The sequence below is a fragment of the Hetaerina americana genome, unplaced genomic scaffold, assembly GCF_022747635.1.
Source record: "Hetaerina americana unplaced genomic scaffold, ioHetAmer1.1.p SCAF_9, whole genome shotgun sequence".
Lineage (NCBI taxonomy): Eukaryota > Metazoa > Arthropoda > Insecta > Odonata > Calopterygidae > Hetaerina > Hetaerina americana.
Window position 1 is genome coordinate 76,990,013 of NW_027287538.1, and position 72,089 is coordinate 77,062,101.

General features: G+C 40.4%; 3 protein-coding genes across 3 annotated transcripts; 1 reads left to right on the forward strand and 2 right to left on the reverse strand.

Annotated features, from left to right (window-relative positions):
• Positions 1–1,199: 1,199 nt before the first annotated feature.
• On the reverse strand, positions 1,200–22,336 carry Fntb (Farnesyl transferase beta subunit). The gene is made up of 10 exons (XM_071597930.1): positions 21,995–22,336; positions 21,655–21,798; positions 21,399–21,511; positions 21,200–21,325; positions 20,001–20,171; positions 13,497–13,626; positions 8,822–8,954; positions 6,248–6,359; positions 4,979–5,093; positions 1,200–4,095 (listed from the first exon to the last, which is right to left on the reverse strand). The coding sequence occupies exons 1-10, from the start codon at positions 22,079–22,081 to the stop codon at positions 3,952–3,954; spliced, it is 1,275 nt and encodes a 424-aa protein (XP_071454031.1). The 5' UTR covers positions 22,082–22,336; the 3' UTR covers positions 1,200–3,951.
• Positions 22,337–22,653: 317 nt separating this feature from the next.
• Positions 22,654–43,113, forward strand: Hrd3 (HMG-coA reductase degradation 3). Its single transcript, XM_071597929.1, has 11 exons — positions 22,654–23,557; positions 23,907–24,142; positions 27,709–27,904; positions 28,047–28,189; positions 28,297–28,422; positions 29,937–30,165; positions 30,367–30,515; positions 34,243–34,408; positions 38,324–38,571; positions 38,745–38,867; positions 41,395–43,113. Exons 1-11 carry the CDS (start codon positions 23,032–23,034, stop codon positions 41,911–41,913), a joined length of 2,661 nt encoding a protein of 886 aa, XP_071454030.1. The 5' UTR covers positions 22,654–23,031; the 3' UTR covers positions 41,914–43,113.
• A 3,928-nt stretch (positions 43,114–47,041) lies between these two features.
• LOC139698770 (abscission/NoCut checkpoint regulator) lies at positions 47,042–59,786 on the reverse strand. Its single transcript, XM_071597681.1, has 8 exons — positions 59,547–59,786; positions 59,268–59,437; positions 55,862–56,102; positions 54,837–55,007; positions 53,569–53,642; positions 51,568–51,658; positions 50,874–50,945; positions 47,042–47,311 (listed from the first exon to the last, which is right to left on the reverse strand). Exons 1-8 carry the CDS (start codon positions 59,592–59,594, stop codon positions 47,153–47,155), a joined length of 1,026 nt encoding a protein of 341 aa, XP_071453782.1. The 5' UTR covers positions 59,595–59,786; the 3' UTR covers positions 47,042–47,152.
• Positions 59,787–72,089: the final 12,303 nt, after the last annotated feature.

Genomic DNA, 72,089 nt, shown 5'->3' on the forward strand with positions numbered 1-72,089 from the left:
AACGATAAGAGTTTCGGCACTGGTTAGATACTAATACCCATGGGACACGGAGGTTCAGAGGTTACGCACCTTTATGCCAAGCCCTATTTCCACCACAGAAAACAATTGTGCACAAATATAACCCGATTGTGAAGCCATTCAAAAAAGCCATGTAATTAACTGATGCTTCTTTGTGCATCAAATTCATTTTTTAATTGTTAAATTGCATTTAAATTCCTCACTAGGCAATTTCTTACTTGGCAAGGCTGTGACTATTATTTCACTCTTCACCGTCTATTTTCATTGCTGTAGTATGACTGATGTCACTCCATAATTTTATCAGAAAATTCAATGCTAGCTAGAGTAAATACTTGAATTAATGCTTACTTTGCTCCAGAATCATGATTTCTATCAATACTATATTGCTTTGGAGTTTATTTATTTATCTCAATGCTCAAAAACAGGATGCGTGCATTGCACATGAGTTTAAACTGATGCTTAAATGCACCATCATTATAGTGTAATAAAAGTAGAAAAACTGTGATTGGTGATAACTACTCTCACATTACATTGCGTAGGATAAGAATTTAAATGGGTATTCACCATTGTAATAAGAGTTTTCAATCATCTAGTGAACTAGGACCATCTCCACAAACTTCACATCAAGTCATCACTCATTGTGAACCCAATGCAAAGTGAGGAGTGGTTCTTGACCAGACGCTTGGTCTGCTTTGCTCACATTAACTCTCACCTCTTTGGGGTTTTACATGGAAGCTTGAATGGATTCTGGAAATGAATCATTTGTTGCAAGATGTGTTACTTTCCGCAGGAGATTTCACCCTTACTCGACACCAAGCACTGATATTGTGTGAGATCATTGGAGAGAGAGTCTTGGGGGGGAGGGATGATTAGCTGGAAATTATTTGTCACAAAATTAGGTCAAAAAGTGTAATTAATGGAGAGCACAAGTATGCTTTTCTTTCATTAAATAAAAAGTTTCAAAAATAGGTAAACCATAAAAAAGTAACTTTTGCAGCTGATTTGGCATGATATGACATGCCCGTTGATGGCTACGTACCATCCAGTTTTCTTAAATGCGATGCGGACTTTCTGCAGACCTTATATTTTAAGAAATTACTGAAAGACAAAATATTTATAATAAAAAAACCAATGGAGGTCAAGTTGTTCATTACAAATAAAATGGGGTTGAAATACGTGTACCTTAAAAGTTAATTATTAAGGCAACTATTTATTCAATTAACATATGTATTATGTACATGACTCCTTGTATAAATATTATGCAGTTTATTTTCACTGGCTGTATTAGTATTCATATTTGAACTAAAACTGTACATTTAAAAAACAATTTCTGTCAAGGTAATTCTCCCCAAATTTGATTTTAAATTAAATGACGTAGGGTATAAAATGGGCAGCATCAATCACTCATCTTCATTAACTTAAATACTCATACAAGCACCAAGACATATACTTAAAAGTTTCATCTATAAAACACTGGGTTCCTATATGTAACTACGCCATCCTCACCTTAGATGCAAAATACTGTGATCACGTAAATTATTAATAATACTTGTGGGTTTTTCAAGTAGGCACAATGGAATTCACAGATCCATAGAAGAACGTTGAGGCACAGTCTAAATGCCCCGAGGATGTGCTTAATTTCTTGTTTATTCTTTTATGTATTCCAATATGCAATTTCAGAAAAATCTTAAGTTTTATTAAAGAAATACAACTATATTCAATCACTTCGTGGAAAGCTTGCTCTTTTATTTTTCTTAAGAATGCCTACATTATATTTCATTACTACACTTGGTGTACTTGGCATCACATCTGTGAAAATATGAGCCAAGGAAGAAACTGTCATCCTATTCTTTATTTTTGGACTCAAATCATTCAATCACTTCCAACTTGAGACAAAAGCCCATTCCAACTACTGCTAATATGAAGTTTCCTTAAAGCAAATATGACATGTTTCCTTAAAGATGTTTGAGGAAATTTTTCAGAGGCATATATGGATATTTAGCCCACTCACAAATACCTAGGGTAGGAGCCCTGCAAATGAAAAGTAATCCACCAGATCTTACAGAGGCACACCTAGTTCCAACGGAGTACTTTTTTGAGGAATACTATTATAACATTTAAATACCAGTTGAAGGTGGCACCACCGGCTGCTCTAAGTCAGTTCTATGGACTTCTGAATTCCACCGCACATTTAGTAAAAAAAACAGGTTGACATATTCATGCTCGACAAAATGTTTTGGCACCAAACGATATTATTCTTAAACATTTATGGTGATCCAAAAACAATGTTTTCCTGGATAGAATTTGCCCAGAGCCAAAAGGTTGCCTGATGAAATTTCACAATCCATGCAAATTTTTCCATTCGAAATTGGTCCAGAAATTTTTTAATTTTTATGGAATTGTGGTAGAATCATAATAAATGGCATGGGAGTTTAAAATTACTGCCATTCTACTGGTCACACCCACAAAATTATTTGATGCCCTTACTTTCACATTTTTACGAAAAGACTTTGAGTAAAATACATCATTTTGTTTGTCCATTGTTACATCGTGAGGCTGCAAAGGAATCAGAAAATAAGATTCATCTATTTGTTTTTTTTTAAAGCAACAGTCAGTCTACTGGTCGAAGGTAAGTTTTGGATGAACCCCGAGTCTAAGCGCACCCTTCTAACCACTGCCCAACGCGGCACTTCTGAGCCACACATTACAATAAACCATTCTCCAACTTTGCATACTTCCCACCTTGTTCTTGCCTCCAAGAAATGACTTTCCCTTTCCCTGCCTCACTTGCTCCTCACTTGACATTTGTGTTTGCCTCTATTCTCCCCTTCCACATATGTACCACAAGTCTTCAACATTCCATTGCCACTCTAAATATCCTTGGAAAAATGGGTGAAGACAATGGGAGGAGAAAAAATTGGATAATGGAGGAGAGAACGTGAGAGGTAAACGAAGCAGGGGGAGGGAGTGTAAGAATAGGAACATCAAACTGAGCAACGCAGGACGTATAATACAGAATTGAGGAAGGGGTAGCGTGATTAGGGAGTGGGGGTGGGGGGGGGGGGGAGAGAGAGATTCCTTTAGATGTTAATACTTGGCACTTTTGCACTTGTGGCAAGTTCTTTCCAGGAAATACCCATTTTTTGGCCATTCGCAATACTTGTACATAGTACAATCATTAACCTTAGAGAGCTTATTTGCCATTTGTGGAGTGCATGACAGGATATGCCTCAAAATGCAGACATAACCAAGGTCATAATGTGTGTGTATGTTTGAATTTTTATAATCGAATCCACAACTTAGGCTGGCAGGAATACAATTCAATAATAGCATACAAAAATACATCACAGGAATCATTTCAGTAAGTTACAGAGGGAGAAAGCTTTACAGCCATAAACATGAAAAATGCTCAAGCAAGTTTATTGCCAATGAATTTATTCGCAACTAATTACCTCCCAATAATTTTTTTTGCTAAAATGGCCATTTTCCACTGGCCTTTTAATGGATACTTTATGGATCAAAATTTAAGATAAGCTTGCAGCTTGAGATACGTCTTTTCAGTACACTTAAGTTTCATGACCTCTTGAAAGAGTGCAAAATTCTGAATCATAGTCCATGATTGGAATCAACAACACCTTATTTGGTCACAAAATAGGTTTGCTTTGGTCAGCAGGGCAATGAGGTTACATATGGTCAAGTGTTCAACAGTTCCACGGAAAAATCCTGGAATGCAAGTATTTCAATGAAGAGAATAATAAGAGTGGCATATGCATCTTGCGAGAGACCTGAGCTTCCCACCACATTACTCCGAAGGCTGAAGGCACAGACAATGCATTTCCACTGAATCAGCCATTGAGAGCAGGCAGGCGCAGCACTAAACAGGATAAAAGGCCACCAAGTGGCTGCACCCACCCACCAACACACCTCCGCGCTTCAACTGGATGCATGAGGCTCAGCATCGGAGAGAGCATCGGCACTGGACGATGCTTGCGGAGGGAGAGGACCGAGGCCCTGAAAATACCCCTGAGCATTCATCACTGCCTCAAAGCCAATGTTATAGACGGGATGGAGAGGAGCCTGCAAAGAGATCATTCGACAGCGTTCATGAACAGATGCACAACAACCAATATGACCCAACCCGATCAATCTTACAGAACAACACATTCGACTCTACTTGGAATATGATCTGGGCCAGATTGATTTTATGATTTCTCATCAAGACATTGGACCTCCAATCATGTCCAAAATATAGTTTAATGACAACTAGATGAAAAGTTGAAAACTGATTGTTTAAATACTCGATATGACGGACAGTTGATGTTACCATGGTTACAATATTCATATTCACCGGTGAGCAATCTCATTTGTCAAATGAAAGTGGAGTTATTGGCAATCTCCGAGCTGAGTAAACATTCACATTGAGGAATGAATGGATTCAACAATATAATTATAAAAGCGGGCCCAAGGGATGCAAATCAATTCGTCAAGATCCGAGTGAGAGTGATGACAGAGAGGTGCGAGGGCACACAGCTGGCACCCGGAGGGGCACATGAACTGACACTTAATACACGCGTTAAAACGTTTATGAAAATAAATGATCTCTGGGCAACAGGTTTTAAAATGAAGGACCGAGAGGTTTAAAGTGTCCAGGCATCCTCTACAAGCTCCCCCACACCCCCTTCCCACACCAACAATCAATTCTTGAATTGAAAGACCTTTAAGAAAGAGATAATTAACCTTAAAGCATTACAGGAGAAATTCGTAATTTCAAGATCCCAATGACAATTGTTGATTAGCATCAAAGCAGAGAATGAAATCACGACTGAACCCTCTGAATGGGCTTTTGGTGTATGGCTGAAGAGGATTATTACGATTGGATGGGAGAGTTTCCAACGGCCATTCACTATTTATTCACTGAGATTTAATCTTATTGTGGTCAAATCTAGTCTAGTGAACTTACCAATTCATTGTTTGGGTTTCCAACAATACATGTTGTTGACCCCTCTTGACTGGAAAAGTGCTGTGCTACTGAGAGACCACTTAACCCATAGCATGTGTGATACACATCTCGGGGCCTGGAGGAAGAAAAAAGACAGTGGACACACCAGCTTGGACTTTTTTTGCCACCATTTCTTTCTTCACCGATGGATAATCAAAATAAGAATCCAAAGCATAACACAAGCACGTTTTGAAGATAAGGGCACCACAAATTGTGCTCTTCACAAACTGACCCATTACGAATCCCACTGGTGCCCAAAGTCATTCATGGATAAATATCAGGCAGGGAAAAGGGAAAGGAACCAGCCATAATTCAACCCCCAAAGGGATGACTGGGCCAGGCACTGAGACACCCTGCACCAAAAGAGTTGGGTTCTTATCTGTCAGGTCAACCTTCTCATATGAAACATTAACATTCATATCTAAGCAGAATAAAAGGATGTTACATAACTGATGTCATATAATTTTAGCATGATAATTTAAATTCAATTGCGGAGCCTGAAGCATGATAATATTCAGAAACGTTGTTGACTTTTGCATTACAGATTGCCTCTGGGCTTAACACGGCCGGGGAGGTCAATTTCATTTGGACCTTCAGAGCAGGTGATGCAAAATCATACGCTATAAGAGTGACCACAAAACATAAAACCATATTTCACACATAAACGTACATTCCCCGCCAAAAATCAAAGGAAGGGAAAATGAGCACAGCAAATTCAGACACAAGACAAATTCACAGGACAAATTGAGATGTGGAAAGGCATTTTTTACGATTTGCTTCTCTGAATATTTGGATATTTTCCACAACAAGTAAAGTGAGTGGAATTGGATGGAGAGTATTCATAGATGCAAGATTATATTAGTTTCGACATAATAGAGGCAATAAAATTATTCTGACAATTTTAATTGAAATAATCATATGACTCACAGACTGTTCTTAATTGAATGAAGAGAAAATGAATGATGTACCAACATGCAGATATGCAAGTCGAAAACTGCACTGAATTGGTCCTTGAATTTCACCCACAATGGAGAATTTGCAGAGACCAGTTTTTTTGGGAGGAGAGAATTAAACGTGCAGACCAAGTGATGGATAAAGTTCACCAGAGGGGCAAATGTCAAAGTGGCCAACACCAAGGAAAACAAGTTCTGCACCACAGGAAAATTACGTCATGCACTACTAAAATGGCTAAATGGAATGATATCTAAAACTAGAACTCGGCCAACTCACTTGTGGGGTTTATCTAGAAGTCCACCACTTGAACTTTGGCAGCAGACCAACAGATACTCCTGCAGCGCTTCTTGGTGGAAAAGCCAATGATCCAACTTGACAACACTCCCATCTACATACATCAGCACAAAGAAAAGCAAAGAAATTTAAAGGTTAAAACTTAAGAATTAAACTACTCAAAAGACACGTTACATATAATGCACTCAGACAAGAAGTGTGGCTCCTTGATTTCTCCTGTTCTTCTAGATGCAATAGCTTTTTATTTCCACCATTACTTTGTCTTTAGAAATGGATAATTGACTATTACTCTTCTCCTTGAGACATTACAAGAACTTCATTACAGCTACAGTAAACTCTCGATTATCCATGCTGTATGGATGCATGGTGAAGCATGGATATATATGTAGAAACTCTTCTTTTTCATTGTGTGATTAATTAGTTTTTTTAAGAATGGAAAGTACATTTTTTCCCTCTTTCAACCATTTCAATTAGGGTGGATATAAGATTACCAAGAACATAGAATGACCTTCAAAGGAACAGTCGGAAAGTTAAACCAATTAAGTAGCCAGGAAAAATAACAAACGACAGGCAGAGGATAAATTAAAAAAAAATTGCTGATTAGAATTAATATTAATCATACGATACTGATCAAAATAATGCAGTACAGGTAGTTAATAACTTATTTGCTGCATAGTAAAACTATGTATTTGCTCGTGTGAAATTGAAAACTTTTTAGAGAGCCTAGGTATTTCAAACTTATATTTTCTAGAAAGTATATCGAAATTTCCAAGCATTTAGTTAACTTAACGATTATAATTTCATTAAAATATTGAGGTGCAGAGAAAAGAGTAGTACAGATATTCCACAAAATGGATAATCCGCTCCCGGATATTCAAGAGTTTATGGTACATATCTATGTATTTCTCCTAATTAGGGATATGGCATAGGGATAAGGTACATATAAATTAATTTAAATAAACATTAGTTAAATAACCTGCTAGTGTTCTTTATGAGATCTTCCAAAGAGCATCCACAAGTTGAGACAATTGACACTATTGAGGATAGGTGGGCGTACAGTATACACATAGGCACAGTTTCCAGGGAATAAGGGTGGAGGGAAACTCGGCATCAGGCCCTACTGTCATAACAAAAGGCAACATGCACATTTTAATGTCCCATCCGATAGATGGTGCAATCCACTAGAAGTGCCTTCTTCACATGGTACCAACCACAATTAGCCATTTGGAATACTTAAAAAAAATTCTGACACTTCCGGGATTCGAACTCCACAGATATACATTGATACTAGTTGAGTACATTTCTAATGGAAAAGATATTCTTTTTTTAACGGTCGAAATAATAATATTCCATGGATTTTTTAAACCCTATATTTGGATATTTCGAATAAAACTTTTAGCAGTGGAATGACAAAGATATTTTTTCAAATATGTTGTGATTAAGAAATAAAAAAATCACACGTGGAAGCATTCATGACATTTATCACTGCTTTGCATACTGAACAATGATTTTGCATGGCGGTGAATGAGATGTGGCCAGGAATATCAAAGGGGCCCCAAATGACAACAAAGCCCCACACTGACCAAAACACAGCCACCCATCAAATGTAAACCTCAATCACCAAATGCCATTCCTACTTTTGGGGAAGTTTTGAGTTACATCACAAGATTTCCCTCGGCAGTGCACAATATGCAATTTTATGTTAAAAACATTGACCTGACTTTAACATCAATGGAAGCTTAACTCAAGTCCAAACCACACCTCCCACTCCGACCCACTGGCTCACTCACTCACAAAGTACGTGAAGAGGGCAACAAAGATACCCCAACCAGCTGCGCCTCCACCCTCCAATTATGATGACTGCTCGTCAAAATTGGGGGGTAGGATTGGGTTTACTTCATTATTCTTCCATTGTTCATACTTAAGTTGGCACCAAATAAACCAATGATCATGGAACACCTTCAGGTTACCAAAGATCAGAGTTAGCAGGTTTCATTCACTCGTGAATTATGTTGACTTTTTCCATAGAGAATACTTCAAAGCACTGAATTTATTTTTTCCTATCTGGATGTCACAGTGCCCGAGACAGTTGGGTGGGATATGCCAGGTTCACTTGCTAATCCCCCTTGGGATTAGCAAGTGAACCTGGCATATCCCACCCAACTAACCCAACGGGCAATATTAAATAACATGCTTACAAAATGATATCGAAGGAAAAATACATTTGCATGTGGTTTCTGTAATGTTGCCAATATTGCAGCTTTGAGAACTTATTTGATGGCTGACTGTGCTTTCGACCAGCGAACATTTTTGCTAGGAATCATAGAAAAAACCATAATTCCAATTTATGGTGAATTTGGCAATTTTTCAAGCAGAAAATATTTTCCCACCCTTCTCCCACATGTATACCCTTGCAAGAACATCACCCATTTCCCCCACACCCAACACCAGTGGACACCAGTGGACACCTTGGCGCACCAAGATACAGAAATGGATGTGGAATTCAAAATAATGGTTTTGATTTAGGTCTTTCACTGAGAGGCAAAGTTATCGTACCTTTTTGACTGAGGATTCGATGTATGAGTGGAAATGCACCACCCTGCCAAAAAGAATAGCAGCCATCGACCAGTTTATTGGTTCGCCCCTGGAATCCACCCTCAAAGCGCATCTGGCGGTTCACATTCCACCTCTGTGCCGTGTGCCAGGTTCCCACAGCACAGCAACCAGGACAGTCGGGCATCATCATTGGAACGTGCCATAAACAAGGTGGTCAAATTTAAAAACACATTCCAGAAAGAAAAAAAAATTACACACACAAATTCGTGTTGGGCAAATTTAAGAATCACATTTAATGAGAAGGTTAACAATTGCATTCAATGGTGGCACCACAGAGTCAATAATATTCTACATATAATTGCTCATATCACGTGACACCAGCGCCATGCACAACTGAGAAAAATGACTGATGCCTTTGGTTTCCATGCATGTCTCACACTTTGATGATAACCACTTGCCCATTAAAACTCTCTTTCCCCTAAAGTATATAAATAATATGCACCTGAATGCAGGCTGCTTTTACATTTTTAGCAGTTTTTTATACATACGAGGTATGTTCAAAAAGTATCGAGAATTTTTAATTTTTGCAGGTTACGTATATTTTATTTTCGATTTTTTGTGGGGTTATATTGATTCTTATGTCTCTCAGTTATGCTAAAAAGTTCGGCCATTTGGAATGTTCAATCAATTGTTGACAGCTGTTTTGCTTGGATGTGTTTTGGCTTCTCTTCGATTTTTGCCTGTTCCAAAAAATAGATCGAATAATCTGTATCACATTTTGTGTGAAAAACGAAATGAAGTGCGCTGACGCAATCTGAATGTTGACTGTGGCATATGGAGAGGCTACCTTGGAACAAAGCAATGCTTATCGGTGGTATCAAATGTTCTCAGAGGGCCGAGAAGATGTGAAGGACGAAGAGCGTGCCGGATGCCCGAGCACGTCAACGACAGACGAAAACATTGATGAAGTGAAGAAAACAGTATTGGCCAATCGTCGAATCACCATTAGAGAAATTGCTGAGGACCTCAACATATCGATTAGCTCGTGCCATTGGACATTTACCAATGATTTGGGCATGACACGGGTCGCCGCGGTATTCGTACCAAAATTGCTCAATTTCGACCAAAAACAGCAATGCATTAACATTGCTAATGAGGTGTTGGACTCTGTCCGCGATGACCCAAATTTGCTCCAGAGGGTCATAACTGGCGATGAATCATGGGTTTATGGTTATGACATGGAACCTGAAGCTCAATCATCCCAATGGAAGCTGCAGCACGAGCCAAGACCGAAAAAAAGTGAGCCAAGCTCGGTCAAATGTGAAAGTTTTGCTTACAGTTTTCTTCGATTGCAGGGGCATGGTGCATAATGTGTTCTTGCCACAGAGTAGAACGGTAAATTCGGAATATTACCCGCAAGTTATACGCAATTTGCACAAAGCAATCCGCCACAAACACCCGGATTTGTAGAAGAATAAAAATTGGCTTTTGCACCATGACAATGCTCCTGCTCACACATCATTACTTGTGCAAGAATTTTTGGCCAAAAACAACACACTAATGATGCCGCAGTCACCGTATTCCCCAGATCTGGCCCCCAAAAATGATTTTTTGAATTGTGGCATGCTGATTACACTTGTGCCATAGATATACAGGGTTCTCACTCACTCCCACAACTCACAAGTTTTGAGTTGGTAAGAGGCCAAAGGTCTGAGTGGCACACCGACCAGCCTCCCAAGCCCAAAAAGGCAAGAATGAGCAAATCAAAAGTGAAAACAATGCTCATTGTCTTTTTCGAGAGTAAAGGAGTGGTCCATAAGGAGTTTGTTCCTCAATTGGACAGACAGTTAACGCTGTCTACTACGTGAATGTTCAGGAAAGACTGAAAAAGACATCTACCCTACCTGGCAACTCCATCATGACAACGCCCCTTGCCACAACGCGCTACAAGTCTGTGAATTCCTGGCCAAACACCAGGTGCCAACGATGCCCTCCCCCCCCGATGGCCCTGACGTCGCCCAAGCAGACTTCTTTTTGTTCCTTCGGATTAAGGCAGCCCTGAAAGGAACCTGTTTTTTGTTCATAGAAGAGATCCAATCAACTGTGACAAAGACCTAGCGAGAGGTCACCGAAGACGCCTTCCAGGGCGCGTGCCGGTCATGGCAGAGTCGCTGGAGAAAATATGTGGAAGCTCAAGGACAGTACTTTGAAGAATTTAAAGTGTTTGTGCTATCATGTTCAACAAATTAATTAAAAAAAAATAATTTCGTTACTTTTGGAACTCACACTGTAAGCCAAGCTTCACCCCTGTCCCTATCAACTCAATTGCTAAGTTGATTACAGTCATCCCATATTATCACATTTCAAATTGCAAATTTTGATACTTCCTTCCTTGTGAGCAAGATTCGATTTCCAATTGCCTCTTCTTGGTTAGCCTTCGCTTGATTATACACGAATTCACTCCTTTTATTGGCACACTGAGCATGTTCGTGTTGGCAATGAGCATTAATTATGACCCACTTCAGGTGCTCAAGTTGCATCTGTCACAGTTGCATACATTGTTGCTTTCGATAGATGCCTTGCTGTTATTAAAGCATCACCTGTGTAGCTTATACGAGAGCTTACAGTTAACCCAGCATTATTTATGTACAAGAAATGATAATATAAAGGGTTATGGGCCGGGAGGTTCTCACCAGACTGAATAACCAGTGCATCAAAACACAAAGGGGAGAGCTGAGAGCATGAGAGGTATCCGGTTGGAAGAGCTGATATCCATGAGGTTGGTTTGGAGTCTTGGAGGACACCTCACCTTCCCCAGGAAATGTTCTCCAGGGTCATTTTGAGTCCTAGCAGCATTAGCAGAGAAACTGCTAGCGGGCAGTCGAGTCGGGAAATGAAGAAGTGCAGTCTTTAAATGTTGCTGCTGAGTGGATTAGAAGGCATCAGGACGTTTCCTCTTGGTCCTGAGTGGATGGATATCTTTGGATGATGACACATAGGATTGGCCAAAGAGATACTGGACATGCTTGGAGAGAACTATGTACAGGATTTGCATTACCCCTCGCCCTTTTGATAACATAGAGACTGGTTGACTTTGTAATAGCAGCGGAGATGGTGATGCAAGAACATCCCAAGAGATCTCAAGGTTGAAATCGAAAATTAGTGAAACGGGGGTACTTAAATTGATGATATCAGGATGTTCATGGCATTGAGACTTCCTCTTGATCAGTACGAAGGACTATTATGTTTGCCGGGACAGGATGATGCTTTCACAATTGAGTCTGCCAAGACCAAGAATGCCAAAAACTGAAAAGGACAATGAATGGGTAATCAAGCAATTGTCGTGATGATCGTGGGCAAAGGAAGTCTGGAACTGCAACGACTAACATATGTGCTCTTCACTCGATACATTTGAGGGCCTTAGCAATTACATTCGTAGAATAATTACCACTAGAAACGGTGAAGAAGTAGCGATTAAAGGTAAGAGAACTGTGACTACAAAAGTGACGGACATTTGTGTAGAATGATAATTGAGATTAATCAGTAACGTGTCGTTCATACCTGATCTCGATCGCAATCTCACCTCCATTAGTGGATTGTCATCAAAAGGAGGGCTTTTGTAATTTTCTTAGGAGACATGACGACAGGAGCAGACCATCATCTCATTTTGTTTAAAAAAGATCAGAGCCACCCAATAAGAGGGTGAAGAGTGTAATAAGATCTGGGGCATAGCTAAAAGAGTCGATGCAGTTATTGCAGATTCTAACTCGCAGCACAAGGAGCTGAAACGCTTGCATCAGGAGACAATGCAGAGGGCTCAATTTGTCATTGACGTTCATTGGTGATTAGACAGCAGTCCTGTTAGTGTCAAATCACTCGAGTAGAGAAGTGAGGTGTTTGCACATTTCTTAATACGTTGAAATAAACAAGAAGTTGCTGTTTGCACAACCCTAAGAAGCCAGAAATAGAGGAAACCTCGAAAGGCAGCGGAATGTTAAATTGGGTTCGGAGATGGAAGGGAGAAAGATGGCTAAGTCAGGGAAGCAAAAGCGGCTTTTTTAGACAGGAGAAAGTTACAAAGAAATAATGTAGGGAAAAAGAGCAAGTTCTTCGGATACATGGCAGATATAAGTTATCAGGATCCGTCCAATCCTTTTCTTCTAAGAGGTAGAATACCTCGAGTAGTAGCATAAACTAGATTTTACCTCTATGGTTGAATTAAAGACTTTTGCATCTCTCTCTTGTAGTGTTGCCTACTGTTGGCATGGCTCGTTTGAAAAGCTATTCCAAGAGATTTCACCAGATATAACAAAAATATCTAACGCAGGAATCTCTCAGAATATTAAAACTGCACCCAAAGATAATTTTTTGTCTGCTGCTTAAAATAAAACAATAGTTTAATCCAACGCATACACAATCGTCTTCAAAACTATTTGTTTTCAAAAGTTTTCACTGCTCACAATTGGAAAAAAATTAGTTCAAATGCATAAATAATTAATTTATCTGAGATAATAATATTATTCATATCCCTTGAAAGAAACATTCACAGACTTCTCCTGGCCACTGGCCATTTTCTCTTTGCAGGTTCCCTAGACTGGCCAGCCACAGGCGTTTTAGGGAATCTGTGAAAGAGGGAGAGAGGGAGAGAGAGAAAGGGAGAGAGAGGGAGGCTCACCAGGAGTGCCTTGATGTCGCAGAGGGACTCGCGGCCAAGCAAGGAGAGGGCTGCCAAGCCGCAGAATGCATAGCCGCCATGTGCCTCCATCCCCGGCACGCCAGAGAAGCCCCCTTCGTACGTCTGGCACCTGCCGACAGTGGAGAGTCAACTGTGTGTGCGTACTCACCTCGGCACTGCTCAACGAGATCACCAAGTAATAATGCCTTCCACAAGTGGCATGTCAGTTCTAGCGCCCCAATCCCTAAGGCCACTGCTATCCCTTCAACTAGTAATATGGTAAAAATGACCCAGTACAGAACATCCAATGACTTCATCCAAAAGCATATGAGTTTAATTGGCTAGGCCTTCATATTCCGACTGTAAAGGTATAGTTATTACATGCTTCACGTGAATTTTGTGATAGTTAAATTTATATCTGGAACCTCATTAAGATAGAACATGCAAACACTGAAAAAATGTTCATATTTATAATCCATTTGAATTTTGCTAATATTTTTTTCCTTATTCCAATAAAAAATTGGCATTTTTTTCAGGAGACCTAAGGCAATTGTGTTAGTACTATGGGAATCAAAATACCATTGAATACTCATTGGCCATAACCTCAACTGAAAAATTAGCCATATGACAGAAAAATTAAACCAGTGCTTGAACTGAAAATGATAAAACACTCTTAATTAACCAAAAATAAGTATAAGAGACTGTTTTAGCCGTTACTCTGTGGAATTTTTCCATCGTATAGAAAGAAAGAAAACACAGCAATTCCACATTTACAATTTATTCAGACTAAATAAAGATTTATTCGTCTGAATAAATTGTAAATGTGGAATTGCTGTGTTTTCTTTCTTTCTATACAAAAATAAGTACTATAAAAAAATTAGCTATTGACTATATTCACACAGTGCACTCCGAAATGATTACCTGGGACTAGAGTCACCTAAGAGTATGCATCACATATAAAAGATTAGGAAAGAACCCTCAATCAAATGATTTTGAAAACTACAGCACGCCAAACAGGCATACGTAATGTCCAGATTACATATGCACACATATCTGAAATTCTCTGAAAACACAACTATTTGATTAATTTAAAAATTCCCTCTTCAATTCCACAGACTTCATTCTGCCCATTTAAAAAAAATCCCAAAAGGCCTCCCCTATTCCTGCACCTTCCTAACATTCTCCCCTCTATCACAGTCTTCTATCAGTTACAACACTACAACAGTGATTCCGGCCTCCTTTCAATTCCTCCCAACAATCTCCTCTCCTCCTTTCACCACCCCTAGCCCCCCCTCATTTGTTTCCCTTTCCGCTTACTTCACCTTCTCCATCATTCTCAACGCCCACATTTCAAAATCCACCAATTTACGTCCATCATCCTGCTTCAATGGCCACGTTTCCAACCGCACAAAACCATGCTCCATCTCAAGTCAGAAAACTATTTTCCAACATGAATCGCTTCCACAAAGTGACGCCTCAAACCATTCTATTCCATTTCAAGGTTTTGACGAGTCTTTTCTTAACATTCTGACTCAACGTCCCGGTTATCAATTCTATCCTCCTTTAACTATGTTTGCTTCCCAATTCAGTAGTATTATTTGTCTGTTCGTACATCCTTCAACCAAACTCCATGCCTACATCCTTCCATTTCCTTCTCTTGCCTATCTTTCTAATCATCTTGTTTGTGACCCATAGATTCCTCGTCCTTTTCCTATTCCCATAGCTTCATTTCTGGCTTACGATGCTCTGTTTTCGATATGTTCCCACTGTTCCTACATTACATCCATCCCCTCCCCCTCACTCATAATTCTCTCTACAGGCTGCTGACATACATACATACTCTTTTCTTGTCATCCTAGATAATGATTCTACATTCCATTCCTCAAACTCATTTCATCAATTTTTTCTCCTGAATCTGACATTACACTTCATTAGCTCTAAATTATCATCTGAATCCACATCTACTCCAAGGAAACTGTGCAAAGTAATCATACTCTTACTAACCATAACATAGCCTGATATCTTTCTAAATCCCCAGGCACTTTTCAAGTATACCTATGCCTAATGTGATATTTAAACCAAGTGTTCATTTTGATTTAGTCCTCTCTCTATTGCTTTCACTTCTTACAGCCATAAAATATCTATAATTCCTCTTTCCCTCTTCTATCTTTTAATTTCCTTGTACTCAACATCCTAATAACATTTCAAGTCCATATTCTAACTAATTTGTTCCTCCTCTGTGCTGCTCCTGCCATCACTCCTGCTTGGCAAGGATTTCTTGAGATGACGACCATGGAAGCCTAACCTCTCCCACTGCCAGCCGCAACAAACACACAGCTGATTGGGCTGAGTCCCGTAGTTACCAAGACTCTTGTTCTCTATACTGACCATCATTTTAATCTTGGGGATAATAATTGAGGTGGTTTCCTGTTTCTTTCCTCAAGACCGGTTTGAACGTGACACCATCACTCAATGGCCGTCCCACTGGGGTCAGATGCCTTTGCAGCCACCTCGCTTCAGGAACAGACGCTGCGTGGACTACCTTTCCTCTGGCTCATAACCTTTGATCTATTTGCGTGGGTGACCCCACCAGGAGCAATTGTTATCACTCCCACCAGCACAGGTCTAGGGGCCAATAGAATTTGAAAGCTCTTCCAACACGTCAAGGTGGTAGTCTATGGGGAGGCAAAGAAGGGTTGCAAAAATTTTTATCATTGTCTCCTGGCATAGGGTAGGTTTTTGGTTTCTGATGGAACCTGACACAGCACAGCACTCAACTCTTTTAGCCTTTATTAACATGACATTAAATATCTTTGAACCCCAAACTACATATTACAATTTTTGATATATTTTAATTCTGAGTACTATCTACCTCCCTTACATCTATCCAATATGCCTATTCTTTTTCTCCCTCTACTTTTCTTTCCCAGCAATCTCTCCTCCATCACTGCCCTTCAGCACGCCATTGACACTCAAAAAATACCCTCCACCCACTAGTCATGACTTCTTTGAATATCTTCAGACAGCCTCTCCTCCACTAGCCTAGAACTATACCAAGAGCATCATTGTCAGTTTTCTTTTCAGTCTATTTCATCTCCTCCGTCCTTCTCCACATTCACATCTCAAAAGGCTCCAATCAACACTTATCCCTTAGCTTCAAAGGCCAGGGTCTGGGTGATACAAATTAGGCTCTGTATGAAAGTTTTCACTGGTATTTTATTCATATTTTAACTTAACGCCCCTTTCATCATCTCCAGCCTCTTTGTAAAAGCTTCTTCAGCAATTGCAATCCTTCTTTTAGTGTGCCCCCACTCTACTGCACAACATTTCCTAATTAGGTGAACTTTCCTACATGTTCTGTTGGATGTCTCTCAACTTCAATGTTTATCTTAGCCTTTCTCCATCATTCAGGACCTCATCACCTTAAGTTTTCTTATGCTAGGCTACCATTTCAACCTACTGGAGCCCATCTCAACTCTACGTTTGCTATCCACTCCTGTGCCTTCTGAGATATATACAGGTTCCAAATAAGTCTTCTATCCCTCCACTTCACTCCTATCTTCTGCAAAATGCTTATTAGTTGATGGGTCAAAATATTCATCTGAAGCATACCAAGTTAACAAAGGTACACAAGGCTCAACCCTTGGCCCACTCCTCTTCCTGATAAACATCAATGACCTACCTAACTGCTTACCAAATAATGATGGAATAATACCAGTATTGTACACTGATGGCACTAATGTAATAATATCAACACAAACATATCCCAGCCTTGTGGAAAAATCTAAGTCTGTCACACTTGCAATAAACAAGTGGTGCACAGACAACCTTCTAGACTTAAATGTAAACAAAAGTAAAATAGTATACTTTACACGCAATAAGAACAAGTCAGATGATCTGCTGGTAAAGATTAATGACCAATCAATTGAGCATGTGACGGAATGCAAATTTCTAGGTATTTCTCTATGTGCAAATATTTCTTGGGATACTCATGTAAAAGCCCTTCAACACAAGCTGAGTTCAACTTGCTACTTATTAAGACACCTGTATGAAACTACAAGTTAAACTGTACTACTCAATTTATACTATGGGGAAATTTATTAAAATATAACCTACTGTATAATATTATAGGGATCAGCTGCTATTTATCAAAGCATCTTTAAAATCCAAAAGAAAGCAATTAGAATCATAACCAGGAAACCTCAAAATGCTCCATCAAGGCCTATTTTCCATGAATTAAATTGGCTACCACTCCCGTGCATCTACATTATGTTTTTAATTGTAAATGTAAAAAATAACATTGGCAACTATTCTCTTAACTCTGCCTATCATCATCATTACACCAGAGGCAGGAATGACATCCATTATGGGAATATAAGAACTAAAGCATTGAATTTAGGACCCAATGAAATGGGCATCAGATTATATAACAAACTACCCAAAAGTATCAAGGATACAAAGGGAACTGCTCCATTCAAGCATAAATTAAAAAGATATCTACAGCGCAATACGTTCCACTTGGTTGACGAATATCTCAACAATATACCCAACCAGTAAGTTCATACTTTTAGTTTCTAGCAATGGTCATGGTCTGATTCATGTTAATGATCAATGATTTTTCTGAATTTGATATAGCATGTGCATGTTACAGCCAATGTTCATGGGTTTGTACCAAACATTTATGTAACTATGAGCATAATTTATTTTATGTATCTTAAAGGAGCCTGTGTCTTTGCTCCTCTTTGACGTGCCTTATATCATGTACATACACCACCCACCTGGTATTTTTGTATTGTCATCTCTGGGCAAATAAAAAGTAATAATAATAATACTTAATTTTGCCTAGCTTTCTTTGTTGAATGCTTTCACAAATTCTATGAAGCATAAAAATACCTCCTGGTTGCACTCTTCCTGTGTACCTTCCACTAGTGACCTCATTACTGCTATGCCATTGCATGGACCTTTCTCTTTTCTAGAAATTAACCGTTCTATGCTTCTCCTATTGCACTCCACTCTTCATCCCTTTGCTGATGATTCCAAGGGCCACATTCACCATGGATGAAATCAAACTGAAGTCCTTTTCCAGTCCATAGTCCACCATAATTAATCTTTCATATTCCAATTCTCACATACTGTTGATTTTCCCTTTTTTAGGGATGGGTATATTAACATTGATCTAACAATGTATGATGGCCCTAATTACTCCCTCCATGAGTGCTACGGTGGTGGTGGAATCCTCCATCACTAATTTAAAGGGGTTATTTGAAACAAAGTCCACACATTTCTCATTATAATTGTTTTGGAAGACTCAAATGACCTGGAACGATTGGAAATTGTGCATCGCAATGAGACAAGGGAACTTCAAATGATAATGCTTTTGTCAATCATTCTCTCCTCTTTGCACTTAACTTCCATAACTCTGATAGCAACAACGCCTGCACAACAACTGACGCCATCCATCCTTATATCTCACACACACCACCTCCCCACCAAGCCCTCTTTAAACCCCTCCCACCCATACATATCTACCCACCCTGATTTTGCAGGACATCTGCCACACTCGGGACTTCTGACTAGTATTGTACCCGAGGATAAGGCATTAGATAGGAAACATGTTATACAAAATAAACAACTGTGGAATATCAAAGGGTTATTACTTTGCATAGTGGTTAATTTCTACAGATTAGAGCCTGCCACTATCATATAGCAGGGCCACTATGGCATATATTGGGCCCTTGGCAAAGGTCCAAGGCATTGCCTTGTGGAGGACCCTTAATGCTATGTGATCACCAGTAACAGTACAGGAAATAAGATAAAAATGTCAATGGTAGTGGTTCACCATCACGACGCGATTGAGTTTTTCACATCTCCTTATGTGCTCACCGGCAAACTTCCCACCCAATTAAGCCTGGCAGCAAAACTCACCTCCAACATTTGCAGATATATTTCTTCTATGAAATAGGCACTGAAAATGGGCAAGGTGGCATTGCTCTGCCATTCCCTTCCCCTACCCTACCATCCCATGACATAAAGCAACATCATTCTCACACAACACACTCCAAGGATCTCACACATAAACATGTACAATTACCAAGTCTAAAATCTGCATGAATTCCAACTGATGCTACATATATATCAGTTGTTTAATTGCAATGAAAATGCCATTGCTAAAAACAAACTAACTTTTTTGCACTTTTGAGAAGAATTCAAGCATAGAACCATCCCCACTACGGCAAACTACCTACCCCTCCAGTCCCCTCCTCTTTCATGCATACAATTTCATCATAACCACAAGTGGGAAGCTAAGTACAATGCACACAAAGTGCCCAAAGGCACCAGTGGGTAGCTGGGAATAGAGTTGCACCAAGAAGGGAACAGGAGAACGCTGAAATCCTTTCACGAGGGAGCTGCCCAAATGAAGTACCCGACATATGCAGCAAGCGATTGCATTACCAGTCAAGCCTTCTTGATCATTCGTCACTTCCATGTGTCCTGGTAACTCACCCGATTATCCACTCTGCCGAAAGGTCAAAGAGATCATCCGAGAATATGTTGGTCAGACGTGCAACGTCCAGAGCACAATACAAGCCACGAATGTCCACTTCTCCTCCAACATGCATGTGGAAGGCACCATCCGAGGAGCGAACTGACCACAGAAACTCTCTCAATTTCTCTCTGAATAATAGGAGAAATAACAATTAGGATTTCCCTCTTTAGAACTCCCATCAATCCTGGTGAAAAGCATCTTGTCACCAGAGCACACCACTTGAGGTGATAGTTTGAACGATGTGCTCAAACACCATGAGTGGCAATGTGCTCCTTGAGGGAAGGGGGGTGTTTGTGGATGGGAAAGGCTTGGGCTTTCAACTCTAACGTGAAAAACACAATAGGGTTGATTTTTCCAATACTAAAAACAAAAAAAATACATGGGAACATACAAATAGAACAAAATCCATCAGATGCACGCCACAAATGGTTCCAAAAATTCATTGAAATACTCTAGGAATCGAGAAACGTAATTACCATATATTATATCTTATTAGATGCATGATTATTAAATTAAAGCAAAAACTAGATTGCATTGCATAGGCTGAAGGTCAGCAGTGTATGGCATAAGGTCAAGATTAATGAGGAAAGCCACATGAAAAAGGGGGAATTTTTGTGGGGTTGGAGATTACTGAATAATAGGTACTTTTTTACTGTTTTTAAATGATTAACTTCTAAATTTGGGTGTCTTAAACTTAACAGGATGTAACCTCAGTGAGTTTGCTCTCCTGAATCATTGCCAATAATGCTAATAGCAAACTGGTGAAGACTGATGGGCTATATTGAAGTTTTCATTTTTGGAGTAAAACAATAGCATCCAATGCCTTAAACTAGGAGATCATCCACAACTCAAAACCATACTATTACATTTAACAAGAACATCTTGTGAGAAGTACACAGGTATATAATATGACCACAAACTCAAAAATCTCACCATATTAACTCAAATGCCTACATTGGAAAAACTTTAGCCATATTGCCCATTTAATGCTTTTGAGATTTCAGTAGACACATTTCGTTACTCTTTATTCACAAGGTCAAAATCCCTTCATGAACTTATCAATAACTCGACTTAAAGATACAGAGCTCATGAGTCAACATTTATGATTCAAAGAAAACCAAAATGCTACCATAAATGCAAAGCACCCTGCATTTACCTGTTAATCACCTTGTATGCTTCCTCCGTTCCTATGATGCATAAGGAATTGACCGCAGCGTAAGTCGGCGCTAAGTGTGGGTATTGTCCAGGTCCACCACCAAAACCTCCTTCGGGACTCTGACATCTAAACAAACACAATCCAAGTTAAACTCATTTCAGACAATAGCCTAACAAATGATGCCCAAATACCCAAGTACCTTGCCAAAAATTGGACTATTTTAGATAACTCCCTGGGTTGAAGCTGCTCATCCAAGAGCTCTAGACTGTGAAGAATCCAATAACAAAGCCACGGTCGACTAGAATCAAGGCACTGAAATTAAACCTTAGATGTGTAATGCGATCTCATGTTTATCCAACCATATTTAGAAGACTGAGTTGGCTAGCTCAATTGCTCAAAGCGTTTCAATTTTCTATTTCAATTCTCACGACTATAAAAAAAGATAATATTCTTACTTCGTATGCTACCGAGAGATGCGTTAAACATTTTTTAAGGAAAGATATATGCCTTTCCCTCAATAACGCAGGCGCTTCAGGGTCGATTTGAACCAGTTTAAAGAACGTTTCGAAGAGTTCATTCACAGATTCTTCAACTGTTACCTGCGAGACGAGGAAAAAGAATAAAACCTGTGCCAGCCGTGCACCCTCTTAGGTGAAACGCATGCAAAACGGTAGGGTTTGAACCAAGTTTAATCATGTCATGCCGGATGCCATTAGAAGAATAACAGGAGAGTTAACCATCGGAGGTTAGCCATTAAGTTGAAGGAAGTTATAAAGTAGCATCTGCAGTTAATACCTGATCTATCGATGTTGGTGTAAAACACCCTTGTTCTTTAAACCGTTCCCTTTCAAGATCTTCGTAAGCCCTTACGTTAGCCGCCATTCCAAGGTCTCGAATAAGCCTGTCGATAGTCGACTAACGTGCAAGCGCAGTTGTACTGAATATCTTTGGGGCTGTCGTTATACATAAATTATTTGTGATTACATTAAGTTTTTTAAGTCTCAAACGCTCCGTAATCTTCTTGCTGCATTGGATTAGATGGCTATCAGAAATCTTGGTGTCATCGATCTCTCTGGTGATTCCGAAATTTGCTGTATTTAATGCAATGGCAAAATGATGCATTCGAATTCTTTATTCGCCTGTTGGAAAGCAGCTAAAAATCATCCTTATGGTGGACAAATTGAAAAATCCTTTTCGCGGCTGACTCAGGACTGACGTAGCCAAATGCGGTTACGCCACGTAATTCAAATAGAACGATGTTGCACTCATCGTTCATAATTTAATTTACCACGAAGAATTTTGCCTCCGCCAATATATTTCTTCGTTTAGGTCAATTCATTCAATTATAAAGCATTAAACCCCAGTTGAGGCTATGAGACTAAATGAGTATTCATAATTTTCCTCACCCTAAGTGTTTCTGTTGTTTTACCGGAGTATAGTTAAACTTTTAGCCGAATAGAGTGCGGTAGTGAAGTTCAGATCACCTGTGTCATTTATAATGGGCATATAATTTCAGCGGATCTCTGTTTTCTCACTAGTTTGGATTGTACGCATTTTTTTTAGGAAAACTGAGCTCTTAGAAGGTATAAGCGACATTCTAGTGCATTTAAATTAGGAGCTGGTGCAATCTGCAGAGAAATTAAGAGCTCCGTGACGTCTTGGAGACGCTATCTAAATGACGATATGACCTTTTTATTTGTGAGATTCAGTTTTAGTATTTACATACGCTCACTGTAGTCCCGTAGTGGACGTTACAGTTAATGTTTTTTAACGATCAGGCATTTGCGTATTAGTATCTTAGTAACTGGAATGTGTTTTTTTCATTAAAAATCATGCGAGAGCAGACACTGTTTACGGTGTTCCTTCTTGTGTGTGCCGTGCCTATTATTTTCGGAGCCGACGCTGAACCGCAAAATAGGCAGCAAAATATTCAAGAGCTTAGAAATCATATCTTTTCTGAACATAAAAAAGGAAAGTTCGAAGAAAAACAAAACGGTGAAAAAGATGGGGAGCTCCTCCCTGACGACTATGATGGTAGAAGTCACGTTGAAAAAGCTGCTGTAGAGAACTCCAATGCTAAAGTAGTCAAGATTGTGCAGTCTCCAGATGTTTCAAAAGTTGATGAGAGCAAACACAAAGGCGGCGATGGCCCCGATAGTGGTCAGGCGACCGAAGAAAATGAAGAATCTGAGAGTTTAATCAAGGATCAGACGAAATGGATACAAAAAATGATAGAAGCAATGGAAACTCAAACAGATGAGAGCTTTGGGGAAAGTACTGAGGAAGAAGAGGAAGAGGTATCCGAGGTTGTTGGAACTCCCCCTCCACCAAGGGAACTGACCGAAGAGGAAAAGAAGGGTAAGATTCATCCTGTTTTGTTTTACAAAATGATTTTGAAGACGTTTCAGAGACCTACTAGAAATTAAATAAATGATTATTGATTATTATTTTGCAAATTGCTGGAACCAAAAACGAGAGTCAATAAATGTGTGTTTTACTTTTATTTGTGTCAAATTAATGGAGAGTAAGTAAAATCTATTGGATAAGTGTATATCATATAACAGTATGCAATATGGTTCAGTAGTAGTTGCATCATTTTAGTACCTGCGGTTGATTACTGTTGATGCCAGGAGTGATCGCAGTAAACTTCAAATTTCGTGTCCAAGTTATTTTGGTAAATGCCTTTCGATTATCTTGTAACTTGCAGCTGTAACGTTGTATGAAATGGGGCTTGGCATACTCAATGCGACTCGTCCCAATCGTCTGGAAGCATACAAACTGATCAGCAAGGCTGCAAACCTCGGGCACGATGGTGCAAGGCTGAAAGTTGCCTGGGCCCAACTTCTAGGAAATGCGGATCCTGGGCCCATACCAAGGAACACCGAAGCGGCTTACAAAACATTCGTGGAGCTTGGAGAGAAGGGATTGCCAGATGCTCATATGGTATGTTTACGTTTTGTGTATGTTCATTGCGATGTGGCCGTCTCGTCTGTGGTCTGAGATGAGAAGAATAATCGGTTGATGGATGCCAGGTTGAAATTTGGGATCTCTCTCACCAAGAAATAATCCCTGGCCCGGAATTTTGTTTGTCCAAGGACCGACGTGTTGTCGTATCTTTTTCAACTAGGGGAAGAATCTTCTTCCGGGCTAGGGTTTATAACTTGGAGAAGCATAACCCACATTTTGGGTGGGTAGGTGTCAAGGATGAACTGGCTGGACAATTCATTATTCAATGGCTTTAGTCCTGCTGACACATTGATAGCATCTCGTTACATCAATGTGCGTCATTGTTTTTTGGGGTGTCCCGCAACTTTTTTTTGTGTTTTTCTCTGCTATTCCTCAAAAAAAAATTTGTGGAATAGCAGAGAGAATGTTTTTCTTTCCTAAGCATCACGAAGGAGTTCCACCGAGTTATGCCATCCACCATTGCATCCATACTTAGGGCTGTTAGATTGTGTACGTATGTTTATCTGATTGAAAATTTGCATTTTTCGAAGAAAAATACTCAGCCTCTAATTTGAGAATTTTCAGCCCTCATAAGAGTTTTTTTTGCTCTCTCTGATGCCTTAAAATCAATGGGACATTAATGAATGTTAAATCTATGTCATTGAATGAACAATGTGAATATATATGTATTTGTCTCTTGAGAGTGTACCACCTCTGGAAATCTCTAAGGACTCTTCTTCATCAGATTTTTCATCAGAATTTTTATGTTGGGGACTGAGAGACTTAGTTAAACAGGTGTCATTTCCTTTTGAAAACCAAGAAAGCCAATTTATAAATTCACTCATTCAAGGGTGGGTGGATTGCAAGCATCTGTGTGAATCGTGGCTGGGTGATACCAACAAATATATTGAGAAGCGTGGAATTTTTTTGAATTATATGAAAACAAAATTTGGAAATTCATATAAAATAATTGTGCCCAGTTGAGAATGAGGAACCTTTAAAAAAAGAATGACTTTTTTTAGGGAGGATGCCCACACAATTGATCTCTAGCCATTGCACTAGATGAAAATGATGATGATAGCATTATCTAGTGGAATTCCTTTTATCATGATTAATTTTTTCTAAATTTTATTTGAGCATTATTTCTATTTCACTTTTGAAAGTGGCAAAAAGAAAAGGCCATTTGGGTCTTCCACCGGGTCAGTTGCTCCATTGATCACGCCAGTGTTTTGGAAAACGAGTCGTTTTCCATCCTCAGGGCTGATGATACGTTGCCATCATCAATAGAGGAACTGACCCGCTGGAAGGCCTTTTCCACAGCAATTCTCCGGGAAAGCACAAGATCATACTTCTGAATAAAACAAGATATCTTTGGATGCAGGCTTAATTATCTAATATATTCCTCTTGCAGATTTGTTTGTTATATCTCTCGGAAACATTTGGGCTAACCTTGGAACAAGAATTGTGCACGTCAGGCAACATCTCGGAAGGAACCCCCAGAATCCCTGAATGTCATCATATGAGTAAAATGTGGTATAAAGAATGGCATTGTGAGCATTGCATCTCATGATGGTATTTGAAGGCCAATAATTGTCTGGGTAAATCTTTTAAAGTTGGAGAATTTTGAGAGTTGGCTTTTGGTGACCTCTACTTATTGGCACTGTTTGTGGTGCCCAAATGTGGCATGGATTACTCTCTTGGTTGCCAGTCCCAATTCAGTGTTTTGAATTGCTTTAATCACTGTCAAAATATAAAATTGTTATGAGAAAAAACAAAATTTGTGTTTTTCCACAGATTTATTTGTAGTGTACGATGCGTTTCAGTTCATCGAACCATTTTCAAGCACAAGACAAGATTCAATATGTGATATGTCATATTTGTACCTGTTTGAGGAAGGGGGGAAGAGAGTGAGGAGTAAGGAAGGCGGGGACAAAGAGGGGAAGTATGGAAAACTCAAAGAAACAAGGAAACTAAAGAAATGGAGAGGTAAAAAGAGGAAGGGGACTCCACTTGTGGTCATTGTTGAGAGGAGGGTGGCAGGTAGCTGGTGTCCTGGTGGTAGCAAGGAGGGAAGAATAAAGAAGGGGGTAAGCAGGGAGGGGACATGGAAGGGACGGAGGCAGGTTGAGGGATGAGATATAAGTGATTCTAAGAAGGACATTATCAGGGAAGGGTTGTAAGACACACACTGAGGGTTGAGGGTAAGGGTGGCTGGATTGGAAAATATGCAAAGGGTGGAGTCAGTTAGAGGGAGGGAGTTTCACTGTTTGCTGTGGAAATGGGATTCTGAGGAGAGGAGAGTGATTTACAAAAATATTGTCGTTTAAAAGAACATTCATATTTAATTTTACGATTTTAAGTTTCTCTGAAATATCAGTCTTTGCCCTTATTTTCGTAGTGTAGAATCTCAGGATTAAATTTACATGAGTGGGATGATTGTAGTAGATGCTTAGCTGGGAGTGATGTTTCATCAAATGTCCTCCAGCATCTTTCATGTTCTTTAATTCTAGTTTGGAAGCTTCCTCCGGTCTGGCCTATGTAGCACATGTCACAGAAATCACTCTTCACTTTGTGAATGCCGGATTGTAAGAGGGGTTCTATTTTGTCTTTGTTGCGGCAAAGGATTTGAATCTTGTCTTGTACGTGAAGATGGTTCGATGAACTGAAATGCGTAATACGTTACAAATAATTCTGTGGAAAAGTGCTAATTTGTTTTTTCTCATATTGGCAAACTTCCGCTGCATCTTGCCCGAATCTGTTGAATAAAACGTTTTTTTAATATGTTGTCCATGGATGCTCCCTTCAGTGACATTCGGCCAGTAAGGAGGGCTCTAGAAAAATTCTTGGGATGGAGAGAGGGGGGGGGTGGGGTTAATTTTCATATATGAGTAAAAATAATTTTAGCATCAATTTTCCCATGAAGAAATTTGAAAATAATGCCAAATTTGAAACTGATTGTGCTCATTCAGAGAGTGATAGCTGATACCTGCAGCAGATAATTTCATGCTCTCGAGACTGCACTTGTTTTATATTAGTTTTGGGTGTGAGGGTTATCTTTATTTTAGATTTAATAGAGCCTAGAATTCCCTCCAAGGGGCGGAAGGGAATGGCCTCCCCTTCCCCCATGCGCCCACCCTGCCTTCAGCGCCCTGAATGCCCCCCATGCCGTATTTCAATTCATGAAGGCCTTCTGTTAGTTTTGGTGGTTTTGTTGTGAGTTGTGAGCTTCCCTAAACATTTTAACACTTTGTTGATTGATATAGTTCAAGTGGAGGCCATCCTCTGAAGTGAAACCCCCTGGGTACTTAACCCTGTCGGACCATTTTGCCAGCCGTTCAAGCCCATACCATCATCCTTATGGTCTGCTTTAGGCCAAAGTACCTGCCTCCTCTCTCTTGGAGGGATGATGTGCCGTGTTTTCCCCTTGAAAAATGTGCCCTGGAAAGTTCATGCGAGTCCTTGAGATGGATGACCTATCACGTCAGAAGTTATTCCCTCATTCTCCATCTCCATCTGGATGCGTCCACTGCTGAGATGTTAGTAAGTCCATCCGTTACTTTCAGGGCCTGGGATTCCTTCATGCCACTGGAGTGCACGTGAATGCCAGCCAGGCCAAGGCCCTCGTCTACTACACTTTTGCTGCCATTGGTGGCAACAGTTGGGCTCAGATGGCTCTTGGCTATCGACACTGGGCGGGGATCACGGTGTCCACGAGCTGTGAAAAGGCCCTGGACTTCTACCGCAAAGTGGCCAATTCAGGTTAGAGGTGGTCCGCTATTCATATATGTATGTATGCACGTCCTGAAACGGCCGGGGAAGCTGGATTTTACTTGAAACTGTTAATTTAGGAATTATTTACGTAATATTTTGTCTAAATGCTATGCATATCTGTGGCATACAGTGGCAAAGGAGGTTTCCCTATCTGGTGGCTCTGCTGTTCAGAGGGTGCGACTTCTTGAAGAAATGGAGAACCCAGCAACCCTGGAAAATGACCTCGTGGAGTACTATCAACTCCTGGCCCAAAATGGAGATGTCCCAGCACAGGTTAGTTGACAGGTTATCATTGGCTATAGTTGACTGGTTATTTCCCCATTGACTTTATTAGCGTATTGTAATGGCTCTCCATTGATATTGTGCTTGCAATGAGGCAGGTGGCCGTTGGGCAGCTGCACTACCAAGGAGGTCGAGGAGTGCAGCAGGATCACCAAAGGGCTTTGGACTATTTCCTGTTGGCCGCAAATGCTGGGAACCCTGTCGCAATGGCTTTCCTTGGGAAGGTAATTAGCTAAGTGGCCTCTCCCCCCCCCCCCCCCCACCTGCCACTGTCACGCTTTGGTGGACCTCCATATTTGCTCCCTGTATGTTCAAGGAGTCCTGGAACAGCTGCATGTAAATTCTTACGCAATACAATTAGCATGATTAGCAAGGGGATCCACGCTGAATTCCAAATAGCAGGATCATCTGACTGGGCACATCTAGTTGTCCGTTTGGTATTAATTTTTTCCCAGAAGTGTCGTTGAGCAGTCGTGAAAGGAAACCACTTTGCATAATTCAGGACTTTTTCAGTTTGGGACAGGACCGGAAACTATTTCATTTTCAAAAGGGGAGGAAGCCAATTTGCAGTGATAATTTGGCAAAGCAGGAAGTGGACATCTCTCGAAATGTGGTGTCCCTAAAGAGTACTGCTGACACCTTTTTGGCACAGCCGAGTGTCCCCTCTGTGCATATTTGCCTCTCAAAGAGAATCTTTCTCCAGAAAAAGATGCCGTTTACTCCCGTCGGATAGTTTAAGCAGAAACAAAGGAAGCACCCTGGATAATGATGGCAAAGCTGTGGTGCAAGACTTTCATGGCAAAGGGAAATGGCAGTGGAGAGAAAATAGTTTGTCAGCATCTGTTCTTAAAAGCATGAGTTGCTCTGCGATTGTTTGTTTAAATAGTGAATGGACGTTTGTTGGATTCAGATTCGTACTTAGAATTGGGCGTACTGCTTCTTATTCCTTGCGAATCAGTCATGGTCGAACTGGCTATCTTCTGAAGTGTGGTGTAGAAAAACTTAGCTGAATATATGGACCGTTCAAGGTGTTCATGCTATCAGAAGAAAGGCAGGAATCACTCAATATCTTTGAAAATCAAGAAAGGTGGGAGGAGAAAGGAGGGAGCAGATTTTCAAAAACATCGGGAGAGTGAAATCTGATTCGGGAATTATGTCTTAGGAGACCATTCTTTTTAGGCGAAGGAGAGCACTTGGAGCTGAGATTAAGGAATTGCACATTCAAGTGCTGATGAATATTAAAGAAGTGACTGCAGTGATGTCCCTGGTGTAAGAGCAAATGGATGTGGGATGATGGGAGCTATTGTCTGTGCAACTTCCTGTGACTCAATCTTCAAGGACCTTTGCCATTTTAAAAATGATGAAATTTAAGCCCCCAACTTCTGATTACAAAGAAAGTATACATTAAATCATGTTTCCAGCAAATTATATGGGATTGAGCATTGGCTATCATTTCAGTTACCATCATTGAGTGTTACATTTCAAAGTAAACTTAAATGGTAAATCAGAAAGCAATCATTATGTTTGTTGGGAAAAAATTAGAAATAAAGTTTGATGTTAGAATTTGAAAAATTTTGTTCCTATTGAAGCCATATTTTTTTTAGCTTTAAACATAAGTGCACTTAGGTGTTTTGCATAATAGCTTGGTGAAGTTGAGTGGAGGGTGAACTGTTTCCAGTCGTGTTCATGTTCCGGCTGCTCTGTCTCTCCCTCTGCCCCTCTCCCCCTTAAACCTTAGATCTACTTGGAAGGGAGTGACATTGTGAAGCAGGACAATGAGACGGCGTACAAGTATTTTAAGAAGGCGGCCGATTTGGGGAATCCAGTGGGCCAGAGTGGTCTGGGCCTGATGTACCTGTATGGCAAGGGCGTCGAGAAGGACTATGGCAAGGCCCTCCAGTACTTCTCCCTCGCTGCTGACCAAGGATGGGTTGACGGCCAACTCCAACTGGGCAACATGTATTTCAGTGAGTGCTTCAGAGTCATTCTGGTGATTGACCTGCAATGTTAGTCTTGAAGTTGATTGATTTTTCATTGACTTGAGTGTGGTACTCGCTCCAGAGGTGCACGATTTTATCAATCTACCATTTCTCGGGCTTAGAAATGTATACATTTTCCAAATTACCAATTTGAAAGTGACATGACCCAAGTCCTTCTTTGCATTTCAGGTGGCCTCGGCGTCCGTAGAGATTACAAGTTGGCGAACAAGTACTTCAGCCTTGCGTCTCAGAGTGGCCATGTCCTTGCATATTATAACCTTGCTCAGATGCATGCCTCAGGAACTGGGATGATGCGCTCTTGCCCAACTGCAGTGGAAGTAAGAATCATTTCCCCCCCTCATTTATGCCCTGCCGTATTCAGTGCAGTGCTAACATTTCTTTTATTTGCACCCATATTTCAATACAAGGTTGATTTTTCGACGTACATAAATCATTCACTTGCATTATCTGATTTATCATGGAGCTGCAAGAGATATTAGATTTCTTAAGTTGCCAACAGCAGTCAGATGTTATTGAAATATTTTCTCTGACTTAGCAAATGGTGACGTGTGGGCATGTATCATTTCATTTTAACTGACATGTGGCTCTCATGTGGTACAAGAAATGTGGAAGAGTGAATTGAGGTTGGTAAGCGAGTGTGGCTGGAGTAGTGGTGAGTAGCCTTGTCTTGCTGGCTTTGCAGACCAATTGTTCAGCATCTGCGAGATGTTTAGCAGCCTGATGATGGTTTGTCGATACAGGCACGGACACCCTAGTTAAGTGTCTGCTGCAGCACGAAGGCAACTTCTTCCTCCACTTCTTCCCATCCATTTTAATAGATACCCAGACTCTGATCTCACACCAATCGCTGCATAACAAAGTATCACGATTGATGTGATAGATCATCATTCTATTTCCGTTGGACAATATTGTACAGAGTTACATTTTCGTGAGAGAGTGCTTCAATGTCGTCCATGCTTGGTTGTTTTGTATCCATTCCAGATCACATTTGTAAAGTCTCAATGTAGCAACTTGGCATTTGTGCACGGAGTAGCACATGCAAAGGCATATGGCACCAGTCTCGGGTATCCTCTCTTGCCTTCCCTTCAGTCCTACTCCTGCTGCACTCCTCCGTAAACTCTTCTTCGGAATACTCTTCCAATGTGTGCTCTACCTGCTGTGGTTTCTTTGCTCCTAGTTCCCGCCAGTGACGGGCTATCATATTATATTTATTAGTTGTCTAGCTTGATAAAATGGTCTGAAGGGCTACATATTATTTATTTTGAAAGATAATGTTTGCTAAAAGAGTATTTAACGATTGTAAGTTGTTACACCATAATCTTTGAAGTACTGACATAGTATTTAGCCAATTTGAATTAAATACATATTCTTACGTATTAGCATAATCACGAAAAGAGTAAAAAATGTGACAAAAATGAGAAAAAAACTGACATTAAACAGCTTTCATATCACTGAAATAATCTAAAACTAAATCTTGTTATAGCTTTCTCATTTTCCGGCGATGGTATGTTCACCAGGGCAAGATTGGAGCAGCAGTCCACTCTAATTTTTCTCAATATTTTCATTTTGTCATCCAACCATGAACAACACGTGCTCGGGTTGTCTGAATTGCCTTGCAGGTATTGCTTCCCAAATCCAGATCCATGCAATATTTGTTGCTGTTGGCTCACAGTGTTATTAAATATCCAAGAAAATATAGTTTAGGCCAGCCACTCGTAGGAATGAATTGTGGATCCTGGACTGTCTGTTCTCATGTAACTGTGACTTCTGTAGGTTCTGATTGCTGAGTTGCCATATGTTGATGCTGGAATAGTAGTGCTTTTACCCTGGAGAAGTCTTCCTCGATTGTATTCCCATTTCCCAGCATATCTGCGGGAGTTGTCTGAAAAGTTCTCCGCCTGCTCTAGCATCACCTTCGCATGACTTCTTTCTCTCATGTTGGCACAACTGTGGGCAGATGTGCGCAATTGCAAGCCATTCCATCCATGGGTTTGCCGTAGTCAGTTCTAAGAATCAGTTGCGGTGCATGTTTTGTTAGAAATGGAAAAAAATCAAGTATCATGCAGTGATAAACTTCGTCATGAAAGGAGTTTTAATGCTGACCGAAATTCAATCAAGGATTTTAAACCAATAATTGGGACTCTTCTCCTACAATATTCACCTGATGAAGAAATGGGCAGCTGAGCTTAAATGTGGCCATGAAAGATGTCAAGGTGATCCACGTGAAGGACGTCCGAAAAGTGCAACCACACCGGAAACCATTGGAAAAGTACATGATATGATTTTGGAAGATCGGCGGACGAAGGTGTGTGAAATTGCTGATACTGTGAGGATATCGAAAGAACATATCAGTGAAATTTTGCTGGAGGAATTACACATGACAAAGTTTTGCGCAAGATGGGTGTTGTGTGTGCTCACTGGGGATCAAAAATGCATTCAGGCAACACTTAGACACACAAACAGTGCTTGGCATGCTAAATGAAAAACAGGAGTGATTTCCTTCATCGATGCGTGGCAGTGGATGAAATTTGGATTTGTCATTGCACAACTGAACCAAAATAACAAACCATGCAATGGATTGTGGCTGGTTCTTCAGCTCCAAAGAAGCCACAAATGGTGCCATTGGTGGGGAAGGTCATGGCATCAGTTTTTGTGGGATGCGAAAAGAACTCTGTTGATTGACAATTATGAAAAAGGTAAAACAATAACTGGGGATTACCATTCTAATCTCTTAACGTAACTGGATGCAAAAATTTGTGAAGCAGACATGGCTTGCAGAGGAAAGGAACATTTTCCATCAGGGCAATGCAGCTGCCCAAAAATGTGTCTTGGTGATGGGGAAGTTGAGGGATTTGCTCTGATATGAAGTGCTGGAACATCCACCTCCTTATTCCCTGGTTTTGCACTCCGGAGCACTTGCGGAAGAACATTTCGGAGACTTGATAATAGCGCTGGAAAACCACTGGATGAAATGTATTAATATTAAAGACAATTATGTTGAAAAATAAAACTTTTTGAAAACATAATTTGTCTTTTTCATGATCAAGCCAAGAACTTTTCAGATCACTCTTGTAGCTTGGTCAATTTGTAATTGGAGTCCCACGGAGACAACATACACAAAAACCAAAATCCGGTGCTAAGATAGCTTGTAATTCATTTTATTATTTTAATTCAAATAGTGAAAAGAAATGTCCCCACCACAAACATGTCTCATCATTTAGCATCCTTCTAGTAGACACCTCTGCACATGTATATTATTTTCTACAATTTGTTGCCTTTTACTTTGCATCACATTTCTACACTTACAGTAATTTATCTCAGGATTTTCTGGATCACTCAACAAATAATATTCATGTAGGTGAACTGCAGCCATTTCTTTGCTGCATATTATTGTCCTCTGGATGGCTAAGCACTGTGAGGGGTTAACTTTCACAACTTACTTATTTAAGGAAACGAGTAAACATCCAAAGTAAATGGCTACTCTACAAGACAGTCCTCTAGTTCTTCACTAGAGTGTTGCAGATTACATAGACTAATGCAATGGAAAGGACACAGTAAATCACATTTTGGAAGAGTATCATTCTTTCATACAAATACTCGTACAAGTGATTCAAAGTTATACAATCTGTTACAATGAACACTGACAAAAGGTGTGGCAGTAATGGAGATGGCCAGTGGATTTCAATCTTGTACGTGTACGTATATCTATTTAGTAATTGGTGGCACTCTGCTCTATTGTTAGGTACAGATTTTGGTGAACTTTGGATTTAAAATACAGGGAAACTATGACTCTTATTTAGTGTAATTCTGTGGACTTGTGCAGTCAATCTCTTTTCCTTATCTTTGTATTTCTCTTTGCACTCGGGAGTGCCTTGGTTTCTTCTCATCAGAAATACAAGTATTTTATGTAATTACTGCTTTGTTTAATCATTGCCAATAATCTCTGTCCTTTTTTCAGCGGTGGCAGTTGTTTGTCTATGCTGAGAAATTCAAGTGCACCAAAGTCATTTCCTGTTGTCAGTTGTTCCCTTTTATTCTTTCCAGTTCTTCAAGAATGTGGCCGAGCGTGGGAAGTGGGGCGAGAAGCTGATGGAGGCCCACCACCACTACAGAGATGGCCGCCCCGATGAGGCATTCCTCACGTATGCACTCCTTGCCGAATTGGGTTATGAGGTGGCCCAGAGCAATGCAGCCTTCATTCTTGATAGAGGTCAGCGTTCTTAATGTACTTTTGTTGGTGATTTTCTATTCCATTAGTTGATTACTATGTGAAAGAATCGCTAGATGGACCTCCCATGTTCTCCTAAAGGCCCTTCCATACTTGCCCAGAAAACACCCATGCTGACTCTTTGGTAACTAGATTTCAGCTTTACTATGTGAGTTAATACCATACTTTTGCATATGAGTATTGGGAAGGCAGAACTGATGTTGATAAGCAGAAAATATTTGTCCATATCTGTTGATTTATAACAAATATGGCAACATTTCCATTGTGTGCTAATATTTTTGTGGGTTTAGCAAAGCCTGGAATTGGAGTTGAGGAGTTTGCTGATTTTTCTATCGAGAGTTCAATCCTTCCATTTACTCTGGTCAGTAATTTTCGTTGACACCATTGATGTATCAATGCAATAATGATGTTGTGATGGCCCAACCTTGTTTCTATCATTCGCTCTGAGCGTGTGTTGCATCAGAATGTTGTCCTCCTCTCCCACCCCTGGAACTCAACTCCTGCCCCCCCCCCACCCCAGCTTCCTTGAAGGGCTTCCCTTCCTGCTCAACCAAGGCCTTGTCCTTCCTTCCTCTGCCAACTGGGGTTTCATGGGAAGTGTTCGAGTTTGTTTGTGCCCTCGGAGGAACCGCAATGATTTTGCTCCTGGATTGTGGCTGAGGTAGTGGTGGTTTTTGCACCACTACAGCTACGGCCGTTGGCATGCATAACTGACGAACTGCCTTCATAATGCAATTGCCAAAATGCTGATGAAATCTGACCTCCTGATGATGACACGCAATGGCCCACATTGTAAAAATCATGGGGAAATGTCTCATTTGTGTTCCACGTAGACAAAAATGTCAAGTATTATTCAGTGTGCTGAGTTCAATTCCTCAGTTATTTCTTTTGAAAAGCTAAGCATTTGGTATGTTAGTGAGGGAAAGAGGTCCCTTCAGAAATTCAGGAATGCGGTGGCATGTTGGTGAAAAGATGTTAATAGTCTGATGCTGCATTCACAGATTGAAAATGAAAGTATTGTTATATGTTGAATGGTCTCAGGTGCAACTTGATGAAAATTCATCATTACAGAATAGTTAAACTGTTAATATTTTCAGGCATCAAAATCAAATTATTGTGAAAATATGTATAGTTAACTTTTTCAGTGATGATTAGATGTGTGAGTTTTGTGAATAGGCCAATGGGTGGTATCACTCTAATAGAGCTAACTTTTGCTTATAAATCTGTGAGAGTAAAAAGGACGTTTGCTGAATAACCCTTGAAGATGAATTATTTTGGCTGTAATAGCACTTTGAGCTTTGCTGTTTGAATTCTGGACCGAAAACGACTATCTCTGCTGTTTCCTCTTTTTGCTCTCTTCCCCATGATTGGTTCTCACTGCTGACTCACCTGAGTGTTTTGCTTTAAGAAAATAGCTCCAAGTGTAATGTTGAAAGAAATCAGTCATTGGCCAGTTCTTGCAATTATTTTTTTGAAGTTTCATTTTTTAAAAGTTTGATTGTAGTGGCCATTGCAAGGCTTTAAAAAATGGTTATTATTTGTGCTTGTAATTAGAAATATATACCTTGTTGTTTGAGAATATATTTTTTTGTGATATCCATAGTGTACACATAACTTTCATCACCAAAAGTAGGGAAGCCCTTTGTTAACACGCTCCATCGTTATTTTAGTGGAAATCAGTTGATTTTGTTGCAAAAGCAAAACACGGAATAGGTATAAAAAATGTCAGCATCTAAATAAACCTAGTGGCCTTTTTAAGGGAAATGTTAATTTGATTAAATCAGCACTAAGACTTCCCAAAGAGCATTTTCATAATTATGCAGAAGTAAAAATAATGCTGTATAAATTCCAGTTTCATCCCTTATTCTAATGCTATTCAAAAAAGTATAAAATAAAAACAAAGTTCAATGAAATGCTGTTGGTTACTTTTCCTTGTGTTTGCTTTGTGGACTGAGATTTCATCTTATTTCTGCCATGTAGTCTGGATTCCTCAGTGAGCATTGACCGACAATGATGAGAATGAATTATTATGGGAGGCAAGTTAAAATTCTTCTATGTGAGGAATCACCAAATATCTTAATCTAAATTGGAGTGGCTCACTGAAAGGGTTGTCCACTGTGGAAGCAATAAATAAATCTCTCTTTCGGATGGGTTGACCTCCTGCTGCTGTAAGGTCCGAAGGTACTGGCGATTGTCAAGCACTTTTCTTGCATTGCTGAGGCCAGGTTTCATTCGATTTCCATTTCTCCCCAATTTACATGAAATTAAACCATTGTCTTGTCCTCATTATGCCATTATGAGACATGCCACCAATGGAATGCAAGAAAAGGCTGAACTAGTTTCCTCATCATGCCAGCATTTCTTCAATGAAAGTCCCACAGCTTACTTTATGCTAGAAAGCAAATACAAAGATTACCTGTTAAGCATATATCACATAACTTGGCATGATACTGGAAGACATAATGATTTACATTTCTGCTTTCTTGATTTTTCCAAAATCTTTGGTTTTTGAAGCAGTGTAGTCTTCCATTTTAATTATTTTTCTGATATTGTATTAGAGAACAGGAAAATATTAAACTAATTTGTAAAATGCGCTGTCATGGCAAGGGACCAAATCTTAATATCCTGAATATAACAGAATGTTCCCCATTTTTGTTAGCGAATAGTTATAGTGATGAAATCATGTCACAGATAGCCCAGTTGAGTGCAAGCCCCCCATACCCATGTTGCCGCTAATGGCTTTTGGGCAGGTTGTGTGGGTATGCTCCTTCCATTCTCTTCCCACTCCAGGCCTTATCTCACCACCACTCCCAACCCCTCCCCTTGCACCCCACCACTCCCAACCCTTCTTGTCCATAAATAATAATAATAATAATAATATACTTTATTCATCTTATAATCATATTCACATATGGTAGATGTCGTCATTTAGGAACATACAGTTGTTCCTGGATAATATAGTATACAGCACAATATACAATCACATAAAATACTTATTTGAAAATATTTGCATACATACACTTAGTAATACCTCTGCCATGCCCAGAAAGTGTTTGTAACGGAGAATGAAGCCTATGCAATGAAACTAGTTGTGCAAAGAAAAGGTTTTTAGATAATACCTGGTATTCCTTTTTCATTCACTCATGAATTTCTCTAATATAAAATATCTTGTGTAATGTGATTCTTAAATCACTGGCATGACCCAAACAGTATTCCATAAAATGAAATTCACTGTCAAATGGCAATGGTCAATCAGAATTTGCAGCATTTGGGCAACATGCGAAGTGATGTGTAACTGTTGGAATGGCAATCCAATCCTCTGTCAGTTCTTCTTGAATTGTTGCTTTTTAATTTTCTTTCTTGTTCATGTCCAAAATAGTTTTTCAATCGATGCCATGGGTCTGTTATTCCACAATTTAATGATAAATGTACGTTTTAAGTTCAGTCTGATATTGTCGCAAAATTTCCACACTCCAAGAAGTTCAAAATCACTTGCGATGAACGTAAAATAACTTCATCGTGTCAAGTATGAAAATAATTGCGAATGGTATAAGTTTTTCATGTGCTGCTCCCTTGTTTATGCTGGCCAAAGTACTTTGTATTCTCATTTAAGATTCGTTCACAATGTCAATGTTGTGATAAGGCTTTTGGAGCTTGACTGTTGGACCTGTATGTTTGCATTCAAGATGCCCGATATAATTTTTCTCTTCAGAGTTTCATTGTATTGTGTGGAAGGGGCTTTAATGAACTACATTGCTGTATGCCTCATCTTGGGCAACTTTCCCTGGTGTGAGTGCTCTCCTGTTTGTCGACTGCGTAGCCCGATGAAGCCTCTCCCCGTCCCATGTCAAGGCATCTAAATTAGCCTCTCTCTCATCGGAGTCTATGCCTTTGCAGGTGAAACAACGCTGTTCAGCGAGGAGGAGACCCTCGTGAGGGCACTGACATATTGGAGCAGAGCAGCTGCCCAGGGCTATTCCGTGGCTCAGGTGAAGCTGGGCGACTACCATTACTATGGCCTGGGGACTCCTGCCGATTATGAGGCGGCCGCCACGCATTACCGCCTTGCGTCGCAGCAGCAGCAGAATGCGCAGGCCATGTTCAACCTTGGATACATGCATGAACAGGGCCTGGGGATGAAAAAGGTCTGCCTTCATTTTTACAGAATATCCTGAGAGGGCTTGGCATTGGATCTCTTGTGTTACAGAGTAATGATAATTATGCACTCTATGCATGTTCCATCAAAGAGCAATGTCAAGGTCCTCGGAACAGTTTAAGGAGAGAACTGGCAACGGCTAAGTGTCCCTTCCTTCCTCAGGACATGCACCTGGCCAAGCGCTGCTACGACATGGCGGCCGAGGCCAGCCCCGATGCCAAAGTCCCCGTCGTGCTGGCTCTCCTCAAGCTGTCCATCATGGCCAATGTGGAGCAGTTTCAGGAGGTGAGCCCGCGGTCAGAGTTGGAAGGACGATGCTCTGTTGCACTAGCCAGATGTCTGGTGTCTGTGCGTGGAGCGCGTACTGAATTTGCTTTTGCAAATAAATAAATTCATCAAATTACATGAGTGCGATTGCAGAGGGCTGAATTGTTTGTGAAGCTGAAGTAATCATTATCTTGGAGCTGACCTTGTCCATAAATTGTTTTAACAAATGATGTTAATTATTAGTGAGGAGTATGCATTTGAAAATGACGGATAATGCAGATAGGTGCCTATAGAGGGGGGAAAATTGTATTTTATCAGCTTCTTTGCTTTCAGGTTACATTGCATCTGCTTGTCAATCATTTTTCCATCTAAAGAACTAATATTCTGTTTCCTGGACTTGGAAGACACTCAATTCACTTCTGATGCAGTAGAAAAGAGTATTCTGAGCATTTTAATAATGAGAATTCAATTGAAGCACTTATATTTATATATGCATTAGTCTGAAAACAGTACTTTGGCTTTTACATCCAACTTTAAATAATGATATAACAATTAGACAATTAAATCAACCCAAGCCCTTGGCGGAAGAAAAACCACCTAGGTGGGACTCAAACCCACGTAGACCTCTGCGTAGAGAGGTGAGGATGTTACCCCGCCACCACCTGGGTCAACAATACTTATGTTCCATTAGTATTGTATAAATTTTATTGAAATCACGATGCATTCCATTTTGAGTGAACTGACAATTTTGGAACTTGTGTGAGATAAGTTCTCCTAATTTCTTTTAGTCTTACCCCCTACATTGGGTTATATGACATTGTGTGTTCATAGTAACTAATGCCACTCATTGACTCATCATGGCTGGCAACTGGTCATCAGAACATCTTGCTTGTTCTTCCATTTCACCGCTCTAACTCCGTCAGAACTAAATGCACCCACTACCTCAACCCATTTTAGGTTTTTTTGATGTTAGGTCAGGTTCATTTTCCTTCAGGTTAGTTTTTAAGAGTTTCAGCGCAGTAAGACGTTGGCTCAGGTGGACCAAGGCAACACTTGGACCAATTATCCATGAAAAGAGATAAAGTTTTCAATCCATCCATCAATATCCATACTAAATTGTCGACATGTCCCCCGGGCCTGCCCACGTCAGAATCAGAGGGCCCAGTGTAGACAAATCACGAAATCAAAGCAGAAGGTTCAGTCAACATGTTAAGTTTGATTCCGTAATCGTGTGGGTTTAAGTGAGCGTTATAAGAACCAATAAAAAAAAATTCAAAATATATTCAGATTATGATGAAATGGGAAGTATTTGCATGGTCATAATTCAGCAAAAAAATTTAACAAGTTATTCCATTATCATAAAAAATGAAATATTTAAGGAGCAGAATGATGTAAAAAATTTAAAGGAAACTAGAAAAAGATTTAATGATGCAATTGCATGAAGTGGAGGACTTGGGGGTAATTACATTGCTCGAATAAAAAAAGGTGAATAATTATTATGCTTTGATATCTTTTACTAGGGAAATATTTTATTAAAAACTGCAATGCATTGCTGTTTATGAAAATGTGTGTGTAAAATATGTTTAAAATACCTGAAACAAATAAGTGACTAAACCATTAAAAAACTGCTGCTACACAAAATTAAGGATGTGACATCATAATCATGAAGTGCCCTCACCTTGAAGGCTGAAGAATGACTTGAAAGCAGGATTGAACTTAGTGCTGCAAAGTGGCACCCCTCAAAGATGGAAAAGGATATTGAACTGTGATGACGAGCGTCGTCTGCAGTAGCGAAGAGATAACTCCTGGTGGATGATGATTGCCATTGGTCAATCAGTGTGGGACGTGTTAAAGCAAAGGAAAGCGTGGGGTGCGACCTGGAAAATCCAATTTTTGTTGTGGTGAGAGGATTCCCGAAAGGTAGTTGCTAGGTTGTGGCAAGACCTTTTTTATTTTCATTCTTGGTTATGTCAATTCAAAACTTGGGTCATATTTTTGGACCATTTATTAATTACTGCCTTCCAGCAAATTTTGATGGTGCAATGAGTGGTAATTAATGGCACTGCACTCAATAGTCCAGTATTCCTATCATTTATTTTGCTTTGCTTAATTTCGTAGGATGCACCAATGCAACGTAGGCACGTATGGGCGAAGCAATGCTTGCTTTGGACGGACTCGGGACGAGCACGTTGGTCTTAAAGGATTGAATATAATCACTTTGAATTTACATATTTAATGTTTTAAGGTTTGTGTTTAAATGGAATTTTGGTAATTAAAATACAAGGAAACGGATATGGAAATGATAAATCTTAGCCAAGTGATACCGAAAGAAGAAGGGTTTGCGAGCAAGTAATTAATCTTAGTTGAGAGCCACTAAGTCTTGTTAATATGCACAGTATCTCGAGCTCTTTTGACTGCACAAGACCTTGAACCCTGCGTGAAGACGTTGAATCGGCCCTTGGATATTTGCTGCATGTTAAAGTCGTCCACTCTTGGTTAATGACCCCGATGTTTGGTTTGTCTCTCTCTCTCCCCTTTGCCGCAGAGCAACTGGATGGACTGGGTGAAGACACTCGACATGGACAGGACGTTTGGCCCAAACTGGGACCTCTTCCTGATCACAGGGCTCGTCGGCTTGATGGGCCTCGTCGTCTACTTCCGCTTCCCCCCTCACCAGAGGCCCCTCCGACCCGAACCGGGACAGCAGAGGCGCCACCCCACTGCCCCGAGGTATGTGCCAGTGCCACCAACGCTGCCAAATGACCACGCGACAGCCACACAAGCGGACCGCCCCATGGCAGACGCCCCCTCTGCAGAGGGGGGGGGCCAACAAGAGCCGGGGGGTGGTGGAGGGGAGGTGGGAGAAGCAGCTGCGGGACCCCCCACAGCACCAACACCAGCGGCAGACCCTGGCGACGGAGAGGCAGCGGCATTGGCTGAGGGGGAAGGGGATAAGGAGGGAGGGGTGAAGGCAGGGGGTGTCACCCCTGGTGAGGATATGCAGGGCCAATCGAGCAATGGGAGCACAAACCTCCCCACCGAGCAGGGGAGCCATACGGCGTGAAGACATGTGATAGAGGAGAGATGGCGTCTGTTCTTTGTTGGTGGGTGGTTGTTGTCACGTGAGGAAGAGGAGGGGGGAGAGGGTGAATGGGGTGGGGGAGGGGAAGGGTGCAGGCGGTGCGTGCACCCTAGTGGAGGGGGGGCTCGTCCTTGCCACTATACTTGTCCCCCTGCTCCACTCTCCATGGTGCATGGCTGGCTGTCGTTGGGGTCACCCGTGCAACTTGGCGACGTTGCCCCATCCCCCCTCTTGCAGTCATTGGCGCCAAAGTCTGTCTTCTTCTCTCCCCTTGATGTGAATTTCAGGCAAGACTCCATCCCGGTGCATTTTGAGCCATTGGGTGCCACTCATGAGCAGGCAGATCTTTTCCCCCCCCAGCTTGAATTACTTCCAGTTTCATGACCTGACCTGACCTTGCAGATGACCCTCATTCTGTTGAACATGAGATAGCCCTGTTGCATTTGTAGGAAATTCAATTTGGTGAAAAAGACTGACTTTCTCTCTCTCCCCGATGAGAACTCACTACTGCCAAGCTGTTACCTTTACCCCCTCCTCTCCGGTTAATTGGCTTAATGCTTCCGTGCGGCACTGACGAAATGCCGTGTTGACGAGGAGCGCCATGAGGCCCGCCTGCCTCCCCTTCCCTGCTGCAATGTTCTTTCTTTGCCCCCTCTTCACGTCCATCCCCTCATGCTCCTGCTCATGCCATCTGTTGTTTGTTGCTGTCGGCTCTTTGGCCCCGTTAGCCCCGTGCCGCATGCATTGAGTCATCTGCTGAGTTTGCTTCAAGCATAATGAGTGTTGCGCTTTAAAAGTTTTGCCAGTGTTGTATCTGAGAAGGGTGAGTGTTTCTAGAAATCCTATAATGCAGACTACCATTTGTTTGCTGTTGTTGTGATGTTTTACTTCCTGTGTTGGTTTTCAGAGTTGACTCGGTTGACATTGTGAGGTGGGCAAGCTGCTTTTGAATTGTTAAAAGTAGTGTGTGTACTTGCTCCTTCAATCCGAAGGCGCTTGTCCATGTTGTGCTGTGTGTGTTGGAAATATGGGAGATTTATTGCACCCAGTGTTTGTTGCACCATTATGTATGTATATTTTGTTTTGCCATTTCCTTACCATGTGAATGGACAGAAACCATTGGGTGGGTGGGTGAAAATGTACACAGGGAGGAGTGTAAATAAAAGATTATTATATTGTAAATGAGTGATGATGTCACTTGCAAAGCTACATTTTATTTACAGGGGGAGAACCTTGTCCGAGGGTAAATGTTGCATGATGGGCGTGCTCAAAGGTAAATAAGCAGGAAGGCAACACAATAGAAAGTGCAGTCATACAACTTATTCCCTTTGAAGGCGGTTTCACGTGACCCTCATTTCAGCACCCAAATCGTGGCTGAAATGAAAGCACAGACCTTCAACCCAAATTTGGGGCTCTTATTGAATCTAATCCACTCCAGCCAGTGTTTACGTGGTGTTTGCATGCATTTTAAAATCCATGCGGAATCATTCTGTCTGAGCATTCAAATGGAAGACAGCTCAAATCCTCTCTCTTATTTTCACATTTGAAACAATTCAAAAGCTTATAAAACATGAAATAAAATTCACTTTCATTCAACTGGCAATAAAATCGTGAAGGGGTTGAAGGGATTGTGCATTCCGATCATTCCATGATGAATGCTCGTGGTAGGGTCACCCATGCCGGATGGGTTGCGGGGTAGGAGCCAGGTGAAGCCCGCAGCATCCGTTCCTCTGTGAGGAGTCTGCGAATACGTCTGACTTCAGTGGGTCGGCCATTGAATGATGGTGTCACATTAAAAACACTATTGAGCAAGAAAAAGGGAAACCACCTAAATCATTACCCCATGAACTGATGATGAACAGGATTATTAGACATAGTCCTGGTAACTGAGGAACCTAGCCCACAGGGCTGTAAGCCATGCCTGGCAGCAGGAGAGGAAAAGCTCTGGCAGTTGTCCCCACAGGAAGGAGCCAAATCAGTTAGAAAAGGGATTCGGAATGTTAGAAAAATGGTGGCGACAGTGAAATTAGAAAATATAAAGAGGGAGAGAGGAAATACAGATATTTTAGGGTTTCTTTTGGGTGAAATGGGAGATCAGGAGGGATTATTAGAGCGGTAATTACGTGGGTTGTTAAATCATATCCTTAGGAAAAATTGGAAAAACATTATTTCAAGTAGATTTTTTTATTTTTCAATGCAACATCCTCTTAGCTCTATTAACTTTTCCCAGCTTTTCTTAAACTTTTTAAAGTCATCCAAACAGTAGGATTTCAGGCGGTCCTCAAATTTGGCATGCATTGGCGATGACCACCTTGCTCGACGTGAATCATTTTCTGTCAAGATATAAATTAAAGTCACTGGTGGTCAAATCTAATGAATACTGAGGATTTTATAATAATTCAAACTTAATATCTATTATTTTATTCATCAAAACTTTGCAGGTTTGGTGATACATGCATTGTCTTGAAGGAAGATTTTTTCTTTGCCAAATGAGGACATATTTCTTGATTTCTCTGCTCAACCAGTGCAATAAGGACAAAAAATACTCTCCATTTGTTCTTTGTCCTTTTTGCAAGTAATGAACGTAGATGATTTCACGTGCATCCAAAAAAACCGTGGCCATCACCTTGTCAATGGTAAGTCAGGAAAAATACTATTTGAACCAGGAAAAATACAAGAGATGGAAGGAATATATGGAGGAACTATTGGCAACAGTATTACGCCAGCAAAGTTTGACATGGAAAGATTTTGGAAAAGGTTTCATGTTCTAGGGTTATTTAAGTTTAAGGGGTTTTAAAGGAAGGGTTTTTATGGACTGATTCATTGAATTTACGAAGGAGAGATTAGGCTGGAACACTGTCTGATCAATTTTAGTTCCTATACCGAAAAAGGGAAATGCAGCAATATTTGAGGACTGCAGAACAATAACTTTGATTCTGTGTGCAGTTAATTGCTTCTCAGGATCATAAACAAAAGGATAGAGAGCAGGGCAAATGATTACTCCAGGGGATGGTCAGATTGGGTTCAGGAAGGGGAGACATACGTGCGATGCCATTGCAGAATTGAAGTCATTAATAGAAAGGAACATAGGGCTGGCCATCTGGCTGTATTTTCCTGTTGAGTAGTTTTCAAAAACGTGTTTGATGGAGTAAATTGGTGGAATTAATGAATGCATTTCAGAAAATAGGAATGGATTGGAGGGACGGAAGACTTATCTGCAACCCGTACACGTCTCAGACTGCTCAGGTGTGAGTGGCGGACGGAAAGTTCAGATGGGCAGTGGTAGAGAGAGGTGTAGGGCAGGGTGTCCATTATCCCTGGTGCTGTTCAACATATATGAGAAGGAAATAATTGAAGAGGCATGGGAAGAACTGGAGGGAGGAATGAAAGTCGGCGGGGATTTTATAAAATCAGACGTTCACAAATGATCAAGCTTGCATTACATAATAGTCATTACTGTAGATATGGGATGAAAATCAATGTAAACAAAACAAAAGCCATCAGGTTTTTGAGAAAGAGGAAGGAAAACTGAAGTGTTGAAGTAGCAGGGCAAAAACGAGAGCAGATGCTGCAGTTAACCCATCTGGATTGTGTTTTGGGCCAGGGCGATGAAAATAGCCGGGACGTAAGAAGAAGAACTGCATTAGCCATTGAAGATTCCACAAAGAGGAGGGGGTTAGTAACAAGGACATAAAGGATCTTACGAATAGAGAAGTGAAAGCTTTATACCTTATTGGGGAGCATGGCTTTATTGGCTGAGAAGCTTGATCTTTGAAATAGGATGATAGAGACCTAGATCGAAGGATTTTGAGATTTCAGAGAGGGAAAAAAGGCGGAAGAGGTGAAATGGATAGGAAGGAAAACAAATGAAGAAGTGCTGGGAGGGGGAGGAGAGGGGATCGTTGGGAGGATCCCAAAGGAGGCAGGAAAGGTGAATGAGATGATTGAAGACCGTGGTAGAGCGGAGAATCCTAGGCGGGCAGCCTTTTTTGCCCTCTTTTTTCTGTCCTGTTTACTATTACAATCTTTAACATAACAAAGTGTTTCTGTGTCTATAAACCACTCTTTGAAGAAACACTTAGTACATGTTTAAAACAATATTAAAAATTTATACAAGAGCAAAGGGCACTCAAATATGAATGAATGACTCTTGGCCATTCATGCTGGTTACATTGAAGAAAGAAGAGTAAAATGTAAACTTATAATGAACGTACCTATGAAGAATTAAGTATTTTTCCGATTCATCAAAACGATGCATAGCCATGGCATTTGTTTACAAGAGTTAGCCAGTTCTTTCCATGTGCTTCTGTAACTTATGAAGCTTGTAGCATATCATCACAAGTTATTCTGGCAGTGAAATGACATGACTAAAATGGCATCACTAAACTGCAGCAGAGAAAGAAAACACACAACTTGAGCATTTGAGACCAGTTGAATGTAGTTGAGAAGTTGGGATCCCTGGCACTGGTTTGGTATAACTAAATGGCAATATAACACTTGGACGGCACTACAGAACACGCAAAAGTATGCATAGAAAACACACAAAAAGGACACTCACAATGCAGCTAGTTTAGGCATTCAGCCCTTCTTCAGGTCAGACTGGAAGGTAGGGATTGGGATGGTGCGTTGGCCAATGCCCTGCCTTCCCACCCAGGGGGTCCAACACCTGGAGATGGCTGATTTTTTCACTGTTATCCCAGTACTTACTCGAGGTGCTTTGTGGAGAGCACTTTATGTGAGTGCGCCATCTGTCAGATGGGATGTTAAAACAGTGAGGAGCCCTTGGTGCCTCACGCCCTCCCCTTCCACAGCCCTTGCATCCCGCCCACCTGAAACCTTCCAATCTGACCCGAAGAAGACCAAAGACAAGGGCCGAAAGCTTAAACTGTTTGCAATGCGAGTGTCCTTTTATGTGTTTTCTAGCACATACATATCGTACACACACACATGGTATCAGAGAATACCCCACCCTGTTTTGCTCATCAGTGACCTTGAACTTGTCGGAGAATCAGTAAGAACAACATCTTTTCTCCCTTCCTATTTCAACCTCTTCATTTTTAAAATATCCGGGGATGAGAATTTTTTTAAATTAAAAATTTCTGTGTCAGAATCACTTTTTTATTTTATAAGCAGTTAACAAAAAAAATCAACAAAAATATATAATGGTATCCATGAAATGAGTATTTTTAATATCTAAAAATAAACATGAGTTACAAAAAAATCATTGTGTGTCCTTGCATTCGTTGATGTAGGGCTCACTCGAGTGTTCCTCTGGTTTGCAGCATTCTGTGAAGCATGCCTCACAATACAAGTCCCCGTCACAGTTGAGGCACTTGAGGGTGGCATTTTCATTGCAAACTACGCACCATTTATTGGGATCCTAGGAAGAAAAATATCAAGATGAGTAATTCACTCAAAATGTGTAGAAATTTATTTTAAAGAATGTTTGGCACACCAAAAGTAAAACATTACCCAAAATTGAGAATAACTAGAGCGCTGATTCTCCAGTCAATTGTGAACATGCACGGGCAGATTAGTCGAAATGTTAGTCCGATGCATATGAATATTCAGGCTACAATGATCTTCCTTCACCAGCACACTCTAGATAAGTCTTGCATTTAACTTTTAGCAATTTATTGACTACTTCCTTTGAGACAATGATGAAGAGAACATTAAATATGTTGTGTTCCCTTCATTATTATCAATAAAAGAAGAAACACTAGACAAATAAATTGCTGAATTAATAGCTCCTTGATCCAATAGTTCAATGTGTTAGTCCTCATCCAAAATTTCACATAGCTAAAATTACTACTGGCCGATTGCTTGTAATTTATAGACCTAATATGCAATGAAAATCAACAGTGAAGGTTGACACACAATGGTGTAATATCGTCAGTCAAAAACTTCTTGCCACTAATATTTCCGTACCCTTAGCGTACGTCTGCCCAATTAACTGTATTTGTTTTTTGGTCGCGCACTAAATACTATGATGCCCTCTGCCAGTGTCCAATTTGTTCCTCCCAAAAGCAGATAGATGGTCAATAGAGAAACTGGCAGTATGGACCACACTCATCACCCAAGGGAGTGAAGTCCACGACGGGAGATGGCCTGCCAGACGTTTCAGCCTGCCAGCTGACCCTCGTAGAGGGCACTAGCAAGCCAAGGGCACTCACCTACCCCTCCCCTATTCTCACATGCACTCGCTGCGGGTCGACCCAATCCACCTCCCACTTACTGCACCCTTACGTGAGTCTATTAATGTCACGACCATACCATTGTCACGTAACTAGACCATGGTTTTTGCCAGGAATGATGCCAATGTTTAATGTACAAATCAATAGAAGTCACCAAAAGACCACTGAACGTTAATCATGGAGGCATTGAAAGAGTCGGTGTGGCTGGGAGAGGTTCATGGCCCCTGTTGAAGTACCCATGTAACACAGCCTCTGTTTTTGCATTTGTTGAAGTTGACCAGTGATGGAGCATAGGCCATGGACACCTGGCCTAGAATACAAAAAGAGGGGATGCCAGCAATTGCTTTTTATTCTCTAGATGATACTCCCAGTGAGAGGAGAGAAATATCTATTTTTTTTCTTTAAAGTCACAGCATGAAGTCACTGAAAATGTGTAATTTATTAGATGAAAGATTCTGAGGCTTTATTCTTGGTTTAAGAATACAGAGCAGAGATAATTCATGATTGAGACTTCTTCTTGGGCCCATTGAACACTACTGAGTTGTATTGAATAAATGAAAAACTCCAATAGCCGTAAACAATTAACCTTTCAAAACAAAGGACAAATGAAATTAGTTGGCTAATGCCACAAGTCAAGGATGGGGTAAAAGGTGAAAAGGAAAGGGATAAGAAAGGTGAATACGAAAAAGGAAAGGGAAAAAAAGGTGAATACGAATACGCGTATTTCGGCCACAAAGTAGCCCTCTTGAGTGCACTGAAGGGTAATTGTCACGATAACACAAGTCGAAGTGAGAAAGGGTAAGGGCAATCTGAAGAGTAAATAGTGTTACAAGTGGGAAGGAGGGGGTGGGCAAAAGGGAAGGGAGCCAATAGACTGAGCTGATAGTTGAGGAGTTTGAAAAGATAGGTTATGTAGTGAAGGGGAGGGGGAATTGCACGATCACGAAAATGAAATGACCATTGCAAAGAGGGGGAGGGGAGAAGTGAAGGGGAAGCTTAGCACAAACGTTGGGCGTACGTTAGCGGGGGAGGGTGAAGTGAAAGGCAACCCACAGAACATCAATACTTCTGAGTTAAGCTAGTAAATTCTTTGACTACTGCAGGAAATAATCCTTTGGTGGATTGAATATCGGTCACCAGTTGTATGCCGGAGGGGGTTTGGGGGGGGGGGGAAAGGGAGTGGGGTGGGAGGAGAGGGAATGCATCTCCATGGAAACTACGGATGATGGGAAGTTGGATACCCGTGCTCTAACATACACGTACATACTCATGGATAAGACAAACCATTTGTAGACTTGAAATAATTTAGACAATAACTTGAAATTGGTTGTGCTTTACAGAAGTTTTTTATGCATAGAATGTGCGACAAGCCTGATCCAAAACAATTCACCGACTAAATAATTAAAAGAGATGAATTCCAAGAAGTGAGCCACGATGCTTTTCAATAGCTTTCATTGGCACATTTGTGAGCGGTTGCACTTGAGTGGGGCACCTGTGAGTGTGAGGGCACACCAAGCAGGCCTGGTGCTGGGGTGATTACTGCTCCCAGGAACCATTTCTGTTCACCAGTGCTTGCTTATTGCACCACACACTGCGACCAGACTACTTGACCAATTGAACAGCTTTTCTCAAAACCTGGAGTAGTATGCCTCTAAGTAAAATTACGTATTTATATTCAATTGTTTCTGGCTCAACCTTGTGGAAATTCATTTTAATGAAATTAAGAACACAAAGTAACTTTCCACTGTCCTTTATTAGCGTACAACCGGTTTCAACGCTCAAGCATCATCATCAGGTACCTTTTATGTATTTATCTTGGAAAGACTTGGAGGTATGTGAGACTCAGAACTCATGAATATTGAAAGCTTTTTATTGGTCTGTTTTTGTAAAATATTTAAGGGATATCTCCCATGCTTCTAATTTTAATCCAATGGCATCCGAAGAGGCACCAAACCTTTAGGAGAACTTTGGAATTGATGAATGAGCTAGCATCCACTCAGCTATCCTCAATATACTTAGGGCCCCCTCCCCCCATCTGGCTCACCAGTGACCTTGAACTTGTCGGAACATTTGGAAGCATGTCGTCACTTCTCCCTTCCTTTCCTTTCTGCCTCCCATTCCCACTCCATCTTTTGTTCATACACAAAACCATCCACTACCCAGCCACATTTTAGCTACTTGGAGATCAGCAATTTGTCAAACGAGATCCAAGCAGTTATTCAAAGCAGACTGGAGCATTACAAAGTTGTTTCATTTGCGGATTACAATGGTGATAAATTTTCAAAGAGCTAATTCACCTACCACCTTGTAGAGGGCATATTACTCGATTTACCTTCAATATTTTTCTGCATCCCGCAATGGCCTGTGTTAAATTTAGGAGACATCAATGGATGTCCCCGGAAAGATGAGTGTGTATCCACATCTCAATTTAAATTTCTTTTCAAGGATTCTCTCAAACATGCATATGTGTGTACTGTTGGGGATTAAATGCAGTCTCTTTCATTCATTGTATTCAACAATTCAGGGAAACAAATTTTTCTTTCAATATTAATTCAAAAATTATGCTTTGGCAGACGCTTCAAATCTTGGTATTTTAAGTTCTGGAATTCTCAGTCAAAGCTGATTCCCACTGGCATGTGCAGAGAGCAGATCAAAGAGCCAAGACAACAAGTTGCCTTTGCGTGTGGTTTTTTCAATTGAAGCCTTCCCAAACAATGAAGCTCCATCAATGTGCAAAAAAATACTCACAACGTCTTCCAAGTCCTCCTCCTCCTCCTCTTCTTCCACATTTAGTTGTTCTGTTTCAGCATCCAGGAGAGCCTGACGATAAAAATGATAACTCCGTGTTAAAGGCTAAGCGGATATTCCACGAGTAAGCTACAAAAGGAGGGCTTTTGCAAATTGTGATGTCTTGAGTTTCAATGAAGGATATGAAGTATGCCATGGTTCCAACCAGGGATACCACTAAGTGTTTGTGAGAGAGAGCACATTAGGCATTGTACATACATGACTATGGGGGAGAGAAACACATCAAAATGTAGGTGGCATGAGTAGACTGCCTTGGACTAAAAATGAACTTCTTGTCTTAAATAACATACTTGCATGAAGTGGAGCAAATTCAAAGTGAGATTCTCTTTACAAATCTTGAGCTAGAATCTGAGAGAACTGGTATCACATTGAACGGCAAACGGTATGACTGTCTGAGAGAGCAATTTAATTCATTTTATCTTTTTGAAGTTCGGAACTACGAGATACGCACGAGTACTTTCCCAGGCTTCACATGGCCCAAAGTTTGAAAGTTATTCACGTAAGACTCCCTCATATTGAACACCTGCTATCGTGTGCGGATCAATGATCCATCTATTGATTCCTCTCAAACGGTTTGACACTTTCATTCAAATACTTGGCAAGATTTTTTCCACACTGGGTGTTTCAAACTCACCTTTTTCACAATGGCCTGAGCCGCTGCTTCATCCTCATCCTCGGAATATTCACTCTTCGGCAGATCTAGGCCCCAAATCCCTTTGGTCGGTCTGCGAGAAACACAAAACATACATTACCCACATAATTTTAAACTAGTGCCAGGAAACCTGGAAAATACTTCGGGAGAGAGATATTGATGAGTTCTTCTATTGGTGGGCTAAGTATTGTTTTATCATTATAAATAAGAATGATATGAAATATACATTTTCCATTCAATTCATTGGCCTAAGTATTGACTTGGTTTCCAGATAAGTGAACCACTGAGGAATCCCTAAAATTCCTCCATGGACATCCGAGGGCCTGGCCTGCCCCACCAACATGAACTCCAACTTCATCACATGATTTATTCTTATTTCTAAAAGAGATTACCCAGAAATTCTCAAAAATAGGGGCACAAATATAGTTGGAAAGTGACAAAGTGAACAAAGTAAACATGTCTTTGATGCATGATGAGTTCTATACCCCTAGGTTGGAAGAAGTTGGAATTGTTTCACTAGATCTATAGGTGCAAATGTGGCGCTCATTCAGAAAGAATTGGAAAGCAATTGAGTCAGGTTATAATGAGACTTGGTTACCAGCAGAAGTAAAACTAAATCAAAAGACCTTGTCATTTCCATTATTAACTGTGAGAGACGATAGGTGTGACCGAGTGAAAGATGGTTGGCTCGCGTAAGGAGAATTCCAAATGAATTGAGGACTGCTGCACATGGCAATGCTGCGGAAGGATCAAACAAATGTAACCTAAGCAGAACATGCACACGAGGTCATTTTACAAAAATACCTGATCCGAACAGGAAGGTGGCTAAAGCAGCCAGACCAAACTCCTGCATGCCTTCATTTGCTGGATCTACCAAAGCCATTGTATGGCCTGCTCTGGTAGAAGCAGAAAGTATATTGCGTGATTGGTCAACAATCTTCCTCTGCAAATATATATCAAGTAGTTGGTGGACCCAGGTGCATACGACCCCTTATTTAGACATTTTTGAAGAATATCGTAAGGCAAGTGGTGAGTTATCTCAATAGTTTCAGCCTCAACTTTGTGGAAGTTCATTTTAATAAATGAAAAAGAAAAACTTTGTTCCAATCCACCACTTTATTTCAGGTACGACTAGTTTCAACGCTACGGCGTCATCCTCAGGTACAAAGTTTAAAGTGCAAGTACAAACTTTAAACTTTGTACCTGAGGATGACGCCGTAGCGTCGAAACTAGTCGTACCTGAAATAAAGTGGTGGATTGGAACAAAGTTTTTCTTTTTCATTTATTAAGTGGTGAGTTGTTTACTTCCAGCAAATCTGTTCTGACTGTTTAAAGCACTGGAAGCATTCTGCTAGAAATAAATGGAAAATATCAAAGGTCAAATGTTTCACATATGCCATAACTTGATGCCAGTGTTTATTGTGTAATTAAGTTGGAGGAATAAGCAGAGAGCATAGAGACATTTCAGGGAGAGAGAAAATGTTTCGACCAAGAAGAAATGATAGTCAATGCAGCAAATGAAGGTGATCTCTTCATTTATGAAACAAATGATGGAAAGTCATGTGAAGCGTCACCTGCGCAATGGCAACAAAGGGCACCAGAGAGCATCATGCTGCAGCAATGGCACCTCCACCTAGGGCACACACTGCATCTTTAGGCTGTGATGAAGACTCCTGTTACTAAGAGCGAGGAGGCAAGGCAAAGAAAGTGGTCCGAGGTGTCAGAATTAATATCTGGGGATTGAAATTAGAGAGATACCATTACCCACACTGTAGCAAGGTTCCAGAATGATTAGTGCAAAGTGTAGGCTAAGAAACGCCATTGGTGAGATGAAAAGACATCAATGGATTGATAATTTCAAGCCATATTACAAGTGAATTAAATCTAAATGATCTCCTCCACGCCACGGCATAAATGGCAAATTTAATGCTCAACTATCCAAGAGGAGGGAGGGCTGTTCATTGTGGCACGGAATTGACTCACTTTTTAACGGACGTCAGAGACTCCAATTCTGGGCTACGCTGCAAGTTCTTCCTTCCAGGGATTTCCTCCTCTCCCTAGGCACAAATAAGAAAACCAACTTTTTCATTAAGTGCTCACGGGTAATCATAAAAATAAAGTAAGCCCAGGCATATGATTGCACGGTGCCAAGGTTGCTCAATCAAATTATTTTAGTATCTTGTAGGCCATGTCAGACTAATATAGGATCAAAGATGGTCTTAATTAGTAAGTCTCCACTGGTTAGTTTGTCCGTGAAAGTTGCATGGAAATTAGGAGATATGCCTTCACATGCGATTTAATGGTACGATATCATGACCTCCTTGTTTGATGCCAGTCATTTTTCCGAGTTTAGAAATGGAGAGAAGTCACTACGTGCCAAAATCTAGTGAATTCAGTGAATGTTGCAATAATTTTAACGATAATTCCATTATTTTCATTTTTAATACTGTTATCAGATAACCTTTTGGCAGCCATTCCTAATTGTATTCTAATGCAAGCAAAGTTACGGTGTAGTGAAATGCTAAGTCATTAGAAGATGTTAATTCACAGATACTGCTTCGTGTGGATTTGTTAGAAACTGGCTGGAATGCCATGATATACCGGAAATTAGTGGTGTTCACTCAACTTTGAATAGTTTGGTAATGCAAGCATTGAAATATGGGAACAATTAATGCATGGGCTGGGTAGGCTTGAGAAACATCACTTCTCCTTAAAGCCGTGTCGTACAGAGTGGAAAGTGCTAGTGCAAGAAAGATTCAGCTGCAGCACAATACAAGCTTTTGCGTTGCATGCTCAATAAAATGTATTTCAAAGATTAATGAGTATCCGCAATAGAAAATCATTGGGCAGAGTTCTCGTTGGCAAAATCTCCCCGTGTGGTGCCACATTGCTTGAAACACACCAAAAAGGGTGCATCTTTCAGGCGTGCTCTCACCACGTTACACCTTGGTGCAGGGTGCACAGGTCATTGCCCACCCTGCACCACCAAGGTTTGCTAAGCCATCTAGGAAACATGCCACACATTTCTGCGATTCATCCAAGAATGTAATGAAAAAGAATGTTTTTTCATATCAATATCATTGACAAAATTTCAAAATGAAATTTTATAGCATGAGAAATGGACTCGATGCTCATGAAAGGGAACTGCACTTGAATTATTCCAGACATTTTACTGCAGCTAACAGATTCCATCGAGCTGTACTTCCTGGCCGTTTGGATTTACCCCTTTCCCCCTACGGTCTGCATCGCACCTGTCTGGGCGAGGCCTTGCCTGGCCCTTCACCTCGGAGTCTGGCCAATCTTTCCTCCAGTTCCAGCTCTGGCTTGGGGACTTGGTCATCTATTGCCACTTCCTCCACGTATTGCCGCAGCAACTGATCGGCACATTCAGTTTCGGTTCGGTTGTCCGGTGGTCGATAGGCCTGGGGATATTTTAATTATCAGAGCAGCAGTCATTTACATTTTAAGACAGTTGAAAATAAAGTACATGTAATTTTGAAACATGAGTTGAATGATGTCACATTAATTTGTTTGATGAGGATCTTCAAACAATAGAAATGTGGTCTCTTTAGTGGGATATATTGGTTTCATTCACACAATTTATGGTTTCCTCAATGACGTGGACATTTTAGTCTCACTGATCATACTGTTAACATATAAAATACAAGTAAAAGAATTAATTGAACTCATTTAAAAAATTATGACAGCAATAATTTAAATAAGATTAAAAAAAATATATTTCTATTCTTTACATTCACATATGCAAACTTTAGACATTTGAAGTACAGTTCCATTCCATGGAATTTAAGAAGTTTTTACAGCTCAATGAAATAGAATAAATATTTTCTTAAATTTCTTTCAAAGCAGCCTATCCTTTCCTTTATGACTTGCGGATAGATCAATGGCATGAGCGACGAAATGATGCCAATATGAGGAAGATTTCATTTCACGAATGATGGCTGCCAGGCATAGATGTCACTTTCGAATTGGACTTCCTCATTCAGATCAAACGTCTCTCAACTGAAGACTTCTTCACACCGACATAAATAAAATTCATTTCTCATTTCCTTTAGGGATCACTTCTTTAAGGTGTTTTAGACACCTAAGCAGATCAAAAACGTTTTTGGTAAATTAGTGGTAAATGATAAAAACAAGTATTTTCATTAATACTTTTACAATTAGAAACCTGCAAACTCATGCAAGGATTTCATACATGCACATAATACATGATGTCTCAAGTGACTGTTTTTCTCGTGAGGGTAGTACATCAACTTACAACACTTGGACGCTTGCTTGAGGACGGCCTATCCTGAATCTTATCCAACCACTCGGAGAGCTCCTCCTCCGTTTTCAGCTTGGGCTTGGTTTTCTTATAGTCCTCTTCAAGGGCTTTAAGTCTTGCTTGCAATTTCTGCGTCTCGTAATCAAAACCCTCTTTCACACTGCCAAATCTCTCTTTTTGGTCCACAAAATTGATTTTGACTTTTTTATCAGACTCGCACATGGTTTCAATGCATCTGTGCAAACAAATAGAAAAGAATCATCTATTTATAAGCAGTATAATAAATTTTATCAATAATTTGAACAGTTTAACACAAGAAGGACACATAGTATTAATCACAGCTAACTCTTTAGAAGCATTACAATGGCATCTCAATCGTCAGAACACAGGGTTCGGGAGACAATTCATTTCCCCTCTCAACTCCTGCCCTGGAAAGGACTGGCTGAGGGTGAGATTTGGCACCCTGGCTACTGGATATTACTCCCACGGATCATTTAAAATAGTGGATCATTCTTGGTTACTCAAGTTACGGCACAGCGCATAAGGCATTAGCTTAGTCAAATGTGCCTATTTTTAATTTGAATTTGATATGAATGAGCAAGAGCCTTCCAGTGAGAGAGCTAGCGCTCATTTGACCACTGGGCATTTCCGAACGTTCCTTAGAAAGTAAGACCAACTTATTCGTACAGTATATGATATCAACTGCATGTACTGGGCAAACAGGCGATTTTAAGGGTAAATTTTTTTGGCCCCATCTCCTCACAAATGAGAATCACAGAGCTAGTCCTATGCATGTGATCTGAAATGTGTTGCCAATGATGCCCCCCATTTCATCTCCCTCATCTGCCGCCTTCTTGATTACATACTAACATACTTGTATCAAAACAAAACTGGCTCTGACCCTGATATATCTCATCATAGCAAGGTGTTAACAATTTTCGATTTTCACCTTTCTCAAACCTCTGAAAATGAAATGCATAACATCACGAGATCAGTTTTCAACACCAATATACTATATTTTTGGATTCATATCCCAAGAACAAATTTGGGATCAGGTTTATGATGTTCAAACCTTGTATCAAAGGTTTAGTTACTTTTATTTTCTGCTTAGGAATTATTTTTATTCCTGCATTCCATTAGAAAGGAGAAAATTTTGCCACAGGACAAGTCAAAAGGCTTGGATGAGTGACGTGATTTGAGAGTACAGTTAAAAAAAAAAATTAGCTGCCTACCTCAAAATTTCTAGAAATCTTGAACAAAAGTTATGGCACTATGAATATTTAGAGAACCATATTTTCATTGCTAGTGTAAAGAGAGGTTACAATACCAATATGTACATAATATCCAGCAATAAATCTAATATGTCCTGGGAACTTATTAAGCGTGGAAAAGGAAAGAAATGCAAGCATAATGGTCTCCTTAAATTATCCAACCGTGAAACCAGTTAGCTGTGAACTGATCTTCTTCGGCTACTGAGTACGAGAGCAACTTTCCAACTGCTGCTGGACTGACAGTTTTCCAAGCTAAAATCATTCGTCCAATTTACCCTGATTCTTTTTCACCAAACCTTGCTCAGAATCCCAAATTAAATCTATTATTTCTAAATTAAGTAATGAACTAAGATGAAGTTCAGAGAAAATTCCATGCAGAGTTATACATCATTGTTTAGTTTTCATAAAAGTTCTACTTTAATATTTAATAAATGAATTTTAAGCCCAAGGTATTTTCCCCTCTTATGTTGATAGAATTCAAAATAGCCCCAGTTTATAGTCGAATGTATCAATCGCCTAAATATTGGCAGACCAACAGCTATCTCCAAAATACCTATTCTGGAATTTTTTAGATTAAATCATACATCTCCATTTAGTGTCATGTCCTGAAAGATAAGGTCTACTTTCTAATGCAGAATATTGATTCAGATATGTGTAATCAACCATGGCTGTTGTACATTATGCAATTAATTGCATATTAGACTCCATAGATAACAAACATTAAATTCTAGGGCTATTTTTTGATTTGCCAAAAGCTTTTCCACCATGTTAATCGAGAATAACTTTTTAAGAAATAGGAAAATATAGGAATTTCAGGTTCTCTTCTTTAAATGACACAAATGTTATCAGAACAATTGCTTCCAGGTAGTAACATTATTGTACATACGCCTTTCCCTCTTTTGGGAGGGGAACTTAACACTGTCCAATGCTATCTCCCATTTGGAACAATATGAGAGGACAAGCAGATGGATGGAAGGGCTTAAGAAAAATGGGATTTTGAAAGCTGAAAATTAAACGACAGTAAGAGTACCTAGGAAAATGGGGAGGAAACCATGGATTGCAGATTAAATGATCAGAAAGATCGATACAAAGGGATATATAAGCCAAGGCAAGAAACTAATTGGGCAAAAGAATCATGGTATAGGATGCAGTGGGCTGATGTGGAGGGTTTATGAAAGACTGATGAAATAGGTGGGCCGTGCAGAAAGGCAAAAGATTTATCCGGAAGTAAACAAGGAAAATGCTACGTTAAATATCAATAGGAGGTCATAAACTAGAGCAGTTGGAATAGTCTACACCTATCTTGGAATTGTTTACGACCGAAATGGTGGAGACATAAGAAGAATTGCATAAAGCATAGAAGTTCCACAAGGTGGAGGGAATTGATGACAGGGGCGGAATAAAGACTGAGAAATGTATCATTACAACTTTGGTATGGGTCATGGTGTTGTACAGCATGAAAACAAAGTCAATGGTGGAAGATTATAGGTGTAGTAGATTGCAGGCTTTTGAAATGTGAGCGAGGAGCAGGATGAAAAAGATGAAATGGACAGAAAGAAAACCGAAGGAGGAAGTTCTGGGTATGGTTAGGGAGGAGAAAGGGTATTTTTGGGAGAAATCCAAAGCAGGCATTAAGGATGTATTCAGGGCGTTTTGATTAGCAATGGGATGTCGAAGACTGTAATAGAGGGGACAATGTTAGGCAAGTGAGGAAGGGGAAGGAATAGGTTAGGGATGTGGTTGAAGGAACTATGCAAAATTGAAGAAGGGCGCATTTGTATGGTTGGATGTCAGATTGTTTTGCTAGGAGACACTAAGAAATGTATTTCCTTATTTACTACCTATAATGGGGGAGGTCATTACTTTAAATGCTAGCAAGTACTGCTTTCAATGCTGAAAGTAGCACTTACGTTTGGGTTAGGCCATCAAAAATGACAAATAGAAATGAAATCACATTTAGTAACGTCTATTGAGGTGAAATTCTATGTTTCTAAATAAACCGGTTTAAAATATGTATGATTAAGAGGGATTGTTGCCTGTAGTCTTGTGACTATTGGAATTCGTTTAGTACTGGAAACTGACTCGTCATGATTTTCCCGACACCATAATGTTTGTCTTTACTGGCATACCTCCGAAATTTTTGAGAGTACTCGTCCACGGCATCCAAAGGAGGTTCCATTTGAACATGTTTTAAGTGGCATTTCGCGCATACATTTCTGGTGACATCTTCATTAGGATCCTTGCTTTGGTATTTTAAACACTTCTTACAATAGGAAAATCCGCACTCTGGGCAGCCCAACTGCAAGGTAGAAATATAAAAAAAACACTCGTAAAACTAAGTAAATATCTATTTAAACGATTACTTAACGACGAAGCAACTTGGCATCGAAGCAGACGTGGAAACTTACTTCTTTATCAAAGAAACCAAATTTTTTTGTGCACCCACGGCAAGCCATTTTGATATTACTTTATCCTTGAATTAATTTCTTCATCTGAAGACAAAACGCACAATGTCAACAACAGAACACTATAGCAACCCCTGTGAAATAATTGATCTTCTTAAGACTCTCCCACCGTCCAAGTCTAAACATCTTGTTTTCCTCTTGTTGGACCGTAAACAACAGACCGCCCACTTTGTGTTGAAGACCTTAAAATATGCATTTCAATTATAAAAGCCCGTTCCCAGATAGCGTTGTTTTATCATCAAACCACGTCGTAGTTGTAACCTTGGTTGACAGGTGACGCTGCCGTTACCTTAATGCCGCCTGGCTCGAATACCGTCTCCTTATAGAAATTTATGTTTTATATTATTTACTGTTGATTTTAATGAAACGAGGCCCTGAAATTAGGAAATATCTACAATAATAACGACACATGTATCGTTAGTAATCACAAAATCAATTTAAATTCAAAACCATAAATGAATAACTTCAAAATGGACTTCACATTTCAATGCATATTTTTACAATACATTTTTACCAAAGCCATAACATTTATTTGTTGAGTTGCAAATTAAATCTTTCAGGTATGGTGAAATATTTTCTAAGCACTGATTCTTAAATAAAGGAATTAAATTAAATTAGGATTTTGGCAATGATATTTTAATTAATGCTATCGAAAAAATAGGTTCTGGAATGTATTGTGAATTTACAAATTCAGTCTAAAATTTCCTTTGCCTAATCTATGAAATATAAATAATTACGATTGCTGCAATCACAATGGGAATGAGTGCTGGTCGTTAGATTTCTTCTTCCAGGTTAATTAATTCAAGAAAATGGCCCACTTATGTTGCATATTTAAAAAAATACTCGTCAATACCTCCTAAAGGGAAGAGTCATCTTTTTTAATGTTATTCAATACATTAAGTAATTCTTCCCCGAATACATAAGTGTTCGGGATTGGTGCGTTGGCTATCGTACTGGCTTCCCACTCAGAGGGCTCGGGTTCAAATCCCGGCGGTATTGAATATTTTTCAAAGATATCTCGATCCCTACTTGAGGTGCTTTGTGGAGGGTACTTTGAGTGAGTACGCCGTCCGTTAGATGGGACGTTAAGCTGCGGAGCCCTTGGCGCCTTTCGTTAACAGTAGGCTAATGCTGCAAAAACACTTCCGAGGTACGTAAACTGTTCTACCTGCTCTAGTTTTTGCCCTGCCATTTAATTGTTTAGCTTAGCCTTTTTCTTTCTGGAAAATCGTATAACCTTGGTTCATTAATATTGATTCTCACCCCATATCAGTCGCACTGAATTTCCAATTCACTCAGCAGTGCATGCAACCCCTTGGCTGACTGACAAACTAAAGCTTGGCCATCAGCGAACCTAACTGATTTTACGAATTCCCCGCCCACCTTCATTCCTATCTCCAGCTCTTCCCATGCCTCTTTAATCATTTCCTCTGCATACAGGTTGAACAGCAACGGTGATAATGGGCAACCCTGCCTTACACCTCTTCCTAACACTGCCCAACCGGACTCCCCGTTTCCCACCCGCACCTGAGCAGTCTGAGACATGTACAGGTTGCGGATTAGCCTCCTTTCCCTCTAATCTATTTTTATTTTCTGCAGAGTACTCATTAGTTCTCCCAATTCACTCTATCAAACGATTTTTCGAAATCTACGAAACAGGCAAATACCTCCTGGTTGTGTTCTATATTCCTCTTGATTAATAATCTCATTACTGCAATGGCATCACGCGTACCTCTCCCCTTCCTAAACCCAAACTGATCATCCCCTAAGTAATCATTTGCCCTACTCTCTATCCTTTTGTTTATGATCCTGAGAACAACTTAAGCTGCGTGGGATATAAAACTTATTGTCCTGTAGTCCTCGCATGATGTAGCCTTTACATTTTTCGGAATAGGAACTAAAACTGATCTCACTAAGTCTTCCGGCAAGATTCCTTCTTCATAGATACTACGAATCAGCCCATATAGCCTCTTCCTCCTACATTTTCCTAAACATTTAAGTAGTTCTGCAGGAATGTTATCCACCCCACGGCCTTATTTAGTTTCATCTCCCTTAATGCTTTTTCTATCTCATCGTCGAGTATGCCTGGAAGGATAAATGGATGAAGGGCGTATTGATCGGCAGTGGGATGTTGAAGACTGTAATAGACTCCCGACGGGGAGTCTATTACAGTCTTCAACATCCCACTGAGGGGGATCGAGATGGTGCGGGGGCTAACGTACTGGCTTCCCACCCTGAGGGCGGCGGGGGTTCAAATCCCGGCGGTGTTGAATATTTTTCAGAGGTATCTCGATCCCTACTTGAGGTGCTTTGTGGAGGGCACTTTGAGTGAGTACGCCGTCCGTCGGATGGGACGTTAAACTGTGGACCCCTTGGCGCCTTTCGTAAAGAGTAGGCTAATGCCGACGCCGGGTTTCTCTCCACCCTTCATCCTTTCCTATCCATCCCCTATGGCGCAAATGACCTTAGCTGTCGGTCGCCTCCCCTCAAAACTACTACTACTACATCCCACTGCCAGTCTTCATGCGATGTCCGTGGGTTCTCCTTTCAGCTTCACCATTAGAATTCTCTCGTTGTACGGCAGTATTACCTTTACTCTTCTGCCCCATTTTTTCTTCAGTATGATGCCAACGCGGGCGATCCTCCTGTCGTCTCCCGAGTATATAACTCGATATCCGTCGCTCCAGTAGTCGTCTGCTCCCGTCCACTTGGTCTCGCTAACTCCCAGGATGTCTATACCCAGCCTCTCCATTTCTATCTTGACGTTCTCCAGCTTTACGTTTCAGGATCTCACATTCTATGTCCCTATCCTGCATCTTCCTATTATGACCGATGTACCCTTCCCAGGAGTCCCCACCCGGAGATACGATTGGGGGACTATTTTACCTCCGGCATATTTCACCGGGAAGGATGCCATCATGTCATAAATAGGTGGAGTGCAGGGCTGTATCCTCCCTGGAGGATAATGCGGTGGTTTTCCGTTGCGAAAATTTCCAATCCTCTAGAAATTCTACTGCACCCCAGTTTTCCTTGAAATCATTTCAATAGAATGGCGATGATCGGGCGTTAAATTCTCAAGCTATGTGCTGAGAGGGGAAGAGCTACGCCCTACTTTATTCAATGCGAAGAGTCACTCCCGAGAATAGCAGCTGGAAAAGTCCCGAGGGTCATGCATTTATTCTTCCAAGTAACGTCTGTCAATCAGTGAGTTGTTAAGAAGTTTGCCTTGTCCACGGATAAACCGCACCTCTACTTTCCAGTAGATTGTTAAACAAAACGATGATCGGTGCAGATGACAACCGTGGATGGGCAGTGATTGAAATTTGACATGGGATGCAGTTTTGGTATAACATGCTGGTTAATATTGGGAAATAATCATGTTTTCTAATTTAATCCGGATACTGCTAGTGTCCCTGGGATCCCCAAAGTGAGCCCTCCGAGTACACCAGACATCAATGCCCGGAGTACGTTCCTAATTTCGCCAGCGGATGTTTATAATGTGTCTTCAAATCCGGCGGGCTAGTGTGCATCAAAAATATTCCATGTATATCTCATTTACATCTACATAATGCCCCGCAAGCCGCCGCAAGGTGTGTGGTGGGGGTGTTAGGTTACCACCCGTAGAAAGGAACAATGCCACTTGCAAAATCAACACATACAAGCAAAACTATACCTACAGTGGCGTAAACACTCATACAAAAATCTCTTCATCCCACTCGCATGCAAACACATTCACTATGCACCCTAGGATGTAGCACGAACTCCATTCAACAACACGCAAACCAGAATAGCGTTCTTATGCATTTTATGCGGGAAGAGCATTGACAACAACACGCACGAGGTTAGTGAAAGTGCTTGCATTCAAATACAACTAATTATTTTTTAGACGCTGAGGGTGGCAAGTGGAATTTTTGCTATCTATAACCCTGCAGTTGCTATCCCGTATTGTCCGTGGGAAGAAGGAGTCCTTGAGTCGGCTAGTTCTGGCATCTACTTCCCGAATTTTATATGCATGATCCAAGCGACGAATGTATGTAGGAGTACAAATAATTTACGAGACCTCGGTGCTGAAACATGCGGATCTAAATTTAATTAATAATTTCAATCTTGCATTGAATCGTCTCTCTTCTAATGATGCCCACCCGAATTCTATAAGCATTTCAGTGGCGCTTTGCGTTTTATCGTAAGAATTTTTTACAAAACAGGCTGCCCGGCGTTGAACCTTCTCAATTTCCCGAATGAGGCCTTTGTCACTAGGATCCCACACGCTACATGCGTATTCTAAACGACGTCTCGTGCATCCAAGTGTTAGTCCTTAATTTCGTGGGAGTTTGTTGTTAATCGAGGCGAATCATCTCCGCGAACGTGCATTGTACTCTGGCAAATGTTAAGTAACCGTGATTGATGGACCCAGGGACCAGGACCCGATTCAACAGTTCTCAGGCACGAGTGTGTGTCCGTGCCACTCGGCGCCTTCGCCGTGTCGCGCTCAGCGTGGCCAGATTACTTGTGCTGATTGTGAACTATTTCCCCCGGCGCCATCTAGGTGTGGATCAGCAGATTTTGGCGGATAGTTGAAATACAAACCAAAATTATTATTGAAATACAAAATTATTCATCAATAGAGAGAAAATTGTTCTAAAAATTACACAACAAAAGTCTAGATGAAAAGTATTGATGTAAATTTTATATACTTCAAATGACCCGAATTGATTGGCCATTTACAAATTTGGCAAATGACGTCATCCAATGGTTTTGGCCACCTGCTGTATCCTCAGTAAACTAATCCGTTCAGATGGTCGTGGGTCGTCGTGATGGAAGGAGGTGATTGCATTCCCGTCTTATTTTCGCGTCTTTTAAAATGAATGTTGGTTGCTTCCAATTTGGGCCAGCACTTGTGAAAAGGGTGCAATTCTTTCTGTTGAAGCTAATTTTACAATTACGTATAATTGCGAAAGTTGCAGATATGTGAATTACCACGTTAATATGGGTCACCGGTGTCGACTGGTTTATCGCGCGATTGCTAGTAATTTTATGTTTGAATTTTACTGGGGAAAAGTTGAATTTCGTCATTATTTACAATCAAACAGGAAGTAGTGCCGTTTCGATTGGTTTCAAAATGTAATTGACGCCATGTAGATGGAGAGAACGTTGTCTGCGACGATAGAAGTCGCGCCATTTATTTTGCATAGCATTTCCTCGCTTAAATGACCACCATATTTTTGCAAATTAGCTTCACTAAGATGGCTCCTTTTTTCATTCAACGGCACGGAATCACCATCTTAATCCATATTTTCTGTTGCAGATATAGATAACTAAATATTTCATGCCTCTTCGTTATATGGAGTCACTGCCATTGCGTTTATTTCTTTGAACAGTACCCGCTACATCATATTGCATTTTGCTTCCATTCCCATTGAAAGAGTTATCTAAAATATAATGATTAAACTTGAATGCGCCGGAGTCTAACACGTGGAAATGTTTATCGCAAGAAAGCGGTGGCGATTTAAGGCGAGCTTGGGCGAACGCGGTCCAAGTTAAAGTCAAGGCCACAAGGTGCTCTAAGTTCTCCAGTGCATTTCGCCCTCTTTCACTCTCCCTGACTTAGTCGGTAGTTGAAAACTATTTATTTTGGGGAAGGGGGGTAATTGCTGTTGTGGTGACGATGAATTCCATGTATCTATCGATTTGCGCGGATAAGGATTCCTTGAAAAGGGATGAATGTCAGTGTGTGTGAGAGAAAGCGATAGAAGAACACGTCTGGAAGTGCGGAAAGGAAAGAAGGAATCCTAAGGAATGGATCTTCGGAGAATCCATCGGATAAGAATAATTGAGAGTTCAGACATTTCCACATAATCTACCTGTATTGTTTTAATGAAATTGTCTGGTATGCGTACCATCCTTAAAGACGTCCCCATTGATTCGACCTCTGTCATGGAAGGCCAGCGTTAACTTTCCTCGTCTCTTCTTCTCTCTCTTCACACATTTTCTCATAAATGTGCTTCTTCCATATAAGGTTTAATGGAAATTATTGCCTCCCAATTTGTTTAATGCGGATGAATCACCGTTGCCGCGGAATGTTAACGCTGCCTCAGTTCCGCGTGACGACGTGCGTCGAGGAACGCGATTTTGTTTGCCCAGCCATTTGGACAAAAACAGGGCAATGCCTCTTAAAAACCTGTTTAAGAGAATAAAAATTCCTCTTACTCGAGATACTACCTTGATCAAAAATTTCCCGGAATTTATTCAGAAAATTAAAAATACAAGTTTATTCATCTAAATCTATATTGTCCCCTTCAAAGTAATCCCCATCGACTGCAACACACTTATGCCAGCGCTTGATCCAATCCTCGAAACATTTTTTATATTCGGTTTTCGGTATGTCCATCAGTGCTTCCTGCGATTTTTCCATTACTTCCTCTCGGCTGCTAAAACGCGTTCCCCGTAATGGTTTTTTAACTCGATTGAACAGAAAGAAGTCACAGGGAGCCAAATCAGGTGAATTCGGTGGCTGTTGGATGGTATTTGTTGCATTTTTCGTCAAAAAATTACGAATAATGATAGCACTGTGCGACGGTGCGTTATCATGGTGCAAAATCCACGAGTTTTCTGCCCACATTTCTGGTCTCTTTCGGCGAATTGCTTCACGCAAACGTCTCATAACGCCCAAATAATACTCTTTGTTTACTGTCTGGCCTTGTGGCAAAAATTCATGATGCACTACACCGTTGTAATCCATGAAAACCGTCAGCATTGCCTTCTTTTTTGACTGAAAACGACGTGGTTTTTTTGGTCTCGGCTCGTTTGGTGAACGCCATTCACTTGCCTGATGTCTGGATTGCGTGTCGTACTCATAAACCCACGTCTCGTCTCCAGTAATGATCCTTTTGATGAATGTGGGATCGGATTCAGCCTCGCAAATCATGTATTTTGCGACGTCAACACGGTCTCTTTTTTGCATGAAATTGAGGTCTTTTGGCACCAACTTTGCTGCTACACGACGGAAACCCAAATCATTAACCACAATGTCTTGGGCGGATCCATAGGCAATGTTCAAGTCCTCCGCTATTTCTCTGATGGTTAATTTGCGGTTATTGACCAACATTTCTTTTACTTTATCAATTTTTTCACCGACTTTCGATGTCGATGGTCTGCCACTGCGTTCATCATCTTCGATTGACTCACGACCACTTCTGAACCGCTCGTGCCACTGGTAAACGACCGTTGTTTTTAGAGAATCGTTGCCGAAACACTTTTCCAACATTTCCAACGTCCGTGCGCCACTAAATCCGTTTTTACGCAAAATTTAATACAAGTTCGTTGTTGCAAATTTAAATCCATTTCTGAAATTGTAAAAAATCGCCAACACACACAGAGATAGATGTACTCTTGGCTACGTAACTTTTGCGAATGTCAAGTTATGACACTAAGATTTAAAGGGAATATCAACAACAGATGTACCAATTTAACAAAAAAAACAGAACTCAAATCGGAACGATGGGAGCGCCACACGGTGGTTATTCCGGTAACTTTTTGATCAAGGTAGTATACTCCTGCTGTTTCTAATAATTGATGACCCTCTCGGGGTTCTGATTCATTTAATCCGTCTTCCGAATTCGCCATCAATCTCAATTGAGTCATTCCTTCTCTACGTGCTGACTGTTCTTATCTAGGGCCCAGTCACGTGGGTCTCATTTCGAACAATAAACTGCCGAAATTTACGAATTTAAAAACCTGAATGTGACTAATATCTCTCTGTAGTGTAAGATACTCCTCTTGCTGAAAGAATTGTTCTATAGCACCAACGAATACGTTCCTTGTTGCCAATGTTGTTTATTCCCATTTGTCCGGCTCCAAAACTAAATGTGCAATTTTTATTTTGTACTATCTGGTCCTTGAGCAAATAAATTGTAAAATATAATGGCAATTTTTTCAATTAATGAGACCTTGCACAACAATGCCACCTTCGTAATCCCAAATGCTAACGCCATGTTCTAAATGAGTCTTTAATTACGAATGCTAGCCATGTTATTCAAACCCCTCGTCATACTTCGCGGATACGCTTATGATAAATCCTATTGCATGCTAGGTTATCCAAATTTTCCTCGTGTATGTATGTTTCACCCAGGGGAGGTCGTGAGTGAAGGTAAAGACCGCGTATTTAATCGAATCTAAGCTTTCTATTTCGTTTTACTTAATGCATTCGGGAGGGATCTAGTCCGGTTCCTTAAATTATTTACTACGAACTTTATTAATTTTATCTCCGATGGCCAAGTGTTACCAACGTTCATTATACCTCTGCTCTGCTAGCAAAGAAACTTACAATTAATACTCGCAGTTAATGCCATTAACGTAATGAAGGAATCAAAGACGTCCGATGACACTTCCCTGGGGAATGCCTGAAGTGAATTCGACTGCATTTGACGCAACACTATCTAAGATTAGCCTTACTACGACACCACACAATAGGTCTTTAATCCAGCCCTAGGTATTTTATCAATGCCATACCCATTCGGCTTTGTGATTAGTTTACTAGGAGACACTCATTGAAAGGTTTTTTTTAAAACTTAAGGAGCGATTTTTGTCACAGGATTTACCCTTTCGGACGTTCTGGGTTTTCGTTGATTCATGCCACGCTGCAAGTAACTGTCTAGGTATGTGGCAGGGGATGTTTGCATGCCTGAATTCTCTTGACACAGGATACTTCCTGGCGGAATCGAACAATGATATTCTGATTCCTTATCACTCGTGGGAAAGATGACAGCTTGTTTCTATATCTATTGCACACTTAAAACACTTTTATGTTAACGATCTTTTCTGCCTTAGTGCGCCTGGGTAAATAATAAATTCCCAACACCATCGATATGGAGGCATCATTCAAATGCAATATACCCGTAATATCTGTAATTTGACCTTCGCTTCGTGAGGGATTCCCAACCTAGGTCCTCTAATAATTTTGCCTATGAATAATGTGACTCAGTTGATCAAAATAGTTCATCTTCTCATGAGCAATTAGTTCAATTAGGCCCATGCACTACGGCACTTACATTAGAACTCGCAGATCTTGGGGTCATGAGAACGCCCAATCCTTTCCACCACTTTTAAGTTGTTTTATTTATTTTTTATTTATTTATGCACTCTACAAGCCACCGCTAGGGTGTGTGGCATGGGGTGAATACACAACAGACTAATTTTGACTCGAATATGACCCTACCGCGGTCGAACAATGTTTTTATGATCCCTTATCGTTCGTGGATAACATAACATCTTATATCTATCTGTTCTACACCTAATCGCTCTAATTTATATGCACGATATCGCCTACCGTAGTATGATGGGGTAATAATATGGGCAATATGTTGCACGGGCATATCGGGTGATTCAGGCGTGCCTTTACGTATTTAGTTACTCAAATGCATATGACCGCCATTGCACATCGGCGCAGGTACATATTGTCCAATGAGTCTCTATCTAATAATTATTGTCCAGTGAGTCAAAGTAATTCAAGGTCTAATGGTTAAAGATTTCAAACCTTGGTAATTGAAAATATTTTGCTGGCATTTTGGCAGTTACTCGTAAATCAGACATTCCATTTCAAAAATGAGTTCTTGAACATGCTGTTTTATCAAGAAATACTCAAAATTGAGAAATATAGAAATATAATTCAAGGTTAGTTCTTACAACCGCAAAGTGGTTCATGTGATTTACTCGTTTGAGTCCTTACACGCGCAAAATGAAGTTACGTGGCAGCTTGACTCTGTACTGATTGTGGTTATGGCGTAATTTTAGGCCGGGCGCATCGACGATACGCACAGAGCGATGAAGACGAGCTTAAGAAGACTTTGCACTCACTTTTGTACCTTGTAAATGTAATGTTTCAAATGTGAAGGGTTCTAAGTATCATTCATGTAATCATGATGACTGTCATACTTCCAATCACTTAGACAAATTTTAGGACAATCGCCATCACCTCATTTTAAACGATCGTAGGATATAAATTGTGTGCTTGTATACGAGTATTTAGGAGTATGTGTGAATGCATTGGTTCTATCGAATATATCAGCTATCTATCGAATCGATTATTGATTTTATGTAGACTGAACTAATGTTAGTACAGTACAGTTAGTATACATTGCACAAGTCACTGTAGGCCTTTTTTAGGATAGAGGGCAGGTCACTTAGTGGGGTCGGTAACATCTGGGGATACCGCGTATAATATTATTAATAAAAATATAAAAGTCACCGACAACACTAGCATTGATTTAGAAAGACATGTGACACGCACTTCCCCACAAAGGCGTCCTAAATTACAGTCAGTCACAAATAAGGACGTTATTCAACATAAAAATAATTTAACTATACTTGTTATAAATTGCAGAAGCCTCAAGAACAAATCAGCGGATCTAGAACACTTAATCCAAACTCATTCCGCTGATATAGTATTAGGCACAGAGAGTTGGCTGTGCAATGATATTAATGACCAAGAAATTTTCCCAATAAATTTCAAAGTTTACCGACACGATAGAGATACAAGACCCGGAGGAGGGGTTTTCGTGGCAGTTAAAAGTAATTTTGAAAGCAGGCAAGTTTCATTTGAAAATAATAACATAGAAAGTGTTTGGTGCACCTTACTACGGACCAATCAACCCAACATAAATTTAGGCTCTTTCTATAGACCTCCAGACTCAGATTTGAAAACACTTCATACCCTCAACGATCAAATTTACAATTTTACACGTAAAAATAATAACAGCATCAACATAATTGGTGGCGACTTTAACCTCCCTGGTATAGATTGGGACAGCAATATCGTTAAATCTGGGACCCGCGATCGCGAATCTTGCAATTCCATGGTAAAATTGGTTCAAAGAAACTCCCTCCATCAAGCAGTACGCATGCCCACCCGTGGAAAGAACATATTGGATCTATTTCTTACAAACACGCCTGAACGTATTATTAGGGTATCAACTGATGAGGGCTTGAGTGACCATAAAGCATTTAATGTCTACTTAGACATAGAAATAAAAAAGATTGTTAAACCAAAAAGAAAAATTTATAATTACCATGAAGCAGACTTTGAAACTTTTGCCAATCAATTAAACTCTTCACTACCCGAGTTCAAAACCCGCTTTAATTCATGTCAACGTGGAAGAAACTTGGACAGAATTTGTCAATATTATGCAAAAAGGAATCATAGATTTCATACCTATAAAATGCGTTAAAGCAAATCGCGACCCCAGGTGGTACAATAAAGACGTTAGAAAAGCCCTTAGAAAGCAGAGAATGCTACACTCTAGGGTAAAGAGGGCAGGCGTGAACACATCATCTCCTGAGAATACACAATTATGGGACACATATAGATCCTCTAAAATTGAAACCAAAACACAATTACGTAGCGCCTTACTGGACTTAAACGCAAAGTACTTTGCGAGCACTTGGACTCTGACCCCAAAGCTTTCTGGTCATATGTTAGGGAAGTAAATGGGAGTAAAAAAACCGTGGCTTGCTTAAGGGATTTTAGTAATATAATTCATACAGACAGCGAGGGTAAAGCTAACATCCTAAATTCATTCTTCCAAAGCGTTTTCTCGAATGATGTTGCCACCGCATATCTCCAAGAAACAATACATACTCCACCCATGGAAAAAATAACAGTGGACCAACAAGGAATTCTAAAATTGCTTAATGAGATTAAACCCAACAAATCCCCGGGTCCCGAAAATATACCAGCTAGGGTGATAAAACATTTAGCTCCAAACATTGCCCCGTACCTTGAATTTATATTTAACAAATCCCTCACAGAGTGCAAAGTACCTAAGATTTGGAAAACCGCGCAAATAACGCCTATTTTTAAAAGTGGCGACAGGGAGGATCCCAGTAATTACAGACCTATATCTCTCACTTCTATCTGCTGCAAAATCTTAGAGCACATAATTGTCAGTTCAATAATGGGACACCTTGAAAATATTAACTTTTTAAGTGACAATCAACACGGATTCAGGAAAACCCGCTCCTGCGAAACCCAATTAGGATTATTTACACATGATTTACTTTTATCTGGTGAGAGAGGTAGGCAAGTGGATGCCATCTTCTTAGATTTTCAAAAGGCATTTGATAAGGTTCCACATGGTAAACACATTCATAAATTAAAGGTCGCGGGTATAAACAAGGGCGCAATAAATTGGTGGTGCATTTTCAGGTGGTAGTGGTGTTTCACATTCTTGCTTGTTGTGTCCTGGGTTGCGTGTTGTAGGATGGCTTCGTGCTGCATCCTGGGGTGCAGTTTTTTGTTGTTTTGCGGTATATATGTTTGCATGAGTGTTGGATGAAGGGATTTTTGCATTAGTGTGTGCGTTGCTGTGGGTGTAATTTTCCACGTTGTTGTTTTGCATGTGGTATTGTTCCTTTTTACGGTTGGTGACCTAACACCCCCCGCCACACGCCCTTGCGGCGGCTTGCGGGGTATTATGTAGATGTAGATGTAGA

What these genes read in the sequence shown, in the direction of transcription:
- Fntb (XM_071597930.1), bottom strand. Translation starts at nt 22,081, where the DNA reads ATGGCGGCTAACGTAAGGGCTTACGAAGATCTTGAAAGGGAACGGTTT. An exon ending in TCGGCAGAGTGGATAATCGG is followed by an intron (nt 13,627 to 20,000) that starts GTGAGTTACCAG and finishes CACTGTCGGCAG; the next exon opens with GTGCCAGACGTACGAAGGGG. An exon ending in GCGACATCAAGGCACTCCTG is followed by an intron (nt 8,955 to 13,496) that starts GTGAGCCTCCCT and finishes CACACGGCACAG; the next exon opens with AGGTGGAATGTGAACCGCCA.
- Hrd3 (XM_071597929.1), top strand. Translation starts at nt 23,032, where the DNA reads ATGCGAGAGCAGACACTGTTTACGGTGTTCCTTCTTGTGTGTGCCGTG. An exon ending in CTTGCCCAACTGCAGTGGAA is followed by an intron (nt 30,516 to 34,242) that starts GTAAGAATCATT and finishes TATTCTTTCCAG; the next exon opens with TTCTTCAAGAATGTGGCCGA. An exon ending in ATGTGGAGCAGTTTCAGGAG is followed by an intron (nt 38,868 to 41,394) that starts GTGAGCCCGCGG and finishes CCTTTGCCGCAG; the next exon opens with AGCAACTGGATGGACTGGGT.
- LOC139698770 (XM_071597681.1), bottom strand. Translation starts at nt 59,594, where the DNA reads ATGGCTTGCCGTGGGTGCACAAAAAAATTTGGTTTCTTTGATAAAGAA. An exon ending in CTCAGGCCATTGTGAAAAAG is followed by an intron (nt 50,946 to 51,567) that starts GTGAGTTTGAAA and finishes TTTTATCGTCAG; the next exon opens with GCTCTCCTGGATGCTGAAAC. An exon ending in AGGAGGACTTGGAAGACGTT is followed by an intron (nt 47,312 to 50,873) that starts GTGAGTATTTTT and finishes TTTTCTTCCTAG; the next exon opens with GATCCCAATAAATGGTGCGT.